At 40.4% G+C, this 72,089-nt stretch overlaps 2 protein-coding genes across 3 annotated transcripts in view; both read left to right on the top strand.

Annotated features, from left to right (window-relative positions):
• The window catches only part of ARGLU1 (arginine and glutamate rich 1), a 23,424-nt gene extending 19,389 nt beyond the window's left edge, over positions 1–4,035 (top strand). The window contains exon 4 of one of the 2 annotated variants that reach the window (XR_001150908.2): positions 3,205–3,242. Coding sequence is in view for 1 of the 2 variants with exons in the window: in XM_012751983.3 (XP_012607437.1) it covers positions 3,205–3,369 (165 nt within the window). In the remaining variant the exon portion in view is untranslated. Of the gene's footprint in view, positions 1–3,204 lie in introns of both variants that reach the window. The other variant, XM_012751983.3, reaches the window with a different exon arrangement.
• Positions 4,036–11,413: 7,378 nt separating this feature from the next.
• On the top strand, positions 11,414–53,966 carry EFNB2 (ephrin B2). Its single transcript, XM_012751982.3, has 5 exons — positions 11,414–12,249; positions 34,204–34,487; positions 50,721–50,813; positions 51,550–51,663; positions 53,127–53,966. The coding sequence occupies exons 1-5, from the start codon at positions 12,128–12,130 to the stop codon at positions 53,513–53,515; spliced, it is 1,002 nt and encodes a 333-aa protein (XP_012607436.1). The 5' UTR covers positions 11,414–12,127; the 3' UTR covers positions 53,516–53,966.
• The last annotated feature ends 18,123 nt before the right edge of the window (positions 53,967–72,089 follow it).

Genomic DNA, 72,089 nt, shown 5'->3' on the forward strand with positions numbered 1-72,089 from the left:
GCCAAACTTTTTTATCGAGAGCCCACTGCTGTAAAACCTAACCCAGTTTAGGTTACAGCATTAATCCATTTATGAGGGTGGACTCCTCATGGGCTAATTACTTCTTAAAAGCCCCACCTATTAATACTTTTATAGTGGCAATTAAGTTTCCAACTCATGAACTTTGGGGGATTTAATTCAAATCATACCAATATGCTATCACACTTTTGAATTCTGTCAGTCTGAAAGAGTAAAAAGTAGTATCTGTGTAATTAGATTCTCTTTGGGGTTGAGGTTGTGATGTTCTACCTTATGTCCTTTCACCCTCACTCCCTAAGGTTCTAGTATGCTTTCCTAGGGATGGAGTAGAGCCTTAGGGAAAAGTGAGTCTGAGTGTTTATATTGATTATGAAGCATGCACACACACAAAGAATCTTTACTACACTTTGATTCACTTGGCACACACTAAGCTCTTACTCCAAATGTGTGATAATTAAAACTGTGAATAAAGTAATTGGCATATGAATTCACTAAAGATGCTTAGAAGCAGATAATTCTGTTTGTTAAAATTATCAGTGACAGTCTAAGAGAGTAATGGATTCTGATGTACAGGTAGGATTTCAGTAGGAGGAAAGAGTGGCATGAGCAAAGGAGAGAGATCAAGATAGCAAGAATAATAAAAATAGAGTTGGAGCTAGATAATAGAAAGTCTCAAGTTTTATAGAAGCATGCTCATTTAGGAAGTTAAGCTATATTTTGTAGACAGTGGAACTCATTAGAAACTTGAGGGCCAGAGAGAGCAATGGTCATGAAAGGTGAGTCTACCAGTATGTATAGGATGGATTGAAGGACACACTGAAAACAGGGACACCATTTTAGGTGTACAAGAGAGATGTGGCAGTAAACTGGTATGGTGGTAATAGAAATAAAAATTAACTCTAACTCTAGACAGAATAAAAAAGAACTTGACTTTTTTTGTTATTTGGGGGAAAAAAGACAAAATTTGGGCACCAAGGTTGGGGAAAGCCTATTCTAACCCTTGAATTTTTAATGTGTTACCACAAGTGGTAGTTCTTTCTCCCTCTATCTGATGTTGATCTTAAAAAATTCATTGTGTCGCTCACGCCTGTAATCCTAGCACTCTGGGAGGCTGAGGCAGTCGGATCATTCAAGGTCAGGAGTTCGAAAGCAGCCTGAGCAGGAGTGAGACCCTGTCTCTACTAAAAATAGAAAGAAATTAATTGGCCAACTAAAAATATATAGAGAAAAAATTAGCCAGACGTGGTAACAGATGCCTGTAGTCCCTGCTACTCGGGAGGCTGAGGCAGAAGCATCGCTTGAGCCTAGGAGTTCGAGGTTGCTGTGTGCTAGGCTGATGCCACGGCACTCTATCCTGGGCAACAGAATGAGACTATCTCAACAAAAAAATTTCACTGCATGCTTTGAACTGCCTACCTGTTCCCATTCGAAGTCAAATTTTAGGGCTGACTACATAGAAAGGGCAGATTTTATTTTAAAGATGGGCTGGAAGAATTTAAATCTTGGAACATGTTGAATTTTGAAGGGACCCCTAGATCTCCCAGGTAGATGTGTCTAGGGACCAGCTATAAATGTAACATAGGGAAAAGGTCTGAGAGAGGTGTATTTCAGCTCTGTTGAATTTTCTACCTTGCCCACCCAGCAGTCTACCCCATGTTGCTGTCTTAAACCTCTTTACATTGTTCCCTTTCTAAATTAAAACATCTTCATGTTGCGTACCAGACTCCATTATTTTTCACATCTTCTTGTGTTGTAATCTAGTAACATTGCATTTTACTGAACAAAATAACCAGTGGAGACAAAAGAAGTAGTCAGGTGGAGAACCTTAGTGTTTGTATTAGAGAATATGTGGGAGGGGAAAACTTTTAAAAGACTTAAGTGAACAGAAAATTTATTCAAATAAAGAGAAAGGTCACTGAATTTATTGCTAGGTTTTGACCATGTAAAAATAATTTTAGTAGAATAATGGAGATGGAAGCAATGACCTAAAATTTGACTTTGAATGGGAATAGGTAGGCAGCTCAAATGATGCAGTGAAATTTTTTAAGATCATGGTCACACAGAGGGAAAAAAAGAACAACTTGTGGAAACTGAGATTAAAAATTCAAGGATTGAAACAGGCTTTCTCAACCTTGGCACTGGTAACATTTGAGGTTGGATCATTCCTTGTTGTGGGGGCTATCTTCTGCATTGTAGGTTGTCTACCATTGTCCCTGTCCTCTACCTTCTTCCCACTAGATGCCAGGAGCCATCCCCAGTTGTGACAACTAGAATCATCTCCACACATTGCCTAATGTCCCTTGGGGGGAGAGGGGTAAAATTGTACCTGTTTGAGAATTGAGGGTGGTTATGTATTCTATCTCTGAGAGGCAGGAAGGAGAGACTTCATGAGGTAGGAGTTCATGAGAATGGCCTAAGTCTTTTTGGTGAAGAGGGGAGATCTTCTCTAGAAGAATGCAGGAAGGAAGTTGGTTGCTTGAGACTACAAAGGAGTAGGTTATACCAGTCTTCATTTGAAATTAGACATAATTTTGTAGTTAGCTAGATCAGAATGTTTTCTAATTTTTCCTTAGAATGAGGTCTATGGTGTTTCTTGTTTATTGACAATATAATATGGCCCCAGTGGGGCTTTTTTCTATAATTTTTGTATTCCTTTCTAACTATAAATATATTAAATGGTAGATAACATAGTCTTTGAATGGATCCATGCCTTGGTTTATAATTGACAATCTCTTAATCTGATGCTCTGAAGGTTTGGGTAAAGATAGTTATAGAACAGAATCTGCACTGATTTCAGGACATACTTTGTGGAAATTCTTCCCGTTTAAATGTCTAAGTGCTTTCCTATAATTTGTTCATTTATTTTTCATAAAAGATGAAATATAAAAAAGGTAAAAATAATTAATAGAGTTCTTTTCTAATTTACTCAGTCCCTTTTCTTCTACTGCCATGTAACCTTAGGCAAGTTTTATGAAACGTGCTATATTGTATGTTCACCTTGATTGTAAGTTCTCACCTGATAATTCAAAATACTACTAACAGAAAATATAAAATTCATAGAAAGTCCTAATTTATATTCTTGTTTGTGTTTGCATTTTTTAAATTTTATTTTCTTATCAATACATGATGTACAGATTTTCAGGGCATGTGATAATTTAATACATTTATATAATTTTTAATTTTCAGGCTGAAGAACAGTTGAGAATTGTTGAAGAACAAAGAAAGATTCATGAGGAAAGGATGAAACTAGAACAAGAGCGACAACGTCAACAAAAAGAAGAACAAAAAATTATCCTGGGCAAGGGGAAGTCCAGGCCTAAACTGTCCTTCTCATTAAAAACCCAGGATTAAATTGCAAACTCTGAACTTTTTACAAAGAAAAATGGAAAAACTTTGTATGGTAGCTTCATGTTGAAGTGGTTTTTTTGTTTTGTTTTGTTTTTTTTAATTTGTAAAATCTGGAAAGTTAGCTTGTTCTAATAGGGGCTATGCTCTGCAATTCCTTTTTTCCCCCTTAACTTCCATTAAGTCAAATCCTTATCAGATCATTGTTGTCTTCTAAAAAGTGATATATTTTTCACCTGTTTGGATTCTGTATTTGTGGTCTGAAGAAGAGCAGATCACTTAGTAAACTATGGATGGTCTGATAAGGTTTTTACTGACCCACTGACTTCAGAGTTATACTCTGTTTACTACATCATAATGCTGGTTTTGCTTTTTGTTTTTGTTTTTTTTTATATATTTATAAACAAAGGAAAAGGTGATGATTGCATTGCAAAATTCCCAGGGTGTATTACTGGACCTATGTGGTGTATTGTTAAACCAGTGTCCTTGTGATACTGTTGCTCTTGATGTTCCTGATACAGGTAAGGAAACCATTGGTCAACTCTGATACAAAATATATACAGTTCAGTATTGTCTCTGTTCAATTTGTTTTTATTTCATTGACAAAATCAAACCAGCATTCCCCATTGTGTAAATAAATGATTTGCCGAATAAAGTAAAGTCTTAAATTCATATGTTTAAGCAATTTTTTTTAAAGTTATTTTAAGTCTTAATGAGGGTGGTTTACTTTTTGATGGTCAATAGTTTTAGAAGTCTTGGAACTATGCTTTATTTCCTCTCATTTATACTTTTAACATAGGGTTTGTATGTACACTAAATATACTTGTGAATTAGTATTTAATGGCTATTTTTACAAATATCAACTTTAAGCTGATAGAGCAATTATGACATCAGTATTACCTTTAAGAAAGACTAACAACACTCAGAATTCTTAAACCTGTGCCTCTGTTTTAGGATACAAGTATTATCACCACAAGTTTTACTTAATAAAAACTAGGAAAATGTTTTTTAAAAATTTATGGAATTTTAGCTCATTTTCAAAGTGAGCCATCAGAAAGAACTTAGCTTTGTACTTTCACAAAAAGTGAAGATGGTCAAATCATCTTCAGTGTACTGTACTTGCACGTTTATTTTTGGGACAAACATATTTAAATTTTTATAGGTTTTTTTTGCATGAGGAATCCTATGGATGACTTGTTTCATACACTGGAATCTGCCTCATTTATCCTTACATATGTTTATTTTAAGTCTACTGGTATTAAGAATAGGATGGATATAAAAATTCTATCTGAGATGCATAAACATGTCATCAAGTAGAGAAGATCTTCCCTAATAATTTTGAAAGGTTGATTATTCTTTGAAATTGAAAACATAAGTTAATGAGATGACTAAATGGTAGATTATTTTGTGTGTGCATGTTAAGAAAAATGCTGTTGCTTTAGTTTTGAGCTCTTAAATAGAGTCTAATTGTGGTAAGGAACAATAAAATCAGTTAAATATCTTTAAAGAGAAATTTAAATAGGCATGAACTATAGTGAGAACTTTTTAGTGAACGTGATACCTGTTACTCTAAAATCATTCATTTTACTAAAGAATATAGGTTGCCTACACATCTTTTTTTATCTCTAAATATAAGTTAGCTCTAATTTCATGACTTTTACACTTTTTTCAATGTAACTTTTTTTTGGGTGCAGATTTATTGTTTCTAAGTTCTGTATTCAAGTTTTTAGAAATGTCTATTTAAAAATTTATTTGCTATACAAGTGTTCCAAACAAGGCATCTAAAGAGAGTAACCTGGACTTCAAATATTTGAAATCAGTTTATGGGAGCTTTTTAATTTTTTAAAAATTTCTTGCTGCCACATATGGTAAGAAGTCACAGTAAGTTGCTTAATGACATTACAGTATTTGCTTCCTGTTGGAAACTCACATAAGATACTGAAATTGTTCCTGCGCTTGGTAACTATTACTCTCTCCCAGGCTACAGAAAAGAGGATGTAATTGTTAATATTATACACCCAGTCTTTTCTGTGCTGCAACGATGTAGTAATTTGTTTTCTTTGTTTCCACTGCCTTTGTGTATATGTTATTATATAAAAGTTAAAATTTTCTCCCAATCTATTACCAGTTAAAATGTTCCTTAATTTATTAAATATGCCTTCATTCATAGTTTGTTTTTTTAGGTTATTCTTAATGCATTACACAATTAACTAATGACTTTGTTTATTTTTATGACAGTATTTAAAATATGTAGTTATTGCCATTTATATTGTGGAGCTTGCAGAATTACCAATTGTATAATACAAACTAAACCTTTAAATTAGCTTGGTGTGAGGACTCTTTAATGCTTTAAATAGGGGAAGGGGTTTGTAGTTGAAGATTTACTACTTCAGTTTCCCTTATGAAGTTGTAGCAAATTAGGCTGTTTCTGTCTTCAGTTACCTCTTTAGTCATTTATTTGTGCTAGTATGTGTCCATACCTTTTTTTTTTTTTTTGTATTTCTGCCTTTCGTAGATGAAGCAGTATATTTAGCATTTTCAATAGTTTTTATTTTTTTAATTTTCTGAATTAAAATAATCATAGAATCCTGGCTTCTTGAATTCTATGTATCATTTCTAATGCCTCATTTTATATTAAAAGTCTCTTAGTTTGTCACTTAACTGACATTTCTCCATCGCTATCGCTATTAGTTAAGAACATCTGTTTTCATTTGTCTCAATTTTTTGCTGCTTTACACTCAGAACCTTTTGTCTGTTTTGTGTTACTGGCCATGAGAAATGCTGAAGACAGTCTCTCTTAATTTTTGAGACTATCTACCCCCTCCAGGAAGGTCTTGTGAACACTCAAATACTAGAGTGTTATTAATTAGTGAAAGACCTGAAAGGACTACTGAAGGTAAAAGGCCTCAATCTAGAAGTCTATAATGGATGTTGAAGCACAAGCAATAGGCCCTACTTTTTCATTTGTGAATTGCCACTTAACCACTTTGGAATGAGCGTCCACTATAGTCAATAGCCACAGATAAACATGCACAGCCAAGCGTCGACTTTAACCGACAGCTGTGATACGACTTTTCTAATTTTTCATTTATTAAAATAAAATTGTGAACATTTAAAAATAATGTAATAAAAACATGTTACCTATTCCGATTTACATTACAAGTAAAGCAGCCAGTAAAGTAAAACAAGCTTTCAGTGCTTTAAAAGCTTTCCTCATCACACAAGCAAAACGGATTTGTCATCAATGCACAGCACAAACTATCATGCAGACTGTGAGTGCTGGCTGTGGGCAAGGTTTTGCGGCCGGTGAGCTGTATTATTTGTAATGTTTTTTGTTTTATTTACTCTGGTGGTGGTTTTTAAACATCCAGTTGTTCAATGGTGGAGGAGCTAATGGTGTAGTAATCTAGAAATTTGCATTTGCTGGTATATTGCACGATACATCTTGTAGCAGATTTGCCATTGTTTAAGAGAGTTTATTGCCTATTACATATTTTGTGTATTTTACTGATTTGGTACTGGGAAACAATAGAGAGGGGCGGTGCAAAGGAGTATAAATTTAAGGTGTTTTGTGTTTTAGTACTCTTACCCCACAAAGTATTTCTTTGGAACTTTGGTTTTACAAAGTAATACAAATCAGAATGCTTGTTTTTACATCTTTTTATGTGCCCTGCAAATCTGGTATTTTTATACCTAAATCATTCTTGGGTTTATGAACTATATAAACACTTCGTTGGAACTCATACTTAATGATTGCTCTTTTCCTGAGCCTCCAATAGTTGATGAGAGTATGTTGGACAGTTGTATATTTTAAACCTTTTTAAAAAATCTATGATGTTAAAGAGTAATATCTTCAGTGATCCAGCAGTTTCACTATTGCTCGGAGTGTGTGTTTCTAACACTGTCAGTTTATTTTCAAAGGTTGGCACGACTGTTAAATTACCAAACCTGTATTAGGATTAGAATAAAATGCGTTTGTTTACTATATACATTTGGATGATTGTTTTATTATTTTCTAGGCTTTCACTAAGGAATTAAAAGAGGAATTGCAGGTGGTTTTAAGTGCTGTTGAACCTCCTAATTGTCAAGTGGTATAATGGGAGGGCAAAAAATGGTTTTATAGACCCAGGAGATCTATTACCTCCTTAGGACTATCAGTATTTTTTCTTATAAGAATAAAAACATTTAACTTTTTTTTTTTACATTTAAATTTTTAATATTCACATATAGGACATCTCTATCAAATCAGTCCGTAAAGGGGATATCTTGTTCAGAGAGGTTAAAGTATTAGAATGAGTGACACAATCAAAATAGTGCACAGCTAGCTGTTACCTGCTCCTTTGTTTCCACCAACTATGTAATCCAGTTTGGAATGATGAGTGGAGTTTGGTCCTCAAACACCTGGTTTGTAAATAAGGAAATGAGCTTTCATGCCAGTTGCCCAAGCTCTTTGCAGCCATTCCTATATTATTTCCATGTGTGCTGTTTTTGCATTAATGCTGAAAAGGAAATGATAGGTTGAGTTAGGGATTTAAATAACTGCAAGTTGGAAATAGAGGACTTTGCTTCCATAAGGAATATGTTGTTATAGTTTAGAAAGTATGAGTTGTCACTAAACTTCCCAAAGGGGGAAGTGATTCTCTTGACCAAGAGCCTGATGTAGTAGTTTTGCTGCCAAACAAATAAGTAGGTTGTAATATAAAATGTTTCAGTGTGTAATCTGAATTTTCAAAGCAGGTAGATGGAGGAGGAGTGTATGGCAAAGTTGATTTTAAGAGAAAAGGTTTTGTTTTATTCAGAAAGATCTTCCCTTTAGGGATACATTGGGCAAATGTGATTTGCTGAAAAGTTCTAAAAACTTCAGTGATGTGTATAAAATAAATAGCATACAATGCCAGAGAACAAAGTATATGATTTCAGGAGAAGCTTATAGCTACATAGAAAGTTCATTCATTGCTTGGACAACACTTATATCACATCAAACTCAGAGATTTTTCTGTAATGTTACATTTAAATTAAAAAAATTTTTTTGCGGAAGTTATATGTCTTTTGAAATGTGTCTTAGAATCGATGGAATACTGTATAAGAATTATATAAGAAACAAATCGGGTCTAAAGACCAAAACATGCCTAGGAATTCAAAGGGGCCAGGGACACGACTATTTAATAAGGTACACTTTTTGGGGGGAGATGGCACTTTTTAAAGCTGTAATCATCCAACTTCAATATTTGGCACCTAATTCTACATTTATTCAACTTCATGCTGTGTTTCCTTGAAAATAAGACAGGGTCTTATATTTATTTTTCCTCAAGAAGACACTCTAGGGCTTATTTTCAGGGGATGTGTTATTTTCCTCTTAAAGCCTCAGCTTGCAGCACACAGAGGATGGCTGGGACCTGACAAGGGGAGCCGACTTTGTTGATGGGGCTGCCCCCACCTTTCCAAGTCACCTCTGGGATAGTAGCTGTCACCATGGGACAGATGAGAAGGGCTGCTCCTCTTTACCGGTCTGCGACAAAATGCATGGGTTGTGCAGATTCGCTGTGTAGCCACGCCCATCACTAGGTCTTATTTTCAGGGTAGGAATTACATACTTTCAAAAATAACCAAGTTTTTCCAAGAATTTAATTGTAAAATGAAGTCCAAATACAAAGACGTATTAAATTGATATGATTGGTTCTTGGTTTGTTGTCCCTTTGAATTTTTACTTTGTGCATGCCAATTTGACTGACTTTTGGCATGTGTATACAATAGTAGATACAAGTGGCTTGAGTTGGTGTTTTTATTTAACAAAATTACTATCTAAATGGGATAGTAGAACATTGATACATCGAAATTGTTTGCTGTTGCTGATGGTTTTCACATAGTCTACATCACATTTATACATAAAGTAAGTTGTATATTCCCACACTTTAAAGTTATGCCATAGAAATCTTTGTGTTGGATTTTTTTTTGGTTGTTATATATACATTGTTTTTAAAAGGGAATTATTTTTAAATGTATACTTACAATTTTTCCAAAGTGAACTGCTTTGGATATGATAATATCTGATTCACTGGAAATGTTATTTTTGGAAGCTGGGTTATTTTCAGACAATGCAAATTTCCTGTATTTCCTGTAGTTTACTTGGAGAAGAGGATGTAGTGAGCTAAGAGGTCACAACTTAAGTTTCACAATGTAAGTTTGCTAAACATGGAAGGTGCTGAGATATACTTAGTGTTTGTTCTTTTAAGCAAACTTCATATTCGATTTCAATGAATTCCTTCAGTGATTTCTTTAGGCATATTAAAAAACAGTCCTTTTTTATCCTTGTAAAGTTATAAGTCATAGTGCATGTCCCTTTTTTTAGTGTTTCCTGGGAATCTTAAGTTTAAATCACTATGCCCTATTTGAGCCTTTTTTAAAAAAATTCAAGTTTAAGGCTTAATGAAAACTATTAATAGTAGTTACAAAAAATAAAGTTTTCTGCTCTCTTAAAGATCCATTTGGAGGCGTGTATTCAGTACTTGGAATGCTTTCATGTTTTCTGCCTTAAACGAGTCTTTACAAAATTTTCACACACTAGTTGATAAATAAGTTAACTTACGATGTGTTAAAAAAAATACACCCTAAGAAATCTTTAGAAATTTTTGTGAAGAAAAGTGAAAGAAAAAATAACAAGTATCTAAACTAAGTGTTTTGCCATATACATTTTGTCTCTTTAATTTAGTGGATAATTTGGTTAAAAAATATAATTTGTAGGAACACCATTGTGTTTGAAACAACAATTCTGGTGTAGACAGCATTAAAGGAACAAAACATGTAGGCATACAACATTTTATTGTTTATTTTTGAAACTGTGAATTGTACATTTGTACTCTGCCTTATTTCTACCATGTTCTCGCTGCTGTAGGGCGTTTTGAAAGACTTTCTGACTTGATTAGATTCTGCTGGATATTGGATCCGGGTGGGTAGACCGTTGTGCTCTCGAGATGCAGAGAAGTAAAACTGGTCGCTGGTGGGCGCTGTGGGTCCGTGGAAGTCATTGATGTGGCTGCCGGAGCTCGTCAAAGCTTCTCTTTGGACAAGCACTTAACTGGAAAAGTAAGGAATCCCTGCCACCTCTGCATTTGGGTCTTTAGACACTGAATAAGACGCACATTGACTTCTACATCACACCCGGATATATGTGCCCGCCACCCCCTAAATTCCTGGTCACCTTGGGAAGGTGAGTGTCTCCAGGAGGCCAATTAATAAAGTCCCCGCGCGCGCGCCGGCGACGTTTGCAGGGAAGGCTAGGGAGGTGCTGCCTTCCCAGGAAGTGAGGAGCGGAAGAGCCGCCCGCGAAGAAAGTGTGGAGAGAGTGCAGGGCGAAGACGTTCACGCCCTAATTATCAGCTGCAAATTCCGGCGCCGCGTCCTCTGGAGTCGTTTTGCATTTCCCAGCCCTACTGACTTAAATCGGGCCCGAGTTGATTCTCCGGTACCAAAATTAAGTGAGAAGCCTTCGCTAAGAGGCTTCGTGAGAAACAGCCAAGGGAGCCGGGGACTCGATGGGCGCGTGTACGGTGTGTAAGTTAGTCCTACAAAGAGGGAAACATTTCGTTTTAAGAAGGAAAAGGCCAAAGGGAACCCACTGCTTGGACTCCGCACAAGTCTGGATTGTCCGTTGAAGTTGGGACACTTGCTGGGCAACCAAGGCGCTCCGAGCGCGGAGACACGGCGGGCGCGGGGACAGGTGGCCCGTCGTGGTCGCCCACTCCACACTTGCCCGTCCCTATTCCAACGTCTCCACAGCGTCCGCGAGGCCTCCCGCCGCCGCACCGGGGCCGGTGCGCTCGGGGGTCACTTCTCCCTCCCCGGCGGCGGCTCGGCGGCGCGGCGCTCCGAGCCGGGGGCGGGGCTCACCTGTCAGCCTGAGCCCCGCCTCGCGGCGCCCGGGCCGGGCGGGGGCGGCAGACGGACGGGCGAGCTGCCCAACCAGCGCGCGGCTGCCGCGCGGCGGGCCAATGGGCTTCGCGTTTCGGGGCGGGGCCCCGCGTTTATAGCGCTCTGACAGCGCGCTGGCCGCGCGGACTCTTCTCGGCGGGGACGGCGGCGCCGGCCGGAGCGGAGAGCTGCGCGCAGAGTCGGTCCCGGCGCCCTCCCCGCACACAAAGGCCAGCGCGCGTCCGGCGCCCGCGGCGGGGACCGAGCTGCCTCCTGCTTGCTCCGTGAGCCGGGAGCCGCGAGGACTGAGGAGGCTCCTGCGCGCCCGGAGGCGCCTTCTCCGCTCCGCGTTCCGGGACATGGAACCGCGCCGACGCGGCGCCCGCGCGCTCGGGCCGCTGCCCGCTGCACTGGATCTATAGTCGAGGCGGCCCCGCTCGGGGCACAGCGCCCGCCGCCCCGCGCCGAGTCGTCTCTCCGCTTCGGGCCTTTGTGTCCCGGCCCCGCTCCCTCCCTGCCGCCCCGCGCCCGCCCGCCTGCCCGCCCGCCGCGGCTGGCCTGGCACCCTGGAGCCGCACGGGAGCCGGCCGTCCGAGCTGCGTCCGGCGCGGCGCCCCGGAGCCCCGAGTCCGCCGCGCCGCCGCGCCCCGCGCATGCAGCCCCACTCCGCACCCTGAGGGCCCGCGAGGGCGAGCGCACCTGGCCTCCGCGACCGCTGGAGCTGCTCGGCGCGCCCCGAAGCTGTCTGCGGGCGCCTGCAGCCTTGCCCCCTCGTCTGCCCCGGAGGATTGCGGCTCCCGGCCCGCGTCCTGTCCCTCCGCGGCCCGGAGTGCGCGGAGCTGGGAGTGGCTCAGCCATGGCCGTGAGGAGGGACTCCGTGTGGAAGTACTGCTGGGGAGTTTTGATGGTTTTGTGCAGAACTGCGATTTCCAGATCGATAGTTTTAGAGCCTATCTATTGGAATTCCTCGAACTCCAAGTAAGTGGCGTCCGCGGTTTCTCTAGGTCCTCGCCCCGGGGTCCGCCGTGCCGTCCTGGCGGGAGGAGGGGTCAGTCCACGGAACCTTGGAGCCTCTTTCTGGAGCCTCGGTCCCCTGTCCCCCTCCCCTGCCACATTTCACTAGATGGAGACTCCTCGCTCTGTTTTCCAGCCCGCGCGTCGGCTCGAAGGGGCGGTTTCCCCGCCTTTCCTCCCCCAGCGCTGCCCCGCGCTAAAAGCCCCTGGCGGCTCGGGTGTCACGTCCGGGAAGGTGTCCGATGGCGATACCTGACCCTCTGTTGTTTTCGAGGGCGGAGGACAAGGCCAGAAGCTGGGCTGGCCGGCGCGCGGGGACCGGCGGGCTCTGGAGAGAGGTGGAGATGCTGCGCTCGCGAGGAGCACAGGCGGCGCGGTCCGGGGCCCCGCGGGCGGGCGGGCGGGCGGGCGGCGGGCGCGGCGGGCCTGGGGCCGTGGAGCGCACCCGCGCAGACGAAGCCGTGGGTCGCTGCGCCGCCCGCAGCACCGCGTTCCCGGCGCGCCTCGGCTCCGTGCGGCCAACCCCAGGGTGCGCGGGGAGCTCTCCTGCTTCGCAGAACTCGGGCGCCGAGCCCTCTCCTCCTCGCCCGGGGACGGGCCTTGGGCTTCCCCGGAAGGGCCCTCTGCACATCGGCTTCTCTCTTCGTTTACACACCGAAGGCCCCAACTCCGTGCAGTCTCCATCGCCGGCCTTAGTTTTAGGCTACCTTGCGCGAAAGCTTAGGGCCCTGCCCAGCCGACGCCGCTCCTGAAGTCTTTGCCCTTGGGGCCCCGGGGTAGGAACGGGAGCCTGTGGACCAGACATGCTTTTATCCACCAGTACGGGTGGGAGAGCCAGGCCTTGTGAAGAGTAACTTTCATCCGTGTTACCGCAGTACACTCAGAATTCAGAAAATACAATCCATCCTAAATATATGTGGCCGTGACTCGTAGTCATGGGGGCATTCAGTATTGCATATCATACCATTTAGAATCACAGCCAAAAAATATTTTACAGAATCATGGAATTTTGTTCTTGGAAAACGTGGGGGGAAAGCGTGGAGTTATTAGCCTCTGGGGTAAACGTTTGAGACCAGAAGTAGTATCGGTGGCCTAATGGAAGTTGATCAAGTTGGGCATGGATTTAGGGGTAAAGAGATGGGGATCGATTTAGAAATCACGTCTTCATTAAAGAATTTTATCCACTCTGTGGGATGTGGTGCATTTCAAATCCACCAACACGTTAACCAAGAATTCTTTCACTGAAAGAGCAAAATCGTCCCAGTTATAAATCGGCTTGAAGAAATTCTTGCACGATGCTAGGAGGCACTTAAGGCACTTTCAAACACGGCTCAGATTTAAAAGTTACTTACTAATGCCGCCTCCTTGCATGCAGTCTGATCTGGTGTGGATTATATTTTTAGTGTAAGATTGTATTTGCCGATCAGGTCCTGGCGGTCGCATCTCTACACCCACACCGAATCGCGAGGCACCAGGTGATGCCGGGAAGCGCCAGGCTGGGACCTGCGCTCCGGAGCGGGCCGGAGCCGGGAGAGGCCGCCGGCCAGCCGGGCAGGGGGAGCCCGCGGCCCGCCGCTGCCCGCGCGGCGCCTACAGAGGTCACTCTTCCATGCGGAATGCGCGGCGCCTCGCCCCTCCCCCAGGCGGCCTGCCCCGCGCCGCTCCTCACTTTCACTGAGCGGCTCTCTTTGGGGGCTGTTTTTTTTTTTTTTTTCTCTTGAGGATTTAATATTTCTATTTAAATCTAGTTGAAAGAAATTCTCCCATTAAGCGTTCAGCTCAGTATATGTATCTTTGCATTATTATTAACTATTAGTTTGTGTGTACCCGGCAGGAGGATTAGAAATACCAATTTGGGGAGAAAAAAGGTAGAACAATAATGATTTCAACCTGAGGCATGGGCATTAATATCTTCTTTTTGGAATATGTGTGTGTGTGTGTGTGGGGGGGTGACTGCTATTTACTCACATCCTGATGATTTAAGATTAGTCTGTTTTTCCAAGCGGTGGCCAGATTTAGAGACCTGCTAAGGCCTTGCATTTTCCCCAGAAGCCTGCCTCCCTGCACTGCTACCCTTGCTCTTGGTGTGATTGCTCCTGTCCTCAACACTAGAATTTCTTTTAAAATTCTCATGATAATGGTTTGCCTGGAGGACTGGATAATCTGTTCCTGGAAAAAGATCTGCTTCGCAAATGCATGCAGCTGAATGCTAGCTTGAGAGATCAGAAATATTTCTTCCTGGGGGAATGATATGAAAGAGCCTTTTCTAAGTTTGAGAATGAATAAAAAAAATCCCTAGTGCCAAGAGGTTGCTTTACTTGGGGAAGTTGCATATTTATTTCCAGGGAAAAGTTTCAGTCAGTAAATATGACTTGGCAGAAAGGTAATCAAATGCATTGAAGTTTCACGTTAGTTCCAATGAACTGTGGAACAATTCATTTGTGATGAAGCAGCCATCAGTAATTAGATTTGTTTCATTCGGAGGTCAGCTTTTTTAGCAGGTGGTCGACATAGGGAGCATGCAGCAGCTGTTTGGTTACGGGGTCCAGAAAGTCCTTTGTGAATTCAGCGTCTCCATAACTACTTTAATCACATTGTCTGCTGCTCCCATCCGGGCAAGTGTATGTGATAATCTAAAGAAGTTCTGTGTACTGAAATATTAGTGGCTGCCCAGTTGGGCTATTTGCATTGTTATTGCATAGGTTCTGGTAGAGTTGGGCTGGTTGTAGCCATTTTGGCTTTTTAGGTGGTTTTTTTTTCTTTTTTTATTCAGCAAAGAACAGCAATGCCTAGCTTCCATTTTTAATTAACATTTCAGTAGAACATTCTTTTTCCAAGTGTGATATTTATGCCAAAATAAAATGATTGCCTATTTTTTAAAAAATACTAGTTTTACTTTAGAGTGAGCAAATCTTTATAGGTATGGTATTGTGGAATGAATTACACTGAGTTTGTTGAAAATTTTAATCCAGTATTAATTTCTTATGTCTAGGGTTGCTATTTCATCTGCATCACATACCAGTTAGTTAACAAAGCGTTTTGTTTTTCCCATGTAATTTTTTCCCCTGCATAATACAGAATTCCTGATATTGATTGACTTGATACAAAAGAATGGCTGGATAATATCCAGATAAAGTATAATACATGGGCTTTACCACAGTCAGGCCCTGAATAAATACGGACCTGTCAGAGATTGATAAAATAAACTACAATGGATAGTGCTGTTTAAACAGTCCATTCAATAACATATATAAGCCAGCCAGCCTTCCATTGTGTCTGAAATTCTTATTTTTGTAGGTAAACAAATGCACATTCAGCACTGATTGAATAGCCCCTTGAACTATGCTCCACAGTTTGCGTTTGGGTTAATCTTGTCGGTTTTAATATAGAGAGAAAAAAGCTCAAAGCACCAGGGGTGGGATTGTTAGTGCTTTCACATCCACATTCCTCACATTTTGTCAGGATGATAAACTGTAGGTAATGGACTGTCGTTGTTCTACAGGACAACTGAGCCAGGCAGAGCACAAAGACAGAGCTACAGCGATATCTCACAACGTGCTTGGGAGTCTTCTTTACAGATGAGAATTTATTTGGGAATCTCGTGTCTAGGGACTGCACTTCTTAACCTCAGCAATTACAAGTTAGAGCCCTAGAAACAGGAGCTGGAGGTTAAGATGATTTGTTAAGCACTTGGTTCTAAATCTTTCACAAAGCATAGCTGTTGACACTTGTCCTTCCGATGCAAAGAAATGCAAATGACTCCAACGTTTCTAAACGCTTCGGACTTTTAAGCTGTAGTATGTGGACAGGTGAATTAGCCGTTGGCCGGAGACCAGCTAAAAAGTACTAGTTGGAATGGTTTTTCCATACAGAGTCAACTGAAGAACAATTGGGATATTTATTATCATAAAGCCGCTTATCTGTAAACTTACTGAAGTGAATCCTTTGGTGGATCGGCGAGATGATTATCTTCAGTCGGACATTGCAACTGGCGCAACTAGATCCTTGCTATCTTGTCTTCCATTGCACATCTTTCAGGTAGCTCCCAGGAGCTTCAGTGTCACACCTAACTTCGAGCGACACGTTTCAGAGTATGTTCACCTAGTGGGAAACTATTTGAGACCCCAGCATGACTGCAGCGGTGCGTCATAGGAATGGGAGTGGCAGGGAAGACGAAATACAGATTGTAGACCCTAATAAAAAAAAAATTTTTTTGCGAAAGATATTTCTTTTAAGATTTCATGAAAACATTATTCTTAAAATATTTAATTGTAAATTAGACAAAAAAGAAGTGCTCTTCTAAGAAAAATGATGAAAATGGTCCTCATATCTGCCTTATGTCTGCCTGCCTTTGCTGCTGACATAAAGAACCTGTTTTTCAGGTCACTTATTATACATCTACATAGATTTGCGTATGAGCTCACTCTTTGTGTAGCAGAGTGGAGCCTTAAAGAGGAGTGTTCAACTGTTTAAAATATTTTGATTAAAATATGCAAACCCATAGAACTATAAGCTTCTAGTCAGGAATTAGCTCTTTCAGGGAAGAACCCCCCCTTTAAGGGGAGAATTAGAATGGGGCTGGGGGAGGAATATAAGAACAGCAAAGAAGGAAGGATAGCAAATGGGACATGTTCCGAACAGCTTGGAAAAACTCCTGTGGCTTCATTGTCTCTGTAAAGCCAAAGAATACAAAGACATAAGCAATTCAGCCCTTCTCCCATGATGGAAGATGTAAACCGTTGACATGCCTCCCCTGTTTAACTTGTTTAATTCTCATTTTAAATTCAGCACTATACTAGCCATGTGAACTCTGAAGGTTTCTTTAGTAATCCATTTTGTAGTTCCGAATCAAAAACAAAGTGAAAGGGTCTGACACAATTTGCTTTTATTTTTAGGCAAATCAACCCTGGTCATAGTTAATAAGGGGATTACAACCCAGACTAGGTCTTTACAGATGTGATGTACACCAAGGGCAGAGTATAAAGAAACTGATCCCTTTTGATTGAAGTATGGTAAAAAGGCATAGAGAAACCAGCAGCAGTAATCTGATTGTATGGCAATAAAACCACCATTTTCTGTCTTTCAGATAAAAATAATGTGGTAAATCCATGCAGTTCATAAGATGTAAAGGCAGATAAAGGGTGAAGCCATGGCAACATATAGATTAGCTTGATGTTAGAAATGACACGTCTCTGAAAAGGGCACAGAGACGAGGGCCCTTGCTCCAGGCTGTTGGGTATTATGTGAGAACCACGCAGTCTTGGAAACTAGGATTAGAAAGTATGAAAGCTCTACTTGTGGTCTGGGATGGCTAAGGCAGTAAAGAAAGGCTGCTCAGTTCTTGCTCATTGGTGGTGGATAATATGGCAAAGGTAGGTTTCATTGACTGCCTTTTTTATAGATTGAGATGGGGGCTGATTAAAACTTTAGATCACTGCAGTTGTTAGGGCCTGGGAGATTTTCCTTTTTAACTCCTGGCCTTACAGCGGCAGCCGTTCTGTAGGATTAACTGCACTTCGCGGTCGTTGCCTTAATCTATTTGGGCTTCAGCAGGGCCATGCTGGGAAGGAACAGAGACCAGAGGGGATAGGTAGGGCTGGGGTTATCTGAAAAGAAAACAGAGACTTTTTGATTTCAGCCATCTTTTGAGACCCAGCTCCATCTCCCACTGCATGGGAGAAGCAGAGGTAAACAGGACACATTGTCCCTCTCCCTCAGCCTCAGAGCTCTTCTGTGAGTTGTGTCTTTCCCAATCTGGAAAAAAAAAAAAAGATATAATAAAATTAAAAAGGAGGGAATTTAGTTTGAATTCAAATTAGCAGTAATGCAATATGCCAAAACCAATGGGCTCTATCTAAATGTAATTTTACTCCTAAATGTAAGTCTTAACCTTTGAGTTGAATGGAATAGGCTCCCTTAGTGTAAATTATAGGATTATAAAAATGTTAGTGCTGCCCAACCTTGAAGTGAAAAACAAAACAAAAAACTCTCCATGCTGTTGAATCTTATTGCCTTCTGTTCTGAACAACCCTGCAAATAAGCTGGACTTTTGTTTTTGCCTTCTACACTTTCCATTTTAGTCATTAAACAAAATAAGCCATTGAAATCATGATTGGGTTACATGCAGAGTGACATCCACAATTGGGTCAAGCCAGGAAAAAAAAATTGCTTTATTGCCTTCTATTTGGCATTGCAGAAAAGTCTCAGCACTTCTTTGGGAGAGTCTAAACTCTTAAGACATTGAAAATACTGAAAACTGCAAACACCCTAAATGTCTTTCTTGATGGAGTGGATCTTGGGTGTGTTTTGCAAAGGGGAATTTGTGTTGTGTTGTTTTGTTTTGTCTTGTTTTTAACAGCAACATAGGGTCTTTTTAGACTTCTGTGTTCTCTGAATGTCGGACGAAGATTGTCATTAAATCCTAAATATTCAATTTTAGACCCATTTTGTTAATTTTATTCCTAATTCTCAGCTGACTTGATCACGTTTGGGACTATTGCATTGTTGCCTGTTTTGCTCACTACTGTGAGAATTGCTATGGGCATTCCTGTGTAGCATTCATATACTAAAAACATTTAAAAGTTATTGCACATAGACTTGGCATACCCAGGGCCTGCTGCTTTACCTTCCTTTCTAACTTCATTCAGCAATTTATATCAATAGATCCATTTCATTCGTCTAGCTTCATCAAAGAGAAGGGACACCCCCTAATTTACAAGCTGGTCACATCCAAGCACCTTGCATTCTGCGTTTGACAATGATTGTTAATGGCCCATTCAACTAAAGTATTTGCTTGTTAACAGGGAACAGAGCATGATAAATGTCCAGCAAGCTTGCGGCCTCCTTCAGCTTTTCAAATGCAGACTGGTGCATATTTATGGCAGGCAAATGACAAAAGAAGAAGCTGAATTGCCCTGGCCTCCAGCTTTCTATTAGGAACAGGGTTAAAGTGATTAAAGAAATCATTTAAGAAAGCCCTGTCATTTGTTTACTAACCCTCAACTAGTAGCTCTGCATTCTACCTGCATGAAGATATTTCAGAAGTGCTGCAGATAAGGATGGTGGATCTAGCAAACCAGTCATGAAAAGAGTAGGTAACCAATTATGAAATGTTTTCCATTCAGCTCACACTGAATGCCAGGTGAACCTATTTCTGTTTTTCCAGCAGAGAATCAGCAGTGGCTCCAAACTATTAAAATATTTTCCTTTTAATGTATAAATTCAAATATATAATTCTAGTCCAAAGCATTTTGTAGCTGGTAAGTGCATACTTGCTGATTTCAAATAAGAAAACATAGTAGGGGAAAGCTCTGTTAAAGAAAAACAAGTTGGTTCTGCCCATAGTAATTCTCTAAACAAAATATGAAGAAAAAATTGGCAGTAGCGAAGTATTAATAGTTTGCTCTTTTCATTCTCTAAAGCATGAATAGGTAAACGTTTAAACTGCTCAGTGGTGGGCATACATTCAGAGCGCTGTGAATGAACCACTGGTGCTCTGCCATGCCTTGAAAACCTTGTTTTCTTCAATACTTTAGTTGCTTCAGGTTTTCTGTACCTAGTGATTAAACAATCCAGTTTACTTTCTTCATTCAAATTCGGTTGCGTCCAGTTTTAATTACAGTATTTATATCGATCTTCCAATACTTGCTAGCTAAGTCCCCATCGCCACTGAGGCACGGATCTGTGTTTCTCATGTACACCACTCCTGCGCTACCCTAGAATAATTATTAAATACAAGTGCTGCACAGACTTTTGAAACCAGTAGGGTCGATGCATTTGTGTTGGAGGGAAGGGAATGATTATGGGTAGTTCTGAGGCTTTAGCTTGTGTGGTGATGGGAGGTGTCACTCCCTGCTGTCTGCCCCCTCTACTGCTGTCCCAAGTCTGCACTCCCTGCAGGGCACCCAGCCCATGAGCCAGTAATAGAAGTTCTGGCCTTCAAAGACAGAAATGTCTTTCACATGATCTCTTCCAGCCTCTAACCTTACAGCTGATGAACCTGAGGCCCAGCGTGGTTATGCTGCCTGAAAAAAATGCTTCAGAATTTCAGTTCTTGCTCTTTCTACCACTTAAGCTGGTTTACTGCCCGTAAAACATTGCCCTGAATCAGAATTCCCTAATGAGTGAGTGGGGCAGGGCAAACCATGTTTGCAGCCAACGTAGAATATATCTAACTGAAGAAGAGGTTAGAAAATGTCATTTTTTACTGAACTATCAGAACTCTATTTTGGGTATATTTGAGATAAAAACAGAGGCTTTGAATCCCCTTGACCCCCTTCTATGGGAAAACTGACTATGATTATAATGGGCTGTCCAGTGAAGTTCATGAGTTCTCCTGTAATCCCACAGCACTTTGTAGTTGTATATGGCGCACATAGAACAATATACACTGCGCTCCGTGACTCACACAGGTCACACTTCACCACTCTCCTGTGCTGGAAGTCAGGGAGAGACATTGCCTCGATTCGTTGGTCTCTGCTTACTAGCGGCCAGCAGTGTGTCTGGTAATCGTTAGTTGAATGGACAGACAGCCCAGATTGTCGTTTGTGGATGCTTACGTTGTCCTGATGTACCATCCACCTGCTTCTAGAGATGGATGAGACCTGAGGAGGCCAAGACTGCTACTAGAGACCTGTGGCACTCCAAGTTAGGGCACCAGCATCACCTGCAGGCCTTGCGAAAACCCCACCCCCAGAGTTCCTGATTCCTGAGGTCCAGGCTGGGGCTTGGAAATTGACATTTCTAACAAGTTCCCAGGTGAAGCTGGTGCTACTGCTCCAGGCCACACTTGGAGAACTGTTGTCCTAGACCAACATTTTTGGGAAAACAGTTCAACATTAGATCGTGATACTTCTAAAAGCTGTTTGGGGATCTCTGAAGAAATATGTGGTCCTCACCCTGCAGGTCCTGTCCACATTCCTGCTTTTGGGGGCCTGGAGGATCTAAACCACTGATGGTAGAGAAGGCGTTGATGTATTCAGCAAGCATTTATTAACTGTTGGACCTATTACTGGGCTCTGAGAATACAAAGCAGAATGACCTCTACCCTCAGATGTAAATTCTCAGGCCAGACAGAGAAGCCCAGGTGGAGCACGGCATGTCGGGTGCCCTGGCCTGGTGCACAGAGGGGACACGGGAGGAAGGGAATGGTGTTCTTCTGGGGGGTGGGGGAGGGGGTGGTCAGAAGGCAGCCCGGGGAGGAGAAGCTTGAGTCTTGATAGACTTCAGGCATCTCAAAGCAAAGTCAAGTAGATTGCTGAAATAGAAAAAATAGTAAGCAAGTTGAAGTACAAATATTTTAGCAAAGGGCAGCGTATGTCTCTAAAGTGTCCACCTAAGAATGTGCTTGATTATTTCATACATCTGGCCATAGCTCAGAGACAGATCCCACATGGTACACATAGACCCTGTGGGGCAGCTAACCCATTGATTTCAGCTACCTGTTTAATGTGAGAATTATCAGTACCTACTGCTTCTCAAAATGAGTGTGATAATGGATAGGCGAGGCAAAGACAGTTGGGTAAGTGCCATTTTAGCTTAGTTAAGAGCACACACTTTGGAAATTGGCTGTGTGAGCCCAATCCCAGTTTAGCCATGTATTAGCTGTTTAACTTTGGGAGCAGCATCCTCAATGTCTCTCAGTTGTCCCGTGTCAAAAATAGGGACAATAATAACATAGTGCTGGATAAAAGAATGACAAAGTTGTGGTCAGGATTAAATATATTTAAACAGCTAAGCTCTGTGCTTGGCAAAAATGAATCAATAAATGTCAGTTATTATTAATAAAAATTAATTGAATATCCACTCTGCGCCTGGCCGTGGTTCAATTTGCCTTTCACAGACAAACAAAATAAAATGAAAATATTCTGTTAATAAAGACTGTAACACCTTTTAAACTCTCTGATGTTGTGTTTTGTTTACCTATCCAGCTTCTACTCAAACTTCCTGCTATGTGAAGTATCTTTTCATTTCCTTTCTGCTACCAAATTAGAGACTCTCCCCTCTGCTTTCTGCCCTTGATGCTTTCTTGTAACATTCATAACTCTGGATGTTCTCACTGAGCTATGCAGCTATGACCTGAGAGCACAGTCTTTGCCTGAATCCATTTTGTGTGTTCTAAAGGGTACGGTAAGATCTTAGATTGTTATTGAATGCACAAATTCAGCCTGTAGGGTGGGCAATGTAGCATTTTTTTGCATTGGTATTACATAATATTTCTCATTTAGAAAACTTACCTGATAGACATTATTTATTTTATGTACCAGCAGTTGTATACAGCACATACTATGTGCCAGCTGCTGCTCTAACTGCTTAGCAAATACCTGTTAAACCTTCATAGGAACCATGTGAGGGAAGAACTTTTATTATCCCCATAATACCAGTGGAGAGACTCAAGGCCACACTGGTTAATTAACTTAGCCAAAGTCTTATATAGCTAATAAGTAGATTTGAACCCAGGTACTCTGGTGCTAGGATCTCTCTTCTTAATTCTCCATCTCTCCTTGTTATGCTGCTGCTTGGCGTAATCGTGTAACCAAATTAAGGGTGCATTTGCTCAAGGCAGTGCATACAAGGTGGATGAAAAGTTTGGAGTATAATTCTTCCATTGTCCATTTGGGTTTATAGTCAATTTCTTATGATGGACATGCAATTTTAAATGGACTATTTGAATCTTTGATATAATGAGGTTATATCCAATGGAAACAGAATAATGAGCAGCCCATTAAAAGGATGACTAGACAGTTATTACAGTATATAATATTAATGCGTTTATTGAGGATTATTCCTTTGACTATTAACATTTTCCTTTTAAAAATTTAAAGAGTTGATCGTTTCTAGCAGGGAGAAAAAGAGGTCAGATTTTCAAGAAGAGATACATTCGGTTAGATGCTGAGTGTGTGTCAAGCTAAGGAGATAGTATGACATCTTTTTTAGAGTCTAGTCACAATTAAATGCCATTTTATTTTGGATTTTGGGATCTGTGCCAGCTTCCAGCTTGTCAGAGCTGAGAAGACTCAAATCAAGTCCAGGCCTATTTCTACAGCAAACTGGGATTCTGGCTTCTTGCCTGTGGATTCATTCAGTACAGCCCATCTGGCTTTTGATGTTCTGCAAGTTTGGAGCAGTTTGTTTAAGGAAGTCAGGCGGTGAATATTGGTGGGCCTGGGGTTCTCTGGACTCCAGAGGGCTGCCTCTTGGTTTGCATTTTCACCATGCTAATCATCTGCTTACCTGCAGACCAAGTGGCCTCGGGCCAGAGGTCTCTAACAACCGAATTTTCATTCCTTTCAGAACTAAGGGGCCCAGCACATCTTCTTACCTCCTCCCTGTCCAGTTCACTTCCTGTTTAGTTCTCAGTAGCTGCTTGTTTGAATCACTTGTAGTATTTAATGTCTTGAGTGTTTTGGATTTTGGTCAAGGTAACTCCAGGCTGCATGTGGTGATGCAGAGCAGGAAGTAAACGCATTATCTACAAAGGTACAGTGGAGCACGGTTCATATCTTTGTAAGGTACACGGTTTTGGGGTGATCTGTATGGAAGTCAGTAATTGGATCTGGTTTTGGTCCATTGTGATGTTAGCAGTATAGACCTGGCTGTTTTGTAGCCTGCTCTGGTTTCTCTTCCCTCTCTTTTTTCCCTTTCTCCATTTGCCGTGGCCAAGCCCTGAGACATGTAGGAAAATATCTCCTGTCACACGCCCACAATAGACCTGTCCCTCACCCCTCCTGGAGCCCAGGAAGGAGCAAGTGTCCAGGAGGCAGCTATTTAGTTGCTTGTAAAGCAACGGCGCACAACCTCATAAACTGTGTTGCTGGGCAGATTGTGCTTAACTGGCAAGGAGAAGCTCTTCTTATAACAAGAGAGAACTAAGAGAGTTTTATCTCATCTTATGCCTTACTTGTTAATTTCTTCATTCTTTAATTACACAAACACCTATGGAGCGTGCAGTCTAGGCAGGGCACTTGAGAAGAGTTGGGGTCCAGAAAACAAGACAAGCTCAATCCTGGAGAAGTGAGAATGGCAGCCCCTTGCTGGGCACACTTTCAGTGCTGTTTTCCCCACCAAAAGGGAGAAGTTTCATTTTAATAAAACATGGGTGAATCACTTTTCTATATAGGCAAAACTCTTTGGAGTTGAAAAAACAATGTGATGGTAGGAATGAAAGGGATGAGGAGGGTTGATAAAAAAGACACACACACCCTCACTCTTGATTGTAATATTGCTTTGCCCTACACTATATCTTAATTCCCTTTCTTCAAGTGCTTTAGTGCCAAGCCATTCCCTGTATGATTTACATATGCCTTTCATCTCTGTGATTGTCCCCACTCAGGTAAATGAGCAAATGGGTCTGACCTCTTGTATCTAAAACAGCAGAGAACCAGCTGGAGATGCCCTTTGAATTTCTTTCTCTGTGAAAGTCATTTTTCTTTCTGGTGCCTCACCTATAAATAACAAGAGTTCCACCTTCCTTTATAGACTCTTGCTAAAAGCATGGTTTTGACAAGACCGTACAGGCGCAAACAAATTACAGTTGGGAAAGAAGCCTGCAATGTCTCTTGTCTCTGAGGGTTATGAAATCCTTGTTTCAATAATGGAGCCGGCCTGGTAGAGCCAGCAGAACAAAGTTTGGCATTTGTGAGATCACTCCCCTTCTTACTTTCCCACTGTACATCACAGCACCTCAGCCTTACTCTTTAAATCTCCAAATTTTGCCTTATCTAGCTGCACAATTCATGGGATGATTTTGTTGTTGTTTTTGGAAGTTGTGATAATGGTGGTGGTGGGGGGTGTTAAATCACTTTCATAAATAAAGACACAGGTTTTTTTGGTTTGAGGTACATGGTTGATTTTTGTCTTTAATTAGTCTCTGTTAACTCCTGAAAAAAGACAACCATGGTATCTGTACATCACACACTTAAACTCTGACTTTATAGATGATTTATATATAAGTAGAAGATATATTTTTCAATCTCAGCCTGGTGTAGGCATGACCTTCTATGAGTTGGAGGTTTTTATGATAGGGAAAAATCAAGGTACAGATTTTAAAAAATGAAATAAATACTTGTGTTAGTTTCTGGAAAAAAATGTTTAAACTATGAGAAAATTATCTTTGAGCATTTTAAAATAAAATTTACTTTAGCCACCCATGTTCTAAGCACTATATAACAAATAAAAAACAAGATTAACATCAAAAGGAGTCAGTTTTCATTCAATTGTGCAGCACTGTAGGCTGTGAAATTTAATATTATTTTGACTCATGGTAATTGTAGAATGACAGAGGAAAATGGATTAAGTTTAAATAAAAGTATATACAACAGCCCAGAAACAGACTCTCTCAAATGCAAGTTGAGGTCATTGGGCCAGGGACTGGGCCCTCTGGCTCTGTCATTACACATTAGAATTTGATAAATAAAACTTTCCTTTAGACTATAGTTTAATTACTTTTTTCCAAATGTAGGCATAGAGGAGAGGCACAAATAAGCCTAACCTTGAAGAGTTGCTAAACTGGTTTGTGTGCCTGTGGGCTCTCCATGCATTTGAATTTCTATGCTTCTCATCTTTCCTTTTCTTGAAAAGAGTTTGCTTGTCATTGGTGCGAAGTTTGAAATGCACTCCCCCCCCCACACACACATACACACACACTGTTCGCTTATAACACTATGATGGTTCCAACTTGTATAGCCTGCTTTTAGGCCCCTTTTCTTTTGCTTGAATAAATCAGGTTCATGTTGCAGATGATATTTGTTTTAGGAAAGTGTGAAAGAAGGGGCACCTGTGAAAACAGGCAATTGTTCCAACACACATACACATTCAAATTAAAGCAGAAAGTGTCAATTAAAGCCTCCAATTACTACCTTATTTCTTGGAGGTTTAAAGCCACTGAAAAGATAGTGGTGCACTCACTGGAAATTTTAAGGTAATTACTTGTTACTCTAAGCAGTAGTATCTGGTAACCTAATTCTATATAACCCTGACAGCCTCTCTCTACACCCTACTCTTTCTCTGGTTTCAGAATGTCTGTGTAGAAACTTGTTCTGATGTTAAAGTGCAAAAGGGGGCAGTAAAGTGCTATCCACAAAAAGGGAAAAACATCTTGCCCAAGTATTTCTTGTTATTGCCTATATCTTTCCTGGGCCCTGCTTTTATTTATTCATTTTATAACAAAACTCTTCTGTTTAGGGCATTTAAAGAATATCTTACTAAGCTGTAGCAACAATCTGGCATTAAATGGAAATAATGCAAGACTGGATATCCTATTCGTTTATAAAATGTGGCATCAAACTCACGTGGCTGTGATTTGAAGTCATTCTTTGGGCGTATTTGTATTCCCAAGTGCACAGGACACTTTGGAAAAGAATCTTGGTCTTTGGTGTTAATGCTGTCCTAGCTCCAGGTAGACGTGGAGACCCCACAGTGCATGGCAGGGGCTAAGGGACACTGGGGCTTGGGCTATCTAGAGCAGCAGGCTGTCTGTCCTTTGTCAAGAGGTGACTGGCAACACCGACCAGCTACAGCAAAACTGCAAAATGCTCATCCTCACTCAGATTTCAGACTAACCAATTTATACACTGACTGTTCTTCTTCGCTGTAGCCTTTGACATTTAATTAAAATAAAAATTAAAGCATTTTATGGAAGAAGTCCATGTTTTCCAAAATGGGGTAAACTCAAAGTGTACTTAACACAGAATACTGGCTTAGGAATAAACCTGTTATATGAATTTTGGTTTGCTAACTGCTAGGCCAAGCCTTTTTCTAAAGGTGAGATCAGAGTCCTTGAAATGTTTGTGCATTTCAATGATTAAGTGTAAATTCTATGTATTCCATATTTTGCACTTGTTTGAATAAACAATGTATATGTTACTATAGCTTTGTAGACTCAGGAGTTGATATATTAAATAGTCCGCATTTTAGACTGTGATAATTTTATTTGCTTTCTAAGGAATTGCACCAGAAAGTTGAAAAGTTCTGTAGGCATTAAATATTTTAAATGCTTATTTTTAAAATCAGTTATGAAAAATAGTACCATATTTTAAACTACACATTAAAAAATGTTTTAATCTAATCACAAAACATTGACTGTTTTATTGCAGAGAATTTTGAAAAATACAGAAAGCTAAAAAATCACTCTGAGTCCACCATCTAATAGCCCAAGATAGTCCCAGGTACAGGCTTTGTGTGTGATAGTCTACGTTTGTCTCTGTGTAATTAGCAAAATAAATGAATAACATACCATATATTTTATGTGTATATTTTCAACTGAAATTAGCCATCTATTTCTAGTGATTGTGTGCTCTAATATAATTTCAAAATGAAAGGAAAGTAAAATTAATTCCTTGTGGAAAAGTAATATATTCATGCATGAGTCTAACTTTGCTGAGCAATTTTCTTCAGAGACAGAAGAACCATATTGCGTAGGTCTCCTGTTCCCCACCCCATGGCATTTGTACACACACTAGCATGTGTGGCAAGGTTTGCCTTGTCTTGTTACCTGAGTATCATGGCCCTGGTCCTCAGGTGCATGATACTTGCCGTAATTATGGAGAAATATTAAATATTTTATTTAAACAGATTTGTATGTTTATAATACTAGATAGAAGTGGCTCTGGATCTGATCTGATGGTTTTTAAATAGGAGCTTTCATACAGCATTTCCAAGAACCACCGTAATCATTCCTGTCTGGAGGAGGGGGTTTACCTGGCCCAGCTATGTTTTTGAACACAGAAACTGGTAGTTCCTATCTCCCTCTTTTTGTTCTGATCTCTTCCTTCTGTGTCAGCTTACTCTTTTTGCATGCGATTGCTAACATACTAACTTGCCCTTGTTTGTGTGGTAACTTTGGCGTATTCTTCATTCGTTCGCCTCCAGGGATCTGTTGCTTCCCTCGGGAGAGCCACCAGGCCATCTCTTTTTCACGTGCATTTTCACAGGCTGCACTCCGCCCCACATGCCCACGCAGCGATTTGGGTATTCTTCTTGGTAATTCCACATGCTTCGGCCACCCTTGAAGAAACATGTATGATGTCATCAGACTTTTGTGTTTGTGGTATGGTCAGGGGCAGAAGGAGAAACAGGGGAAAAGGGGTGGGGGGTGGCTGGGATTGCAATTCTAGGTCCACTCCGAAGCTGGCCCTAAACATCTCACCCACCGGCCTTCCACGGATGCTCCAGTTACTCTGGGCAAAGTGTAGAACGCGATCTGGCAAGCACTGCCTCCATCTGACTTCTCAGGCACCTTGTGAGACCTAATAATGCCATACCGGTCAGCAGAAAAAATCCAGACATGACATCCCAAGGTGCAGTGATCTGGTTTGTGAATGAAAATCACACGTAGTGACCCCTGATCTCTTAAGTGGCTGGTTTATATTTTAATGCGTTATGGCAGTGTCTTAAACAAGCATGTGTTCACAGTGTGGGTTAAAACTTTCTGCTGTCTTCGTTAATTGTGGCTATGTTCTAGTCTATTAACATTAAAGAATATTATGTTGCATAATGACTGGGGGAAAAAAGTTTCTACAATTATGGCTATGAAGTTGAAACATCTAATTTAAGTTATTAGAGATCTCATTTAGATTACTAAATACTAATGTCTAATTGAGATGATTAGATTTAACCAAAGTAGTATATTTCATGTAGAAGTATTTGAGTCCACTTTGGCAAATAGCTTTTAAAAACTTGGATTAGGTTCAATCGGTAATCCAAGGGTAAAAATAGATTCCAATATGAAATCATTTCACTTTAGCTATGTTAACTTTGGAAACCCTGTTTGAGGGTTTCCAGTTTTTTCCACATTATATTATCTCCGTATCTGATTCACAGTCAGGACATCTATTGTCTTGCTTGGGAATGATTCAGCGGGAAAAACCACAGGAGTTCCCATTTCTGCTCAGTGTTCCCCACTCTTGTAACATCTGCCCACTGCTCCCAGGGCTGCTCTCCAGTGAAAATGCGGGGAGCCACAGCGCCATTGCCCGAAAAGCAGTCCCGAGCCTGAAGGTTCTCCTGGTCGGGAGGAAGACACAGTTTTCCCCTCCCAGGAAGACAGTAAAGTGCTCTGGCTTTGAGTAGCCCAGCTCCGAGAGGAACTGGCCTAGCTCTGTTGTCTCTCCCATCTAGGACATGACTCTCTATTGATGGTCTTTGTTTTTTATTTTGGATTAAAAAATCTCCAGACTTTATTAAATGACACCTCTCTACTTGTTTGGGCAAGGTTTAACAAGAACAACCTCCCCTACGTGGCATGGGTTCTAACTATGGAGGTTTCCTTTTCCTGTTTTCTGGTTACAAGATGAAAGTTATCTCAACACACACACAAAAAAATGTATATTTGGCATCCACTATGGATAGTCAGGTTAGTAATTCGATAGTTTAGTAATTTAAAATTAGCTGGTTGTCATCACCATAATTCTTTCTTTTTTTAACACTTTCAAAGTCAACATAGAGTAAGTGTATTATTGAGTATTACAGAATATTCAGGGCATAGATGTGCTATGTAGTCTGAGTTATTAATGTCTCTCAGCAATCTCAAAGTAATGAAATTCTAATGTAAACCCGCTGCCTTCAATTATAGAACTCTATCTTCACTGACTTGATTATAACATACAGGACTCATTGTTTTCCACTAAAAAAATGGCAGTATTAGGAAACTTAGCCCATTTGCTTTTCATGTACATTTTGCTATTTGCATACTTGTCTGACTGGAGTCTATCTGTAATAGTACAGTAAAAACACAAGTCCCATGTAGTTGGTCTGTTTCTTCCTCACTTTTTGGCTCTTGGTGTCCGGGGCAAGGCATGCACACCCCCAGGAACAGTGGTGCCAGATGCCTGTGGCGGAAGAGGCCTCTCCGCGTTAGGTGCAACTTAGTGTGTGCTTGGCGTGGAGCTAGACTCCCCGTGTCTTTCCATGTGACACTCCCAGCCTACATGTGTACTGGCTTTCTCTTGATTTTCTCTAACTTCATGGCTTATCTATGAAAAGCTTGATTTAGGAAAAAATGTGTTTCACCAAACCAGATTTATAATTTAATATGCTGCAGTGAGAACTGAAAAAAAAAAAGTGTTCAGAAAAAGGGGCTTTTCCTGTCATGTCTCGTTGGGCACCAGGGTATCTCCACCTGTTTGTTGTGTTGGGGCGGGGAGTGGCTCCTAAATGAAGAAAATGTGATGGAAGGTGCTGTGGACGGTGCTTAGCAAAGCGCAAGTGCTCAAAAGCAGCAGCGTTTCTGGTATTAGTGGTTCTGGAAGTAGGTGATTGCCTTGCATTTTAAATAGAGAGGGATTGTACAAGACTGCTGATACTCATGAATTTTTCCAGGAAAAAAAGAGTCAGAAACTCCATCTGCACAGCTCCTTGTTCTCCAGAAACACCACCGTGCGTGGGATGACGTCGTATGGAAATCCCGTCCCTCCTACTCAGCCTGCCCCTGCCCCACTCTCAGTGATTCTGTCTTCAGAATTCCTATCACGCCCATGATCTGCAAATAGTCTGTGGCACTGAATCTGTGTAAATGTTAGCTTCCATTTGTTCATTCATATTTTTTCAACTGATACATTATTTATTGAGCACCTACCACCTGTCAGCCCCTTGGGCATTTAGTCTTGAATCAGACACACACGGGACCTGCCTGCCCTCAGGGAGCGAGATTATAAATTCCTGATAATCAGTGGTCGTCCACTTTTCTGTCACTCAGAGCATCTGGCACAAAATAGGTCGCTCTGGTTCTCCTCACAGGACTGTTGTTTGCTGCTGTGTTGCCTTAGAAAGCTCGAGGGCTCTAGGGAGACAGACGGCCGTCTGCGGCTCTGCCGCGGTCAGCAGTGGGGACCGTCCTGAGTGATACCCGGGCAGGAGGTCTGCGGGGGCTCCCAGCCCAACGGCACTCTGTCCACTGAGAAAACGTGATCTCATCAGTTAAACTCACTGGTGTGCTGTTTATATATATATATTTAAAAAGTAAACCTCTGAAGTATTGGGCCTTTTGTATTTCATTAAAGAAGCAGTAATTGTTTTTAATGAGCTCTTGAAACAATTGCTTTTCAAGAGCAATGGATCAAATTCTTGCCTCACTTTTTGCCACAATGTATTCTGAAGGTGGAATTGACACTTTTTTGAAGCGTCTCGAATAGTGAGTTTTGTCGGGATTCACCTCCTACCAGCAGATCCAATCTGCTGATTGATGTTCGAGACTTCCTCCCTGCGCCGCCATTCCGATAGCCGCCCCGTGGGTTGCCATCCTCCCCCGGCTCTGACCAGTACACCAGTCTAACAAAGTGAGGCTGCATACTCTGAATGGCAGCTTTACAGCAAGGAAGGCCTGGCTAGTGTGTGAAATGAGTTTGGAAGACTCGCTCAATTACGTTTGTGATTTGTGTCTTCTGAAAACATGGTCTAAATCGCAGAGATCCCCGAAGCCACACCGGCCCATGTCCTGTGTTCTTGACCTCACGGCACCAGCTGGTACAGTGACTCGGATTCTGTGAGCGATGGGAGAGTCATGAGGAGTCGCTTGCATTGCAAAGGAGGAAACCTCCCGTGGGTCTTTAGTTAAACAGGGAAAAAACAAACCCTCATGAAGGAAACGGGATCTTGGGAGCATTTTGAATGAAGAAAGAGCTTAATGAGGCAAACTTTGGACGTAGGGTGTGATGTGGGGGAGTTCTAAGATATGCAGAGACGTATGGCTTGGCTTGGGAGAGGTGTGATGCATTTTCTTAAAAGAACTAAATGAATGGACAAAGAAACAGTACCTCTGGCTTGGTGAGGATCCTGAGCTCTGAGGCCTGGGAAGCCCCCAGGGTTTGTTCTTTCGGAAAAACTTCTGCTAAAGGTAGCTGACACCTCTATGGTGTTGCTCTGTGCCAGCTACAAAAGGAACAGATTTGGGATAGAAAATGTTTGGAGTGGGATGAGAAACACCGGGCAGAAATTGGCCCCTGGTTTTTGTATACCTTAAAGAATTCCTTAAACGGTCAAGAAATAAGACATAAAAAGGGGAAGTATCAGGAAGATGGACAATTTAATGGTCACCAAATGTAGTTAGTACCTACTGCCAGGCATCTCGCTACTGGTTTTTAACCACAGCAACACATCAGAATCACTGTGGGGAGATGCGGAGGTGAAGAAATTAACCTCATCCACAAACATTTTGGGTCAGTGTATTCCTGGAGAAACGGAGTGGTGATTTAGCCACAAAGAAGATGAAATTGTCTAGGGAGAATGAATACATTGGCATTCAGGAGGTTGAGTGAATACCTTGGGGAAGCCGTTCCTTCTCCTGGAGTTGAATTTTAGAAGTATCACTCCAGAAAACTGTAGAAATGGGCAAAAAGGTCACAGAGAGGCTCTCACTAAGCAAGCATGATCTACATTTGTCAAAAGTTCTAGGCAATTCTTCAGCAGTGCACACATGGTTGTTTTAAATTTATCTTTGTTATAAAAAAAATCATTTTAAGTTCTGCTTCACAGAAGGATTTTATGTTAAATTATTCTCGTTCACTTTTTTTTTTTTGAATGAATGTCATATGCCTTTGTTAAAGGAGCTCAGTTTAAAAAAAAAAAAGGACCACCCTCTCAATTTGGGGTTGTACAATAACACATTGCCAAGAAAGAAAGAGAAACAAGCCACCATGTACAACATGCATTTTTCCTGCCATAAAGAGTATTGGTTTTTAATATGAATCTGTAATATTATTTCTGTTATGGGTAGTGCTGTTTCATAACCACTCTCATGCACATTTCAGAAAATGAATACCACTCATCAGCATAAATCGTAAGCCATTACCTCAGGACGGATTTGAAAATGGGGGTACCCCGGCCTCACTTCTTCTCCAGTAGTGAATTATGACCCTCTAGTCGCCATGGCTGGTGCATCTCTGGTCAAAGAAAGGGTTGGAATGGGAGGAACTAGAGGCAATGCTTTGTTCTCAGGCTTTAATATTTTAATGAGCCTGCAGGCTTGGCTGCTTTGGAAGGAGCTGGGATTTCTAAGTGTGTTGTTAGTGTTAGCACTTGTAGAAGGATGTTCATTAGGAAGCTCTTGTTTCATTTTTTCAGAGAAACTCCCCATTAAGAAAGATCTTTCAGCAGCATGGCCAGCAAGACAGAGAAGGAGGAGGAGGGAAGCTTTTAGCTATGAGCACTAAGGGGATATTGTATCAGTAGTCTTAGTTCTAAAGATTTGCTTCTAAGAATTAATTGGAGCAAATACATCTCAAGGGAAGGAAAAGAAAAGATTTGTAGAGCAAGGACGGTGGTTGTTGTCCTTGCAAGTAGAGGACTCTTCATTTTGCAGCTGAATCAATACTACAACTAATTATTTCTGGTTATCTTTTATGGGTTTGTAAGACATTTCTTTTGTTCGGTGTAATAAAAAACCCATTGTTTGATCAGTGACTGACTAATTATGATAAGTAATTTGAAACATTCTTGATGAAACTTGTCTGTTAATTAGCATCAACAGCAAATGGAAACTAACAGGACAACAAAGTATTAGTGGATTCACTGTTCCCTGGAATCGATGAGATCTTTCTGTGGCATGCCCAATAAACTAAAGCTGCCAATGGTTAAAAAATAACAAACATGTGGGAAGCTCTGACTCACCCTGGAGGAAAAGTTGTTGTAAAGGTACACAAAGGAGTACTGAAACATTACAAGTGAAGGGGTGGTAAAGAAATGTCAGCAGGTTGCCTGATCCTGTGGTCTAGAGTAAGGAGGATTCTTTCTTTCTTTTTTCTTTTAAAGCTTAATTCCAAAATATATTCATCCTGTGTTGATCTGAACTAAGAAGCTTTTGATAAATAATGGTGTGGATCTGAAAAATTTAAGTTTGGGATTATTGGCATTGTCTGGCTATATTGTAATTATGATATACTATTAACTTTTATCAACTCAATGGCTTTTTTTTTTTTATACTTTTAGATTTCTACCTGGACAAGGCCTGGTACTATACCCACAGATAGGAGACAAATTGGATATTATTTGCCCCAAAGTGGACTCTAAAACTGTTGGCCAGTATGAATATTATAAAGTTTATATGGTTGATAAAGACCAAGCAGACAGATGCACTATTAAGAAGGAAAATACCCCTCTTCTCAACTGTGCCAGACCAGACCAAGATGTAAAATTCACTATCAAGTTTCAAGAATTCAGCCCTAACCTCTGGGGTCTAGAATTTCAGAAGAACAAAGATTATTACATTATATGTAAGTATAATTCTATTCATTTATTTTATAGAAATTAGGATAAGCTAAATAGGTTTGTATCGATTTTTGTTTCCTTAAAGTTATTGTGATAAATAACTTGGTGAGAATCTTTGCTGAACAATTGTCCACTATTTTTCAAAGCAACTCTAATTGAATTTGGGACCCTGTGCTAGCAGTATTCATTAAATATAAATACTCAAAAAGAAAAGAGAAACTCCTAGAATTCTTCTAACATTAAAATAAATGTATTATATGAATATATTCAGCATCTCTACTGACAAAACCATTTTTAAGGACCATTGGTGAGATTTTTGATAGGTAAATCTTGTGCAATGCCTTTTCTTTTCATCCATTCATCCATTCATTCACTCATCGTTTAGTATTTATTCTGCATCAGAGACTGTGCTTAAGTGCTTAGGGACTCAACAGGAAGCAAGGTGGTATAATAAATAGTACACTTTCCTCATGAAATTATCATTCCAGAGAAGATGGAGGTCATAAACTGGAAGGATGGGTCTTACAGGCAAAGCACAATGGTTACCTTAAACCAGATTTAGAAAAATAAGCCAAAACTTGGTTTGCTCAATGAGTTACTCTTGTTTTTCCCCTATATATATGTAAAAAATAATTTGACACATTGTTTTAGGAATGGATTATATGTATCCTTTGGATCATATCTCAAGTAGCTCCTGAGGCTATATGAAGTCCACTGAGGGCACACCTTGAGCACCTGCCTACTGTGTGCAAATCAACTGTGGGCACAAGGCCAGGGTCATTCCCAGGCCCCAAGTTTTGTCAGAGTAAGGTCTGGGTGACTCCGACAGCTCTTCATATCATTCAAGCAATGAAATATTTTTTCTTAGTTTCTTTGCTTTAAAGTAATACTCATAACCAGGTTGAATTCTCCATTCCTGCCTCGCCTAGACTTCAGTTCCTTAGGGAACTGCTGTCTGTGGTTGGGCTCCCCTACCTCTTGGTGACTGGATTGGAACTCCAGCTTCTCAACCTCTGAGCTGCACTTTAAAGCACAGTATTTGCTGAATACTTATCGAGTGCTCAATAATATGTTCTTTTTACAACATTAATAATTAAAACAAAGGTGGTCATAGACACCTAATTATCTCAGTGTCTATTGCTGTGAACCTGAAATGCCACAGAGCCTGAAAACCTACTTTTAAAGCCAACTTGCTACTTAGAGTAGCTTACCAAGAATAAGTAGCAAAGAAAAAGAGAAAGTGGTAAATTATATAGTTAAAGGAATAATTATCAAAAAATGAAAATAAAAGCATGCTGAGACGAAAAAAGGTAGATGGGGCGGTGAAGTGTACAGAATAACAGGAAAGCCTTTGAAAATATAAAATAGTTACTAAGTAAAATACATGGAAACTTTAAGGTTTTGGAAGCCTAATGGCATTTCTTTTTAAAAAGACTTTTAAAGTAAGATTTTTTCAGTGGGTGCCGATGTTTAGTGTGACATTTGTAGGGAACTGAAACTGATCAGATGACTTCATTAAGAAGGTTAATGCCCCTGGGTTGGGTGGGAGAAAGAAGGTGGATGTGCTGGTAGAGTGGACACTCTAGAGATTAGATGTTCCTATGGTGGCAAATGCATGTCTCTAAAACTGTGGCTGCAACCCAAGTGCACGGATAAGCCAACAGCTCCAGGTCCTGTCCCCTTCCTTTAGTTCATGACTTCATAAAGACTGCTTTGCAAATTCTAAGTTCCCACTGAGTGCAAGTGGGATTTTAGTAAACATCAAGGGTTTAACTTTTAAATTAATATGCAACAAATGCAAATAAATAAATGGTTTAGCAACATCTCTTTGCTTAAAACAGTGAGTTATTTAATAATTACTTTATTTGCTACAAGAGAGGATTTATATTTACAAGCACAATTTAATTTATATTTATAATTTTAATTGACACAATAATGGCATCTTATTTTTCTTGTTTTGAAAATTCTTCATACCACATTAACAGGTTCATTGAAGTTAGCTGAACTACTCTGATCTCCAGAACTCTCCTTAGAGCTATGATTTACAGTGCAAAAGCATGTGGTAGCCTGGGATAAAAGAATCTTTCTTAAAATCGAGTTGAGGATTTCAAGTTTGAAACAATGGGGGCTATTTGAGTGTTGCTGGTTGAGAGACTGTCCCAGGACTGGGTAAAGGACTCAAAGCTCAGAAGTTTGCCGGAAGTCCAGGGAGACTTTCAGCAGAGTTGAAAGACTTCACCACATCATAGGCATAAGAAGGTATTTCAGATACTTGGAAAAATGCAGAAGCCAATTTCTCACTCACCCTACAGCAAAGCTCATTGATATGCAAGTTTCCCTTGAAAAGAAATGGGAAATACAAAGAACAAATTTTAAAATAGTTTTAAAAATTAATATTGGCTTTGCATTGCTTCTTCAAGAATTTCAAGGTGCCAAAACAATTAAGAGATTTTTAAAAAGTCACTGCTTTCCATATCAAACAAATACACACACACAGAGTCACGCTCTATTACTGTCTTTTTTGAGAAGAAGGAAAATGTTTGAAGGTAGTAATTTTTATATCAGTACATTCATAGAATAGTGTTAGATAGCATGATGGAAAGTACTCAAATTTATAAGTATATTTTTAACACTTGAAGTCATTGAATCACTTTGATACAGTAAATAATATTGGTATTTGAGTTGCTGCATTATATATTCCATGTGATTAACTCCAAAGCTTAGTGTCTAGTTTGTAAGCACCTTCACAACTGGCAGTGTTATTAATATCATTATTATCGTGTTCTGGTTTCTTTCCCATAGGAACGAAAAATAGAGATTTGATACTTTGGAGTAGTGATTTATTTACCTTGGTAGGGAGCAGTCCAAATGGGCTGATTTGATGTAGGGTAGCACCCTAAAGGAACAGCATTTCAGAAGAATTAGGCCAGGAGTCTCCAGTCCTAGGTTCTGGTCCTAATGCCTGAGCTCAATGAGAAAGTTACTTGAGTTCTTTTCTTTAATTTGATTCTCTAGAAAATTCATTTAGTATTGTTGTTCTGACAAATGATGGAGGTCTTCTCCAGTCCCAAGCCAGTTTGTGGTTGAACATACAAAGCCAACATAGGATCACTCGTTAGTGTGGTTCTTCTCCAATGAAATGGACAGGATCTGCTGTAAATTCTTTAAAAGAATTTAATTTGATTTGTTATGTTACTTGATTTAAAATGCAGTCATCACAGTTTTGAGTTTTAAATGTAAATATTAATTTTTAATTGGAACTTTATTTTTAAACTTACTGAGTATCCACTAAATTCCCTTAGGAAATGATCTGGCAAAATAATATGCATCATCATTTATTTTTCTCATAGATAATTATTTGCTTTTGACCTGTGGCAAAATGCTACACGAATGATCCCCATTTACCATGGTTCAACTTACTATTTTTGGTTTTTTGATGGGTTTATCAGGGTATCAAATGCATTTTTTTTTTTTTTGAGACAGAGTCTCGCTTTGTTGCCCAGGCTAGAGTGAGTGCCATGGCGTCAGCCTCGCTCACAGCAACCTCAAACTCCAGGGTTCAAGCCATCCTCCTGCCTCAGCCTCCTGAGTAGCTGGGACTACAGGCACGTGCCACCATGCCCAGCTAATTTTTTCTATATATATTAGTTGGCCAATTAATTTCTTTCTATTTATAGTAGAGATGGGGTCTCGCTCTTGCTCAGGCTGGTTTTGAACTCCTGACCTCGAGCAACCCACCCACCTTGGCTTCACAGAGTGCTAGAATTACAGGCATGAGCCACTGAGCCTGGCCTCAAATGCATTTTAAATGAAATAATATTTTCAACTTAGCATGAGTTTATTGGGGCATAGTCCCATCTAAGTTGAGGAGCAACCATACATGGGTTTCCTTGTTTGGAATTGACTTTTTCAAGTGACCTATTTTATTAGCCTTGGGACTAATTTGCATAATACAATCTCCTGATCCAAGGATGGGGCTATTATGACTATTTGGTCAGAAGAGCCCCCTGTTCTTTCTTATGTCTGATCCTTAATTGCCTTGAAAACATAGCAAGTATTTTAAATAACCTATGTATTTTCATTAGGTCTTAAAAATTTTTAAATGTTTATGAAATAACTATCTGTTCTGATATTGCCCATTTTCAAGGGAAGCTATGTCTTGGACATAGTAAACATTTAAATTAATATTGGGAAGGCATTCCTGTGTTCCCAGTCTTTATCTCGCAAAGTTTCCTCTGAGGCACTTTCTGTGCTTGGTTTACAATTCCTTTTTAGAGGTGACATCCCAGAGCTGAATGAGTCAGCAAGTTTGATGTGTTGGCTCTTTGCAACAGCTGTCCTTGTGAAGGTTCTGTGGGTTGGTTATCCAACCTTACCATAAAACCTTGCAAAATGTTAATACCTACAAGGAGATTTTCATCACGCTACCAAAATTATGTGAGTCAGAGATGGACGAGAAATGAATGCCATTGTGTTAACACATTTTAAGTGAACAGTAGCCATAGCAGAGCTGTTAGACAAAGGAAACTATGTTACCGGAGCACCTCCCAATTTAAATTGTGTGGCTTTTGCGTTATTTTGCTGCAAAGTCATAGCTAAGGCATGATCTTGTGACATAGTCTACAAGTCATCATTTCTGAAGATTGTTTCATTAAAGATTGTTCTATAATATATACCCTGTGGTGGTGCTCCCAGTGGTCCCTAGAGTCGTCCTTCACTTTCCATGCCCTGGCAAAGTCGTCGTTGAGCAACACTGAATGAGTCTGGAGGAGTTATCATTTCTTAGGCTCTCCTCACTGGTTTAGTTGTCTAAAGCATTTTTTTTTAAAATAAGAGACTGTAAAATTGGAATGCTCCATAAACAGCTTTGCTATTTTCTTTAGGCATGTACTCCACTTCTAAGCAAAATCACAAAATATAGTAAAATGCTTGCACAAATATAATGATACAGTATTCTTAAAGAATCAAAACAAAACTGTATTGTAGATTCTACTCCTTATTTTTGTTAAGCATATATATGGTTTTTTTTTTTCCTGTTTTTGATTTACTTATTGCTGTGAATTAGGTTTGGCTAGTGGTACTGAAATATGCTGAATATTCCATAATCTCTTTCCCTAGCAAAATAGTTATGGGAGCTTTCAAAAGTCCTTTAACATATAGATCTCTTTTAGAATACATAAGAATATGTAGGCTCTATGAGGTGATTATGTGCTTTGCTTGATGAATTATTTATGTATGATAAATGTAGCAAAAGCCACATTTCCGTCATTAAATGTCATCCAACAGTTTAGTGATATAGCAACATCAGCCTGTCACAGGTCTTCTGACTGAGGAGTGAGGATTTATGTTTGATACCTTGCACATAATTGCTGAGTTCAAGCATTTAAACACATTTTTAATTTTAACTTACAACTGTCATCTTTGTAACAGAATGTTCATCAGAATCTTGCTTAGAGACTACATTTGGGTGCTTGGAGGATAAGTATGTACGCCCCTTAGAGAAACAGACTGACATAGTAGTGAAGAGTCAGGTTTGACAGCCATGGGCCCTTGAGTACCTTTGACAAGTAACTTAACCATCTCTGCCTCAGTCTCTTCATCCGGAAAAGGGGAATGATGGTGTAGTACCTGCTTCCCAGAATTGATGGAAGCTTAATTGGGGTAAGATATGTAAAGTTCTTGGCACCAAATCGGTGCAACTAAAGCTTAACTTTGGCGCAGAGGAGGAAGAGTGAGGCATGAGACTGGAGGCAAACCTGGGCTTTGCTGGGAGCTGTGGAGGAACTGGGGGAGAAGGGCTTAAAAAGCTTCGCCGATGAGAAGTCCATGCATAAGATGAAACTCGGGAGAGTTTACGAGTTTCAGTAATGCTGCATAACTTAATTATAAGATCTTCCTTCTTTGTCTTCTTTGAATGTTATAAAAGTTCTTTTGTCCTTGGGCCTCCTTTACCAAGAAACATGCATTTATGTATCTTTTTGTTCCTGGAATTGCCCAAGCTTGTTAGCAGATCCTTTGTAAGACCCAAAAGAGACAGACAGGGGAGGAGTCTTCAGATACATATAATCATTTTTCTCAATTTCCCTTTCACCAGCCTTGCCAGAATTCTTCCTCAGTTCCCTATTGCACAAAGAAAATACTGTATTTTTATTAATAATTTTAGCAGCATCCTAATGTAGTATAAATAATCTTCCAGAAAAGAAAATGTGTCAGTGTTGCCTTTATCACTGACACAAGCTGGGAAAGTAGATCAGTCCATTAGTCTGATAATTAGAAGTGTTGTTTCTCTTATTTCCTAACATAAAAGTCCTTTTCTGACTGTATTGGAGGCTGTTCTAGTGTATAACATTAAGGCTCCTTGTTGAATATAGTAGCAATAAAGCTAAATTCTTTACACATAAGGAGTAAAGTCTTAGCTTCTGCTTAATTTGAGATTGTGCTGAGAAATTTCTGGCTCTCGGGTCTAATGGAGTTGTGACCCTTGGGATGTTTGTCCCTGATGGCTCAGAGTACGTAATAGGATAAGGCTATTGTGGACAGAGACTCTCTGTTCCTATTAAATGGTGTCACCTAGGCAGTTGTGACAGCTTATCTCATTTAAAACTAGACAGAGATGGCCCTGTGAGTACTACTCTTTATTCCCAAAATAGCCAATGGAAGAACAACATGGCTCTGATTCTCAGAGCAGTGAGGAATTATTGAAGGAGGGGGAAAGACTAAAAATTAGATATACAAAATAGGTTTTGAGCAGATGAGAAATGAAAATTACTGAGAACAAAGAATTACTTAGGAAGTGGTCAGAATAAAACTGCCTTTATTATTTTATAGTATATATCTTACTATCTCTAGCACTTGTATTGATGACTTTTTAAAGGTTCACTGAGATTTACAAATAATTGAATAATACTGGAGCATGAAAGAAGACAAGTTTCTTTCCTGATAGCCTTTAAATATTCATCAAGAAGATAAAATTTAAAGCAAAATAAAACACTTAAGAAAGTAGTCAAGAGGCACTGAAAGACGTAAGAAATATTACTTTGAGAAACTGTATTTATACAGTTTTTAAGAGTCACATTTGTTCCTAAAGTTTCAAAATCTCAGGCTGGGTGTCTGATCCCTTAGGGAAGTATTGTGGCCTTCACAGACACTTCACTTTGGAGTCTTGAAACACAGGCGATAGAGCGATTTTTATCACTGTGAGAAGACTTGCAATTTAGACAGTATGCGTAGCTTAGTGCAGTTCACGTGGCCATGAAATATCAGAAACAGAACTAAATCCAGGGTGTCAGATGCTTAGACCAGTGTTGTTAGTGTATGACCAGGCCTCCTGGGTCACCAAACATTTAAGTGCATCCATAGCAATAGTTAAGATAGTATATACCTACATATGTAGTGCATACATATATTACAGAGAGTGTACATACACATATATTGCGTGTGTAGCAATAGTGAAACTGGTATATCTACATACATAGCACAGATAGAGAGATAGCCTAAGAGAGTTTACATGCACACATATTGCATACATAGCAATAGCAAGGAAGCTCATGAACTATATAAATCATGAACTCTATGCCGTGTCAGACATGTTGGTACTGATGCCTTGTTATGTATTGTGTAACATATACCTAACCTGCAATCATATGCCTCCAAAGTTGAACTAAGAAAATTCTCCAGGAGAGTAGGGAGGGAGGAAGGACCACTGGGAAAAGGTGGTTATAATAGCAAATAGCTAAAATTTCTGACTTTTACTTTTTCTTTTTAGCTCTACTATTAATCATTTCCATTGCTTCAAAAAGTCTGTGCTATTTTGTGTTTTTATAATATTAGTAAGTACTTTGAGCTGTTCAGTAGAAAGTTGATAAATAGTAAAGTTATCAAAAATGAAGATTTCTCAAACATACAAATAGAGGCAATAAGAGGCTTCAGATGTCCTTGGCCAAGTAAGTACAAGTGATACAGTTTTGTTGGATGGAAGGATGGACAGATAGGTGGACAGGTGGGTGGATGGATGGTCAAAACCCTGGGCAGGACTGTAATTGATCCCATTCCAGAGGAGCAGTCCTGTGTGTTGCTGAAAGACACTTCTGCTTTGCAAATGGCTTTTTGCATTAGTGAAGTGGCCCCGTTCTGTTGTTCCTGATGTTAAACAGGAGATGAAGGTATTCTTTTATTGAAGCAAACATGTGGAAAATTGCTCTGGATTCTTAGAGTATAGAACGTGTCCCCTGAACAGAACAAGGTTCATGTGTAGGGCAAATTTAGATAAGGGCACTTTCTTGGGGTTACTGCTGGTCTCTAAGTGGTCAAAGCAAATAACATCATGTCCATCTAAACTATTATAGCATGAGTGGCACATTTTCTCATTTGCAGTGTTAGATTCTAAACTGTCAGCAGACATTAACTCAGTCACTGGTGAAGTCCTACCACCTAGAGATGAACTCAGCCTCAGATGGATGTTTTCCACTTCAGTGCTACTCGTCTTCCAATTACTGGGTCATTAATATCATTGCATGCGATTAGTGACAGCAGAATGAGCGTGAGGCTTGTAGGATGTGCACCCTCCCCACCATGAACTTTCTACTCTGACCCTCTCCTAGCTAGACATTTCCATATCTCTGCAAGGATAGTTTAATGATTAAGAATGTTAAAAAAGCTCAAGAGCAGGCAATGGATGATGTGCTGGAAAGAATTCACTCAAACACATGCTTCTTTAGGGTTCCAAATATTTTTATTAGATATTATCACTATCTCACCTGGGAACTTTCATTTTTACAAATCTTAAATGCTTAAGTAAAGCTAATAGAGACAATAGGGAATTATGTTTTATCTTTAGAACTCTTAGATTATTCTTTTCTTTAAAAAAAATGCAAGCTTAGTCATTATTATTGAAAGTGTTCATCTGGCCACCTATTTTTAAACACAATTCCTCTTTCTTAGTAGGTTTTGGCCCATATTAAGCTTGACTTTTCTATGTGAAGTTATTTATTCTTTTACCACGGACTATCATGTTCTCACTATATTAACTTTAATCACTGTGATAGTAAGAAAGACTCTCTCAAAGTATACTAGATAAAAAGCTTTTATTTTTTTTTTATGGAATCATGCTGAATTTTTTGTACCTGATGAGAGATTCTTCCTGAATAAATCATCATAACTTTTAGCAGTAAAATTTTAGACTTAGAAAGAGATGTTTTCACTCAACAGAATTCATTAAAAATCAAGACACCAACATGTTGCAAGCAATATTTTGAGGGAAATAAAGTATTACAAACCCCATCCATAAATAATCTCCTGTACCTAAAACATGTCTCCAGCAAAAAAAAAAAAAAAAAGGGAGGGGAGGGTAGTTATAGTTTATTGCCATATTGTTTTATCTTCCTTAGAAAAGTACCCAGTGTGCTGGATTGAGCCTGGAGAGATTTCTTTTTCTGATATATCTAAATACCCTCTGCGTATACACATACTTGCACACACATGCACACATGTAGACACGCCTTCACTGCTTTTTTCCTCTTCCATCTTTTTCACTCTGAGTTTATGTGACTGGTAACTTTTGAGGTCCATATTGTCAAAGATAACCATGGTTCTTAGCATCTTTATTGATTGTCCCTTACTTGATCTTTATACCATTTTTATTGGTTAAAAGTTTCTATGTGGCAGGTATAGTGGCTCACGCCTATAATCCTAACACCCTGGGAGGCCGAGGCGGGCAGATTGCTCGAGGTCAGGAGTTCGAAACCAGCCTGAGCGAGACCCCATCTCTACCAAAAATAGAAAGAAATTAATGGACCAACTAAAAAATATATATATACAAAAAATTAGCCGGGCATGGTGGCGCATGCCTATAGTCTCAGCTACTCAGGAGGCTGAGACAGGAGGATCGCTTGAGCCCAGGAGATTGAGGTTGCTGTGAGCTAGGCTGATGCCACGGCACTCATTCTAGCCTGGGCAACAAAGTGAGACTCTGTCTCAAAAAAAACAAAGTTTCTATGAGTAAAATGTGATAGAATTCCTTAGGCTCTGGATGTGTTTATTTGTTGTGACTGTCCTCTCAATACATTAGTCTTCCCTAGTGTCTAGGCCTCATATGTTCTGATAGGGTCAGTTCTACAAAGTCCCCTTGCATCCTCTCCCTCCCCAAGTAAAAGTGGCTAAGTAATATATGCCATTAAGGTCTTTCAAGTGAACCTGCAAACAAAAAAACAGCTTACTGAACTGTTTCAAAGTTGTTACATTTTTTTAAAAACTCCTCTTTTTTTTGAGTTGTCAATAGAATGTCCTGTTATTGTTTATGATAAGTATTTGAAATTAAGAAAATAAAATTATATCATTTTATGCAAGAGCATCCATTTGTACTTGATACCTGGTATCTTTAGTTACATTTTAATGCTAGGAAACAGAAGGGGAGATCTAAAACTTGTGACTCCATTTTAGAATTCATTATTTCCAAATCCACTCTGTTTAGTGGAGAAACTAATTAATTTTGTTGCATAGAAAAGTCACCGAGGCATAGCCAGTTATTACTTCTTAATGCATGATTTACTGCTTTAAATTTTCAAAACACAACCATAGTAATGTGGTATTAATTCAAGTGATTCTTCCTGTCATACTAGAACAATGGTTTTGGGGTGAGGAACTCCACACATCCTATATCACTGATAGTTTATACATTGTTCCAGCTGTGAACAGTTCCCCATGTACAAAATAAGAGTTAATCAAATGTCCCAGAAAACTATCTCATCAAGTGGACGGTTTTCGTTTTTCTTTTTAACTTTGGTGAATATATGTTCCTTTTTGAAAATATTTTTCTTTGTGTTTTTCTTTCTGAAAATGAGGTCATATAATGGAGTATGCCATAGAACTTTTGCTCTAAGATAAGGCAAATTTGGTATTATTGGATGAAATGCTGTGTGATTTGAGGTAATGCTGAACTGTTTTGGATATTAAGCCAAACAAGAATAATGAGGCCCTTAGAAAGTCATGGTGGTATATTCCTCATTTCTTTCTTTGTAAAGCCACATAAAAAGGAAGAAGTTAGAAGAAATGAATAAGTTTTTCTTCTTTCTTTTGGCACATTATTAAAGATGCTTCAGCTTCAGAAGTTTTTATTAATTTACTTTAAAGAAACAGGATTTAATTTTTGGCATTCAGTGAACATTATCATTTCCATGTTTAGAACTCTTTTCCTTCTAAGTTAGTATCTCAAAGAATAAGTGTGAAACTCAAGGCATTAAACTACATTAATTTGAGTTCTAGAAATTGAATCCCTGTAGTATATATTTTGAATTTGCATCACATATTTTGAATTTGAATTGATGTCAGGATGTTAAGTAGATAGATCTTAGCTTCCTGGATTCTATGTTCACATGAAGTAATTTTTTTTTTTTTTTGGTCTCCTTATTTTTCAACTTACATACCTTATTTATTTATTTACTTATTTATTTTTGGACACTTCAGATTTACAAGAAAACATTAATTAGTTTGTTATGTTTATTTAAAGTCACAATTTTGCTTTTTGGGTTGTTAACGGGTTATGCTTTTTTTAGCTCCTCAGTTTGCTTCTGGTCTTCCCAAATCTGTGCTGAGCTGAAGGAGACTAATGTGTAGGAAGGCTGGCCTGAGAAATCGCAATGAGCAGGCCAGCATTTGATGACATGGCAGAAAAGCGTAGTAGAAGCAGAATGTGCTTTCCACAGAGGATCTTCATGAAATGCTGCTTGTTTCTGATCCACTGAGAATGAATCATGCCAGGTGCAGCTTCTTATCCTTCTAGAAAGGTTCTTACTCTTTTTCCTCTGTGGTTTCCCTGACCCTGTATGCTCATTAGTTGTCACTCTTTGATGAAGTTGACATAAATGTTTGCTTTCAAGTGTCCACCAGTCCCCCACCCCATCCTGGCCTTATATTAATAAGCTGCATTTAAAAGTAGTTTTAAATACCCTCTGTAGTATTAGTATTTCTTGATGTTTCATTCTTCCTACAAGAACCTAAAACTTTTCCTTCATAGTAATGCCATTGTTCTGTGAGATACTTTGTACTTCCCCATGCCTAATGTCTCTGTGAAGGAGACCCATATACCAGCACAATCCCAAAGTTTGATTCCATCTGATCGTACTTTCTTACCAATGTGATGGACTGAACACAGCCAGGGTCCGGAGCTGCAGCTTCGCCTCCTGGGGAGAGAGCAGTGCAATCAAATGAAGACCGCTCAAACGGACTATTATTTCCTCTCTGTGGGGCTGGTCTGAAAAGCACTGCAGAAATATTCTTGCCCCTTTACCCCGTTGTACTACTCCCTGGTTCTCTCTCTTTTTTTTTCTACTCACATAACCAGTGTCTGTTCCCAATGACTGAGAGCGACAGATAAATATAGGTGCAAATAAATGGGTAGCCACAGACATTGGCTGTGAACTTTCAGATGTGCTACAGAACTTGTAGACAATGTGGACACAGGGAGCTATTTTGCTGAGCAGCGATCTCCACCCACTGGAAATTAAGCCCTGGGGGGAAATACAGTGATTTCTTCATGCTCACTGCTGGCGATTAGACCCCTAAAGCAAAAGCTTTTAAAACAACAAATGCCCATGTACCTTTATTAAGCCTGTTTTCCAACTGGATAGAGAAGTTTACTAGTAATTTATAAATTTATAAAGTCTATTTTTTCCTTGAGCCAAGGGAAAAAAATATCAGGGTGCTAAAAGCTTAGGTATAATAATGTTATTTTTTTCTCTCTCAATGATTAAATACAATTTCATCCATTTAGTAACACTACGATTGTGGCTACATTAGATAATGCTGGTAGCGAGACACAAAGGAAAACTGAGTATGATGAGGCAACAATTTACTTTTGCTCTTTCTCCAAGTTAAAAAGTCCCAGTACATTTAGATGAACAGTAAAAATAATTGCAAAATTGTCTCCTAAAATGGAAATAGATTTTACTTCCAAGCATTCATGATTTCTTGTTATTTTTCAAAATCAGCCATGAAGGCTTTTAAAGCTCCTTGGTGACTGACTGTTGCAAGAGAAATCAGAATATCAATCTCATGGTTTTATCTCAGAGTTCACTTTTGGCTGCGTCATTGTTCAAGGCAGGGGGGGGGACCTCTAGAATTAGAACTGTACTCCCCATGAGGACATAGTAGAAAGAGGGAAGTTAATTTTCACTATGGGAAATTATATTTATATCAAACATAAAATACATTGAAGTCATTCTGAATTATATTATACTTGTAAAATTTACCTTCTGATGTTTCGGTTGTTACTAAGGTCTTAAAACAGGGTTTTTCGTGACAACTTAGATCATTCCTAACTTATGGCAAAAATCTTTCATGGTGGGACGTGTATGACAGCATTGTAAAGTTTAGCCCTTTTCCAAACGGCCAAACATTTGGGAGGCTATTTTAATGTTGGTAATGAATTTTTTCAATATCTTCCAGTAACCTTTGCAAGTTGCAAGTTGACTTAAAAGGAAAAGAAGCAGAGTCCTGAGTGTAGCAAGAAAACTGTCCTCACGCAGAATGTTCCGCCCCCTTCTACTCACCCGCCCCCACTTCACCGGCACCTCCCCCAAGCAAGCAATAGCCTTGGCTTCAGAAGAACCTACAAAGGCATCATCTATAGATTTTCCTTTATTCAATTCTAGACTTGAAAGCTTCCCCCCCCCTTTTTTTGGTTAACCAAGGAATAAAACAGTTTCAATTCTTAAAGGTGCAAAGCAGTTTCATGCTCATGCAACACAGTGTTCCTTCTACTGTCTTAATGTCTGTGAATATAACTTATACATTGTTAAATCATAGATTTTATTTTAATATGTTTAGAGTTTTTTACATTTGGGAGTTGTTCAGACATCATTTTGGGTAAACCTAGGGAGCACTGCACAAAGGCATTGATATTCAGAAAAGGCACTGACCTACAAATTAAAAGAAAAAAAAGTCACTCAAATTATGTGAGCCTTTTGTGCTTCCAGTTTGACGAAGTAGAAGTCACTGGTAGTTTCTCCCTCTGCAAATGCTGCTTGGAATTATATTTATGAAAGATGCTGCTATAACATGTCCGTCTGAGCCTTTCTGGTATTTAATTGTTTTTCTTTTATATCCGAATCTTTGACTTTTTTCCCCCTCAAGATTAAAATGAACAACTCTATATTCCTCCCTTTCTTTCTATGAACTCCTTTTCAGATACTGTCATTTTTCTGTTTCATGTTGAAACTTTTAGCAACAAAAAGTTCATCATTTAACTTCGAGTTTGGATGCACTTTTGCCTGTAGATGCATCTACACATATGTGAATTTTAATTGGAATTCCACTTGAATTAAGAAAATTAATATTTTAAACTAACAATTAAAGAGAGACATCAGTTTTCTACTTTATGAAGATATATTCTAATTTTTAATAAAAATCAAATGAGAAAACTCTAAACAGTTGAAGATTACAGTGCTTCTATGAAAGTTTCTAGAAATAGAATCTGCTCACAGAAATCCATACTGTTTCAAGATACTTGGAAATGTAGGAACATATTTGAGGGAAAAGAAAAGGAGGAGGAAGAATTGAAAAACACGTTTTTTTCTTTTGATTCACACAAGCATACAAAGTTTTTAGCTATTTGATTTTACTTATCTGCCAAACATTTTCTCAACAGTCTACAAACAGATACTGTGTACTTCTTACCACCATCCTCCCTACAAAAAATTAATATTATGGCAAGTGTTGCCCAATTTCCCAGGAAAAAGTTCTTAACAACAGCAGAAGATGTGAGCGAGACAGTGTAAGTGGAAAGCAAGCACTCAGAGAAGCAGAGACACGTTTATCCACAGAAGAGGCAGGCTTTGTTTTTAAGGAAAACAGTGAAAGTAAAAGTTAATAATTCAAGAAAACAAATGTAAGCAAATAAGTGCCTTATTTTTCTAGTTAATGTAATTGTTAATGTAATATATTTCTACTATAAACGCATTTAGAGCTGGTTTGCTGATCTACTATTTGGAAAACAAATGACCCAGTTAAAAGACTGTCTTTGGGATTTGTGTTTGCCAGGACGTATCCCTTTTCAGTCTCTTTCAGAGTACAATGTTGGTGGACGAGACTTTGATAATCAAAGTAGAAAGTTGATTTAAATTGCAGAAACGTATATGAAACACTTTTGTTCCTTGCCCCTTGAACTTCAGGGGAATGAAAATGTCTAGCATTCTCCACCTTCTTTTCTCTTCTGGAACTTGAACTGTAATTTAAATCCTGTTCCTCATTGAAGTACCTGGCAGCCTATCTCGTTACAGCTTTAGTTACAAAGCTATTCAGAGAGCTCACGGGTCTAAAGAGACAGAACAGGAATGTGTTTAAATAGAGTTGAGCATAGGCTGTTTAAAAAAAGAGAACTACTGAGAATGGTAGAATGGTTCTGTCCTTAGCCCTGCCCCTCACTGCTGAGATGGAAAGTGAGTAGAGTTGGTAAACATATGCAAATGGATGCTAAAAAGTCTGCCCCCGCCCCTTATGTCCAGGGTTGCCATGGGACCCAGACAGAGTTAGGGTTAAGTAGTGGGTGGGTGTGCTGACACTCTATCCAGCCAGAGTTTTCCTACAACAGGTAGCTTGGTTGAAGAGGTTGACCGAGGTTGATACTGGCAAGAATAACACAGGCATTCCTTTGGGTTTACAAAGTGATGGAAAGAAAAAAGTGAGATTTTGAAGTCCCGAATCCTGGTATACTTCTTAAGCACATATAAGGCTGGGAAAAGAAAAAAAAGGGCTGTGGGAGGCTCCTTGTCTAGTGTTTACAGAACTTGGATGCTTGACAAACAGAGCATCAAGCTAATTGTTCTTGAAGCAGGAAATCTGTAGTGGAGGAAGCAGGTGTCGTGTGATGATTGCCACATTTTGAAATGGCTGTATTAACTCTTTTGCTTTTCTGGGTTGGGCCCCAGAAGAGTCAGTGGGCTTTTTGGAAGGTACTGTCCCTTTTACCTATAGATAAATACTGAATCAGTCATTTACGAAGGAGATTAAGTAAATTCAGAACCAGATAGCATACATGCGGCAGTGTTTCCAGTATCCATTTTTCTTTATTTCTTTTTCTTTTTCTTTTTGGCTTTCAGCATCTCATACTTTCAGAAAACTTGTGACTAAGGGTGAATTCTTATTTTTCAAATTGTTTTCAGACATTTCATGTTCATGTAAACTTGGCTTATTGATTTCCTGATTTTTCTTTATTTTTTTGTTTTGTCCATCTTATTTTTAATCAGCTACATCAAATGGGTCTTTGGAGGGCCTGGATAACCAGGAGGGAGGGGTGTGCCAGACAAGAGCCATGAAGATCCTCATGAAAGTTGGACAAGGTAAAGACCATCTGCTGCTTCATGAAGCCACTGTGATCTGGTTAAGCCCCCCAGCTAGCGTGGCACTAATGTTGATGAGACTCACCTTCATTCACGCTTCTCTTTAGTGTTGAAAGCAAACCCTTCTCTGCACCTTGAATCACTGACAGATTTCCTCAAGTCCATGCACTAAGCTTCTTTTATTGAAGATCTCTGTAAGAGTTAATAAGGTCAGCCAGGTAGAATATCTATTGCCATATATAGAGAGATACATATTTCTTTTTAAAAAGCAAAACACCTCTTTGGTTCAAAATCAAAATAATCCAGAATGAAAACTAAAAGTTTCTACAGTTTTGCTCATTTCTGAATCTTGACTACAGAAGAGTTTTGTTCATTGTGCCTTTTCTTATATAGACAAACCTATTGTGCAGAAAGAAAGAATTATTCTTCTAATTAGAAATTGGTATAGTAGTCAATCAACTTGTTCAGTTAAATTGAAATGTCATCTGCAATGCTTTGCCTGCCAAATGCAAGAATCCCTATAGTTTCCACAGATGGCCTCACAATCTAAACCTCTGAAATAACTAGTATAACCATTTTGTTTTAAAAGAAAAATTATATTCTTGTATTTCACAGTACTTTGCATAAAGAATCTTATGTTCATTGCTATTCATGCCTCTTGAGATACATATGCAGCTCCTAAAGCTAGATATCATCAGATGTCTGTGCCGTAATTAATCATTTGTTTTTCATATAGATGCGAGTTCTGCTGGATCAACCAGGAATAATGATCCAACAAGACGTCCAGAACTAGAAGCTGGTACAAATGGAAGAAGTTCAACAACAAGTCCTTTTGTAAAACCAAATCCAGGTATAGCAGCATGATCTGTGTATTATATAGGCCTGTGGGTGCTACGCTTGGTAGTATCTCAAGAGGTAGAACAGAGTCAAAGTACTTCTACTCTAGTAGGATTAACTAGTAGTTATAGACATTAGTAACCTTTGCTCTCTGTGAGTCATTATTAATTACACTCAATAAGAACAAAATAATTCATTCCCATGAAAGTCTTACCTTCAAAGAGTAGAATTCATCAGATTTAAGTGCCGGTTATTAGTACTACTCTGTCAGACCGAAGTTTTCATTGGCTGACACATTATCAAGCTGGTTGTCAACACCAGCTTAAAGCTGATGTTAATGTATATATAATTAATGTGCTAATCCTTCATCTAATTATATCTAATCCACAAAGAGCCTAATTGATCCTCTCCTAAGTTTTAGATGGTAACATTTTAAAATATAGCATAATAGCATGTTTTTCAGGGGTATTGTTAGTTTTTTTTCACGTTTTCCATGTAAAATAAAATATTAAACATCCCTGACAAAAGTGCGGAATACCAGATAAACTTGGCTGTCATTGAACTTCATTTTCTTGATGGGCTTGGAACAAAAAGCTATGTATTTGTTACCATGCTAATGAATTTCTTATATAGTAGCTGTTGAGCAGACGTCAGCACTGTTGTATTAGGGATCTGTATGCTAGGTTGGTAGTTGTGTGAATTTAGCATCTGCAGCAATATTCTGTCTCTTTCCAAGAGTCAAGGAGGGAGGTTGTTATTTCTAACTTTCAATGACAAGATGTGTCAAATTCTTGTGACAAACTGATAAATGGATAATATAATGATGCCAGGCAATTTTTTAGTGCTTAACATTTGGGCTGGCAGTCTGTTCAGTGTGAGAGTTTCTGCTGCCTTCCAAATATATTTTAAGTGTAAATCAAATAATACAAACGAGTTAGAGTTGAACGTTTTCCCAGGCCCGGTCCCTCCGTTCACATTCTCGAGCTGTTCTGCCAGTAGGCAGGGCTCTTCTTTAAAAGGCAGGCTGTTTGAAGATGCACATGAAACACGGGTTTCTGAAAGGAAGGGGACGGCAGGGCCACGGGATCACCAAACGCTGGCCTGGAGAATTGGCCCCTTCCTTTTTTCCTGCCTGCTGCTGCCCCAGGCCGGCCCCCACCGGTAGAAGATAAAGCAGGATCGAGAGGTGGCTGTCGCGGACAGCAGCGCTCTTGATGGATGAGGACAGGTGAAAAGCAAGCCGTGTGGCTTGGGGCGGCATGTAAGTCCGGCCTGGGGACACATCTCCTTGCACATTGATTGCCTCCCGCTGCCCTCTGCATTTCGCTATCAGACGAGGCATGTTGCTTGTCAGCGTGTAGCCGCCAGGCAGGTCTTTGGCCCTGCCCGTTTCCCGCGTGCGTGCGTGGGGACAGGCACCAAGGCAGCCCGGTGCGCGCTGACCGCCCCGCTCTTCTCTTCTCTCCCCGCGCGCAGGTTCCAGCACGGACGGCAACAGCGCCGGACATTCGGGGAACAACATCCTGGGTTCCGAAGTGGCCTTATTCGCAGGGATTGCTTCAGGTTGCATCATCTTCATCGTCATCATCATCACGCTGGTGGTGCTCTTGCTGAAGTACCGCAGGAGACACCGGAAGCACTCGCCGCAGCACACGACCACGCTGTCGCTGAGCACGCTGGCCACGCCCAAGCGCAGCGGCAACAACAACGGCTCCGAGCCCAGTGACATTATCATCCCCTTAAGGACTGCGGACAGTGTCTTCTGCCCTCACTATGAGAAGGTCAGCGGGGATTATGGGCACCCGGTGTACATAGTCCAGGAGATGCCTCCTCAGAGCCCGGCGAACATTTACTACAAGGTCTGAGGGCCACCCTGGCGGCACCCTGCTTTCTCTCCCGGAGGGGACTTGCTGTCGCCGCGCCGTCGGGCCTGGCGAGCCCGCGAGGGGGCGGACTGACGGAGCGGCCGGGCGCGGAGGGCGCGCTCCTCCCTTCCCGGAAGAGCCGGGCGAGCTGGACGGCTTCCCTAGTGTGTAGCGCGCCGGCCTCGGTGGACACAGACACTCCCCGCGAGCTGGAAGGCTGCGGAGGCCCCCCTCGCACGGCCGGGCCGCCCCCGGCTGTCCTCGAAGCCATGTGCTGCAGTCGCTCCGGCCTCTGCGGAGGCCGGGAAGGCGGCGAGCGGTGCGCCCCCGCCGTGCGGGCGCCCGGCCGGCCTCGCCTGGGGACGCCGGCCTCCGTCTGGGGCGGGCCTCCCCGCCGCGCGTACTGGACTTGTCACACGGACCTCGGGCTAATTAAAGTTTTCAAAGATCTCTAGCGTTTAGTCCTCACTGTCTCACTCCTCCTGTCGTCCAGGGCCTGCAGCACCTCCCCTAAGATTTCCTCCACTCCACATTCTGCATCACTGGCGGGACACCCAAGCCTAGAGTCCCCTACCCCAGCCGTGAGCGACAGCAGCTTCAGTCGAGTGGGTAATCCATGTCTAGAAACTGTGTTTGCTAACCAGGCGCCCTTGAGCCAGATGCGAGGCTGTCAGCCGAGGGAGACGAGGAGTTCCTGGAACCCCGGCCGGGGCTGGGGAAAGGGCTGGCTGCAATCGCAGTTCTCTGCTGCTGCCTCTGAAACAGAAAGTTGGAAAGGAAAAAAAGAAAAAAAAAAAACAATTTTAGGTAGCACAGCACTTTTGGTTTTGCTAAGATTTAAGAGGCAAGTAGGAGACACAACAACATACACAGTGGATCACAGTGCGTTGGGAAGAATTCACTGTTATCAAATAGCAATGTGCAGGGAAAAAGAAGAAGTCCCTCTTCATTCCGCGGAACAAAGGGGGGTATTGTTGGTAAAGGAACTGGCTTGGAGGGAAGGGAGAAAGTAGGCCGCTGATGATATATTCGGGGAGGACTGTTGTGGTACTGGCAATAAGATATACGGCTCCGAAGCTGTAGGAGAGTCGGTCTGCTTTGGCTGATTTTTTAAGCAGACTCAGCTGCTATACTTATCACATTTTATTAAACACAGGGAAAGCATTTAGGAGAATAGCAGAGAGCCAAACCTGACCTAGACGTTTAAAAGCCAAAGGTCAAACAGGCTGTAATTCCATCATCATTGACATTATTAAGGAATTCTCATCTATAAAATGTAGGTCAGATCCCCCTTCCCTAAGTCCCCCTCCCTGGTTGAGCCTTAGGACACTTTGGTTTGTGGCGGTGCATGCTGTCCGGGCGAGGGCTGCAGGGCAGGTACTGAAGGAGGCAGCTGCACCGCCCGGTGCTCTGTGTCAAAGTGAAGCACACACGGAAAACTCCTGGAGTCAGTCCTTAAGACGGAAATAAATTATGATGTCGAGGGGGGGAGAAGGAAGATAGGACGTATTTATAATAGCTATATGGAACACAAGGGATATAAGAGGAAAGATTTTTACTAATATATATTTTAAGATTGCACACAGTACACACCAGAAGATGTGAAATTCATTTGTGGCAATTAAGTGGTCCCAAGGCTCAGTGCTTAAGAAACAAAAAAAAAACCAATTGGACAGCTCCTTCTGGGAAAAACAACATCACTCCAAAAATAACAATAATGAGAGCAAATACAAAAATAACAAAGCCCTCTGAAGGCATCTCACACAACTGTAGACTAGGAAATACAAGCCCCAAAATACCAGGAAATCGATGTTACTGCATCATCACATATTTAACAATGACAAGATGTTCCGGCATTTCTTTTCCGTGTTGGGTTTTCCCTTGCCTTATGGGCTGAAGTGTTCTCTAGCATCCAGCAGGTCTCACTGAGGGGGTTCCAGTTGAAAGTTTGGCTTCGGCTCCCTCCTCCCCTCCTCCCCACCCCCTACCCCCTCCCTTCTGGGAAACAAGGAGAGAAAACAGGAAACCTACTTTTTATGTGCTATGCAAAATAGAAATCTTTAACATAGTCCCGTTACTATGGTAACACTTTGCTTTCTGAATTGGAAGAAAAAAAAATGTAGCGACAGCATTTTAAGGTTCTCAGACCTCCAGTGAGTACCTGCAGAAATGAGTTGTCACAGAAATTATTATTCCCTATTTCCTGAACCTGAAAAATAATGTTGGTCCAAAGTGCGTGTGTGTATGTATGAGTGGGTGTGTGGCATACATGTGTACATATATGTATAATATATATCTACAATATATATTATATATATCTATATCATATTTCTGTGGGGGGTTGCCATGGCGACCAGCCGCAGTACATATGTAATTCTTTCCATCACCCCAACCTCTCCTTTATGTGCATTCAGACAAGATTTTCTTGTAAGCCATCAAAAGTTACTTTTAGGATGGGGGAGAGGGGCAAGAAGGGGAACAATGGGAAATAGTCTGATTTTAATGAAATCAAATGTATGTATCATCAGTTGGCTACATTTTGGTTCTATGCGAAACTGTGAAAAACCAGATGGATTGATAAAGAGTTACCTGCAACCAATTGAAGTGTTCTGTGCGTCTGTTTTGTGTCTGGTGCAGAATATGACAATCTACCAACTATCCTTTTATTTGAAGTTGGTTCAGCTTTGGAAAGTTACTGTAAATGCCTTGCTTGTATTATCAACCCTAGTCACCCGACTTTGGAATTTGCACCATCATGTTTAAGTGAAGATGCTGTAAATAGGTTCAGATTTTACTGTATATGGATTTGGGGTGTTACAGTAGCCTTATTCACCTTTTTAATAAAAATACACATGAAAACAAGACAGAAATGGCTTTTCTTACCCAGATTGTGTACATAGAGCAATGTTGGTTTTTTATAAAGTCTAAGCAAGATGTTTTGTATAAAATCTGAATTTTGCAATGTATTTAGCTACAGCTTGTTTAACGGCAGTGTCATTCCCCTTTGCACTGTAATGAGGAAAAAATGGTATAAAAGGTTGCCAAATTGCTGCATATTTGTGCCGTAATTATGTACCATGCATATTTATTTAAAATTTCGTTGTCCAATTTGTAAGTAACACAGTATTATGCTTGAGTTATAAATATTTTTTTCTTTCTTTGTTTTATTTTAATAGCCTGTCATAGGTTTTAAATCTGCTTTAGTTCCACATTGCAGTTAGCCCCAGAAAATGAAATCCGTGAAGTCACATTCCACGTCTGTTTCAAACTGAATTTGTTCTTAAAAAAATAAAATATTTTTTTCCTATGGAAAAAGCGCCTTCAAAGTATTTTCCTTTTCTTCTTTTTTTTCTTTTCATTTTTATTTCATTTTTGTTTCTTATTTTAAGTTGCCTCCTTTTACTCTGTTTCTCCAAAATTACACAGAGACATGATGCCCATGGACATTGTGTGTCCACTTTTCAAATGAGGACATGCATATAATGTGAATATTAATTTGCTAAGAGCCATAAACCCATTAGTTTCCCTGTAAAACCACTGGACTGACCTTTCACAGATAATATCTAATAATAAAGTTTTATAAAATTCTAGTCATCCTGAACAGCAAATGTCTCTAGTTGCATCTGAGTTGCATAGTAGAAATAGTCACCTACGAAGTTAGCTGTGATAGGAAAAAGAGGGAAATGTACATTTACCTTGCACTTAATTCTAAATTGATCTAGTTTCCATTTAAGTAAAGTATGCTACCTATGGCTTCATTTTTCTTCAAATCCCAGGGAGAAGGAAAAGTCAGACATTCTTTGTAAAAATTTAACACTGATGAAAGCACGTTTGGTGATCCTGGGTTAAGGCAAGCCAGAGGCCAGCTGTGAGTTGTGAGTTTAACCACATTGTCAATACTCACCTTCCTGGGGAGGGTTTCTGTGTGCCCCAAGGGTGGGAGCATTTTCCAGGCCTGCTCTGAACCTCATACTTCCTGGAGAACTTCATCAGCCTGGAGATCTGAGTGCTGAGGTCTCCATCTCCATTATCTCAGCTTAAAGGAGTGTGATGCGATCCTTTAGGTAGGGAGGATAAGAAAGGCCTTAGAAGTCAGGAAGCAAGCCAGGTTTTCCAGGCCTGATTGACCAGCCCAAGATCACACCCCCAGTAAGCTTGGGAACCAGGGGTCTCTGCAGCTTAGCACCATACTTGCACTGAAGGAATGTTTGTTAAGTAAATGCTTTCCTTCATTAACAACAACAACAAAAATCCCCAGAGGCCCAGTTTTAGTTGACGTTAGTAATTTACTCCCCCGAAGTTTATTTTGCTGCACCTAACTGCGCTGGGAATCCAAGCTTAGGGACACAATTTACAGCCAAGTAACTAAGTTGAACACTCGACTCTCTACCAAGATCACTTCTGATTAGTCTGGGTGATAAAAAGAAAAACAGTGAAGTACTGTGTTTTCAACTCTTTAACTTTGTGGCTTCTATTACCATATAAATTACCAAATAACACAATGTCATAGTTTCTACCTTGTTTCTGAGACCATGTTTTCCAAAGGGGGTTAGCCAAGCTCAGCAAAGAGAGAAATAAGTTGTGTCCAGTTGTTATTCTGTTCAACTGGGAAGAAGGAATCTCACATACAGAAGCTTCTCGCAGAAGTTGTATAAACCAGATGCTCTTTGTTCTGTCTGAAAGGTAAGCCCAGCCCACTGTTGAGACATCACCACATTGCATTGGCAAGCGTTCTTAGCTGGCTGACTGGGCTCTTCAGAACAGCCCTCACTATTATCAATTCCCTTTTTGGCAAAACAGTTGCCCATTCAAACCCTGTGATAAAAGGTTTGCAATGGAAATGAGAAAAAAAATCAATAAAATATCTCTCGCTGGGGTAACTGCTGTCTAGCTTACTGTCATTCCCTGGAGCCAACTCAGAGAAGAATCATCAAAATAAATAAATAATCCATAGTAGTCAAAATCACTTTCCTTATGTGTACAAAAAAGGACAATTACCCTACTTTTTTGGTTGGATAGCAACTAGGTCTTCAGGTGAGTCAGAAGTTGACATAATTGCTAGTGTAGTGCTCAAGACACGAATGTAGCTGTTCTGCTTTTGATCTTTTTATTTTCTATGGATTTAGGATTATGTATATAATATTTACAATATCAACTTTCTTGAAGGCAAATTTTCAGTGTTGTAATGGGAGTATTTCCTACTCCTACTCATTATGCTAGGTAGAGAATCATTCATCAGTGATTTAAGGGGGTACTAAAATACTACATCTATTTCTAATATAGTAAACCAAGTAGGTGAGTTAATTTTGTATTGGTTAAACTGTGCCCCATAAGCTAAAGATACATTCAGCACAAGAATTTTATACTTGGATAAATTGATTAATGGAATCTCTTAAAAACAATTCTTCATATGAAGTCAATTATATTTTAAAAAATATCAACCCTCTCAAAAAATCTCCAGGTATATAAATGCCTCCAGGCACGAGGGAAGTAATACTAATTATGCCAACACAGCTTGTAGCCAGTGGTAGATAGTTAATAAATGTGTTGAATGAATGAAAGGAGAGACCTGGCTTCTAGCTCTATTCCTGCTACTGACTCACGCTGTGACCTTTCAGCAAATCCTTTTATGTTCTGTGCCTCAGCAGTCTCACCTGTAAAGTGAGAGGGATGGACTGTAAGAGACTGAAGGTCGACTTTGGCTTTTTACAGGATTTGAAGCACAGCCGTCACCATTTGCAGCTGCACAAAAATATCTCGATGCAAACTTGTGTGTGTCCTGGTGTACCACAGACAAAGTTCTGAGGACCACTGAGGTGGTTCCCAGTCAACCCCCTCTTGTTGCTTTACCCCACTGCCACCAAGTCCCCATTGCTGAGCCTCAGAGTTCTGTGGCCTTCCGCCCTTCCCTAAAATCAAAGTCCCGAAGGCTCTCTGATAGCTAACAGTTTATACATACTGGGAGCAGAACTCTTGTGCTGGCAGCCCTCTATCTACAATCATTAAATAGGATCTTTTATCTTTATGTAAAAACATGTTCAGGTCCCTACACACAGGGTCCCCACACAGCCCACACTTTCTTCCACCTGGATTTTTTTTGAGGGCCACCATGAGCCGGGCCACGTGGCAGGCGGTGAGGGTGTTTGTTGCCTTCCAGCAGCTAATGTAGCCCAGCTTCTCTTCGTCTTCTTTGCAGACTCGAGATTAATTTACTTAGTGTTTAAATTTTTTCATGCTGGTATCTGGAACACATCCTTATCCCTCCTTTATTATTTATGCCTCTGATCTTGTAGTCTGTGGCACAGAACTGTATAATTGAAAAACATCTTTTAGTTCATAATGGAGTTGTTATTTCTTAACTAAGTGCCATTCGTGCTTAATAAAGAAATTAGAGGGTTTCGTGTGTGTGTATATGTACGTGTGTGTTGTGTTTAGATGCTTGAGGACTCTTTATCTTAAAAAGTCCAAGAACAGTGGGGGAGATAAATGCCATCAAAGAAAATTGCTTAAAATCGACTGGAATCTTAAACTGCATACTATAAGATTCTTCTTTGGGTATATCATTTTTGAGGAGTGGCTTCATTAATGCAACATTGAAGGAAAGAAGGAAAAAGTAGTGGAATTTAATGTTTAACTCCAGGATCCAACAAGTGGGGTAAGAAAAAAATGCTGCAGGAGGAGCTCCCGGCTCGCTGCAGCTCCCACCCAGCCTCTGAGTATTTGGTCTTAGTTCTTCTAAAACCGAATTATCTGCAAGTTATTCAAGATGCCAACAAAGATGTGAGAGCCGTTTCTATAAACATAACTCCAATTTTCTTGTTTTACATGAGTAACTCAGTATAGCTTAATTCCCTTTACATACTGAGAAAGCCTACAACTTACGGAATCTGGGACACCTCTGTCTGGAACTGCTGGCTCTTTGTGTGGCCCCAGGCAAATCACGTAGCTGCTCCCCAGCTTGGGCCAACCATCTGCGATGTGGATTCTTTTGGATACTCATCCAGACTTCCTAAGGTTTAATTCAGTTACATGCATCGAATTCTGAAGTGTAACTTATAAAACAACAAATCCAAAAATATCATCTCTTAGCTTACCAGCAGAGAATGCTTAGGGGTTAGTAGACAGTCATCATATACAGGCAGAAACCACATCGAGTTCAGCAACCCTCAGCTGGAGCCTCTTTATTAGACTGGTCCAAAACACTAAGAATGGGTTCACCCAAGCAGACTCTTGCTTGTCTACAAGTCTAGAAGCTTCTATATAGTGAACGCTCATGTGCATGCACACACATACACATTACTTTGTTCAATTGTACAGCATGCTTCTATTTAGCACTTATTATATGCCATGCAGTGTGCTAAATATTGGAGATTACCACATAAAAGACAGGATTCATCCTATTAGGAAATTCAGAATCCAGACAGCAATTTAGAAACTTTCATGCATAGCAATTAGGCATCTCAGATGCATGTGTGAAAGGAAGCAATAGGCTTTATAATCACTCTATGTTTGTATTCCTTGAGCATCTTTTTAGAAAGGTGTTTGGCTATTAGTAGCCTTCTTTTCATTTTTCATCCACCTATGTCTTTTGTTACAGTGGGTTGAATTTCATTCCTTTTAAATCTTTCATTAGTTATATGCCAACTGGCTGGTTAGGATGCTAAATTTAGAATAACTGTTCTGTTCTTCAAAACGTTTTAGGAGTTTGTCTTAAGTGCCTGCCTCTGGCCTTAAAGGGCAAATCAAAAACTTTCCAATTGGTTTCCAGCCCACATTACAATGTGTATGTGTATTTGAAAGACTGTTTCTTGGCTATAATTGGTAGTTTTCCTGTAGCTGGATCCGAGGAAAGAATTGCAGAGAGCTTTATGTCTGCTAACAGTAGTTAGTGCCGAGCTAAAAAACAGTAGGAAAAAAGTGAAGTCTGAGCATCTGGGATGTTTGCCAAAGTGACCTACAGGCTACGTGCAGCATAAGCATTTCAGACTAGCGGGCACAGGGCTCCTCCTGCAGAAACCCAGGCCCTGCCTTTTAACTTCCCTCCTTGTAAAAGGGGAGGAAGAAGATAAGGGTCTCCTACCAACTCCCTTAAATATTTCAGATAAAAATAATGACTGTTAATCACACTTTAACTTACACGAGTTTATTCCTCCACACTGTTGGCTGAGTGTCAGGAAAAGACAAGAAACACACCATTTTACAGGAGTGCATGTGTCAGAAGTTTGTGTTGTGTGCAACAATCACACACGGGTTTATAAAAAGTGTCTCCTAAACATGGTAGAAGCACTGTTCACCATTTCCAACGCTATGAGCTTCTTTGTTAAACAATGGAAACGACACCTTGACGGTTTGTTCTCTGAAGCTCCCATACCACACTGCAGGGACAAGGGTTTTTGCTGCAGAGAATTGCCCAAAAACTGATAAAATTTTCCCACTTTGGAGTTTGTGTATAACACAATGAGGGGGACTCATAAACCCCCGAGTGCTGTGATCATTAACCACACAGGGAGGGGCAGCTGTCAACTGGAAAGGCAGCATGCCTACCTCACCCCCCTAAAGAATGACCCCAAGGGACATACTTTCTCCTTGAGTCACTGCTAGCTCAAGGACTCCCAAGGGAATGGATGAAAGTCATGTGGCTTTTCATCCCCTGTGCATTGTTTTTAAGAGTCTCATTTATGCTAACTTTAAGAACAGATTCCAGAAAAGTGTTTGAAATATGGCAATAGAATTTTCTAACCGTCATCACCAGCCGAGCAGGTACCGTGATTACGACAGTGATTAAACAGTTTAAACAGTCTGGCGATGCTTTATAAGGTTGCCCCAGCTTTTTATAACACTGAGCAGAAATTGTTTTAGAGAACATTTCTACTGCAGACCATAGTCACCAGTGCATTCTGTGATGTTCTTGATTTCACTTGTTGATGTCTGATCGCTCTGAACTCAACACCAACCCTAAGGTAGAGAGGATGGAGATCTGTGAGGATCTCTGCTCTTAGGTTGTGTGGGTTTGCTCTTTCTGTTACTTTTTATTTTTTCTAGCATTTTACTTTGACAATGTGCAGATATACAGAAAAGATGAAAGAACAACGAACTCTGTAATAATCACGTAGATTCAATAACTAGCATTGTGCACATATGTACATGCTTGGTGTGCATTTCTACACACATCAGCACATGTGTGTATATATGTACATGGATGTATCTACATGTTATACACACACAGTTCTTTGGCTGAAGCATTTGTAGACCTCGTGATGCTTCCTTCCCACATCTCAGCATCTCAGAAGACAGACTCCTTCCCTGTACCTGCAATGCCATGATCAATCATGAGAACATTAACCAGTATTGTATAACATTATCTAGTCTACTAAATTTAACTTTTTCACTTTTTTAAAATTTTGGATTAAAAATGGTACTGTACTTGTATCTGGTTAAAAATAGTTTTTTTTCCATCCCTTCCTCCATCTCTTAAAAAAACGATCATAAAAAGTCTCTCTTGTCTATTTGTTCAGAAAAATATTGTATGCACAGACTTACATATAAATGCATTTTTACAAAGTGATCACTATAGAGATCACATCATACATGCTGTTTTATTCCATGCATTTTTGGTAAATAATACATCTTAGACATCTTTCCTCATCACTATATTCAGATCTAACTTTTTTTTTAAACAACCACATAATATGTCCTTTTATTTAAATCATCAGCTACTGGAAAAATTTGGTTTTTAGACCCCTACACATAATACCTCACAAACATCTTTTGGTTTTTGGCAGAGACAGTGGGGCTCATCAGATAATCAAGGGACTCTGCTATTTTTCTAGTTTCACTTGCAATTGAGGGCAATGGGCCATAATTGGAATGGTTTGAGGAAGCATGAAAGAGCAGGTATGGATTCTTGTTTATTTATTTACTTATTATTTATTTATTTTTAGTGACAGGGTCTCACTCTGTCACCCAGGCTGGAGTGCAGTGGCACGATCACAGCTCACTATAATCTTGAACTCCTAGGTTCAAATGATCCTCCAGCTTCACCTTCCCGAGCAGCTGGGACTACGTGCGCATGCCACCACACCTGGCTAATTTTGTCTTGCTATATTACCCAGAATGGTCTCGAAACCCTGGCCTCAAGAGAGCCTCCCACTTTGGCTTCCCAAAGTGCTGGGAATACAGGTGTGAGCCACTGCACCCGGCCAGGTATGGGTGCTTCATGTTCTCCTCCTGTCTTGCTGCAATGGGGACCGATGACATAACAAGTCCTACACTGCGCAGCTCAGAGGTGCAGAGGCTTGCCCAGACTGGGTTCCCAAGCGACCGTGTGGAGCATAGCCTCCCGCCCATCTGGGGTACTGTGTCCTGTGCGTGAGAAATAAAATGTACGTGCTAAGCCAGAAGACTTGAGGGGCTGCTTGTTACCTATCCCTAAGCATAAGCCACCTATCCTTATACACACTAAACATTGCAAAGTATTGATACTTCCCCAAGTATATCCTTAACCTAAATTCCTAGTGGTGGAATTGCTGTATGAAAGAAAATGCCCTTTTTAAATTTTGATAGATACTGCCAGATCGCCTTCCAAGTCCAAATCCCTTCCTCTTTCTTTTCTGGTTTAAATATATAATTTGTGTTCCACTCCATTGCTTCCCTTCTCCAGTTTGTTTACATTTTTACTCTATGTTGTGCTTTAAAACCTACAAGAGGGAGATAGGATGAAAAAGATTAATACTAAAAGAAGCCTTTTGTTTGTGTGTGTGTTACTCTGTTTAAAGTACTATCTCTGTTTAAGTAACAACTTTGAGGCATTATGTATAACTTTGGTGCCAACTCTGAAATTAGTAATAAGTCAAATACATAAATACATATCAAATATCCTGAAACTGCCACTTGTTGCAGTTTTGTTCTCTCTGCTTCATAACTCTGGATGCATGGAGCTCATTCATCAGTGAATTTGTTGGCTACTGATGCAGGACTTAAAATCTCCAGTGTGTCCAGAGCCTGTGACCTTGGGAATCTGATGCACAGACACTTGCATTTTTGATTCTAAGAGAGAAGAGGCCTAAGTATAAGCCACTTAATCACAGTCAGTTGTCTTGCTAGTGCAAATAAAACTGAGTATTCAGGATCTAATACAATTTTATCTAATGAGATTTAGGCAGTAATTCTCTCACGAATTTGATACACTTTGTTACTTCTTTCTTTCTTTTTAACCAGTAAGAAGATGTGCTAATAGCCACATAGAAAGATCAAGACACATGTGCTTTATTTATTGCATTATATATTCACTGGGTATCACCCCCCATGTGTCTCCTCATTTGCCTAAAATTGTGCTAGAAGCTTTGAAGGAGACATAAAAAAGCACATGAGATACAACTACTATCAAAGTAGCAATCCCAGCCCACTACGGATAATCTTAGCTTTCTAAGAGGAGCATAATTTTTACAAAAATAAATTTTGCTTATTAAAACAATAAAACCTTAGAAAAATAAGTCATTTTTTAAAGAATTATGATGGCCTACCAAAGGAGTTCTGTAAACTCTGATGCCCTATTTTAAAATAGAGCTTCCTGAATCCGAAGCCAAAGGTTCAGGTTCAACAGGACTGGTGTGATCCAAGAATCTTTTTTTCCCTGTAAGCATAAAAGATTGCTTTTATGCTTAAGTATGTGGCAAGTACATGGCTGATAACAGCTTTAAATTTTCTCTCTCATGGGCCCAATCTCTTCAATTAAGGGAGGAAAACTCTCTAATTTCAGTTACCAGCTATGAAAGAGGAATGAGGATAAGGAGTTATGTGTGTTTGTGTATATATATATTTATATATATATATTTTTTTCTTGGACAATAATTTATATCTAGAACTGGAACTTAGATCTCAAACTCCTTAGATCACACCACACATGTGGTGGCCAACTGCATCTAGGGGAAAACTTGACTAATCCTCAACAGGCTCCTTTTATGGACAAACACCTACTCTCTCTCTGTCTCTTCAATGTGTCTGGGCCTTGCTTGTCTGCACAAAATACAGATGATTTGAAAATAGATCAGAGGCTTTAAACAGAGAGACTCACACAAGGAGCAGCCCAAAGTGGTGAAGCTGATTTTGAATGGGTTGAAATCTGCTTCAATTCTTCCTCCCAAACCACCCAGGCCGCACGTCCTGGGCCTTGCAATCACCGTGGGCTCCTCCTGGCCGGCCTCTCTTCAGAGCTGGCTTCGGCTTGAACCACGCCCACTGGAGTCTCCCTGTTTAGTATCTCAGTTCCTCCACCCCAAATTTCAACTGTCTAATCTGATGAACAGTTTCTAAAGGTGAGAAGGCCTTGCTCAGGAAACATATGGTTTGTTTAACTCAGGCCTTCTGAAGACAATGCCCCTGTTTTTCTTGTTTTTCCCAATAAAATGTCAGCTCCTAGCAAGTCAATACAGAAATATTTTTCTGGCCATGAATGCTTCTCTGCAACATTCAAACTATGCCTTCGCTGTCCAGATGTAGGACTGGCTTTGGCTGTAGTTCCCTAGAACAGCAAGGATAAGCATGATTTGTTTTTCTTTTCTTCCTTCCTCTTTTTTCACACCATGAACATTCTCAATTTTTTTTTTTTTTTTGTAGGAACTGAGACACTGGATGAGGCTTGTAATTATTTCAGCAAACACACACAATCAATAGCTAATGGTGATAACCAAGAAGAGAGAAAATGGAGTTCGTTTGTTTTCTTTTAGGTTCTTTCCCTTTCTTTTTGCCAATTTCCACATGCAGGGAAATAGCTCCTAGGGCTTGCGTTCTGTGGATCTGAGCTACAGGAGGCTTCCATAGAGCATTATCAAAACACATTAGGAAAAGATCAGATTGCAAGGAGGAGCAGGCTTGGCCAGCCGGAGGTATCTCCCCCTGGGTTAGGAATCCAATGGCAGCAACCCCGAGCAAGGCTGTTCATCACACCTCTTTCCTGCATCCTGCACTGTGCAAAATCTGCAAGTGGTGGCCTCCCTGTTCAATCCAGACAATGCCGTATCTGATATGTAAAAGGGCTCTTTAAAAAATTCACTGTCATCCTAGCATGGCATCAGTCAACGATAGCTGAGCATTTCCACTGGAGATGGATTGGACGGGAACCTCCATCTGGCTGCTTGTTAGCAATGAGTTCTTGAGAAAGCTTCTTAACCTCCTGGAACCTCAGTTTCTTCCTCAATGAAAAGAGGTCTCTTAACACTTACCTTAAGGGCTGTCGTAAAAGTTAGTGGAAATAACATGCGTGAAAGGGACTAGATGACAATAGGCACTCAGTAATGATCTTCAGTGTTTCTGTATTTCAAATAGCTGATCTCAAGACTTGGCTTTGTGATGGACTTTACTCATGACCCCAAATAATCCCACATTGCAGATATTTTAAAAATATATACCACTTTTCTAGATATGCAAACATTAATGTTAACATTACATTATATATACGTAGTCTCCCCTTATCTGAGGTTTTGCTTTCTATGGTTTCAGTTACTTGCGATCAACCAAGGTCTAAAAATGTTACATCACTCCTCTTGAGATTTGAGACTATTATTTCCTAAAATAAGAGCGATTTGAACGCGAGTGCTGCATTACTGCCGCAGTTGATCTGAGAACCTACGTGGGTACTAAGTGATTAGTGGCAACTGGGCCGAACAGAGTAGGGCAGAGAGAGACTTCATCACGCTTCTAAGCACCATGTGCGATTTGAAACTTATGACTTGTTTATTTCTGGGATCTTCAGTTTATGACACAGTGCTTATATCATTCACCTCACTTCATCTTGTCACATCATGACAGAAAGCGTGAGCACAGTGCAATAAGCTATTCTGGGAGAGACCATATTCACAGTCTTTATTATAGTGTACTGTTATAATCGTTCTATTTTATAATTAGTTATTGTTGTTAACCTCTTACTGTACCTAATTTATAAGTTAAACTTTATCATAGGTATGAATATATAGGAAAAAAGCATAGCATATATAGGATTTGGTGCTATCTAGGGTCTCAAGCCTTCACTGGCGTCTTGGAACATACCCCCTTGTGTAAGGAGGAACCACCGCACGGCATTTTTACTTGTCTCTATATGAAAGGGGAAAACATTTACATTTTTTTTTCCAGAGTAAGGAAAGGACAACCATTGTTTGTCCCTGTCTGTTCTGACTTTATTATTTAAGTCAATGCCAGTATGTACTTCATACTAAAGTGCTCCTGACTCAGACCAAAAATAAGATTTTGCTTTTTCTGGTTTCCATGATAGACCCAAACCTCTGGTAGCTACAATAATACAAAAGTGTACACAGAATGTGTTGCTGCAAAGGTTCCTGTCCCTGTGTCAGTTTTCTACATTTGCTAGCTGCTGCCAGAGAGCAGGACTTTTCTAAATGCTGGTAACAGCAGGACTCCAAGTGTTCGCAAATAGCCACTGAGCTCCAGAATTAGAGGACTGGGGATGAGTGTGCTTCTGGACAGTACCCGCAGTGTCATTCTCATAGGCTGGAAGAGAAGCTGACCACTTTCACAGGATGTACAAATTCCCCTCTAACCAAATGTTATGGGTGGAGTCATATCCCCAAAATGCATATATTGAAGTCCTGAGCCCCCAGTACTTCAGAATGTGACTGTTTGAAGAGAGGGTTTTTGTAGAGATAATTGAGTAAAAGTGAAGTCATAAGAGTGGACCCTAATCCAACATGACAGGTGTCCTTGCCGGAAGAGGAGGACAGCGGTGTGGAGACACAGGGAGAAGGCAGCCAGCTACAAGCCGCAGAGAGACGCCTAGAACACATTCTTCCCTCAGGGTCATTAGAAGAAACCAACCCTGCAGACACCTTGACCTTGGACTGCTGGCCTCCAGAACCGTGGGGAAATAAATTTCTGTTGTTGAAACCATTCAGTTTATGATACCTCATTATGTTCACTCTAGCAAACAAATACACTAAACATCTCCTTCAAGTCGTTATTGCTCTGAAAGAAATTCCTAGAATCCTGTCACCTACTGTATACACCATACAAAGCCATGTGTTTTAGCTGGTATAAGGCAAAATCTGTGCTCCAGTGGAAAACTCATCATTATCTAGGGTAGGAGTTGGCAAACTTCACCTGTAAAGACCCAGAGAGTGACTATTTTAGGCTTTGTGGGCCACACAGTTCTCGGCTATTGGGTTGGTGGGGAAGCAGCCATTGGCCATTAGTAAACAAATGGGGGAGGTTGTGTTCCAATAAAACTTTATTTATAGAAACAGGTGGTGGGCCAGATTTGCAGGCCCCTGGTCTGGCGCACATCATTTGAACTATTTTATAACTCCACAATTTATAGACAGCTGACAGTAATGCAAAATATTGTCTAAAGGCACACAAATAAACTCTGTCCGGCGGAGGCAGACGTTCAATTGACTTTCCTCCCCAACAGTGGAAGAAGCTGGATTTACTTCAGTTGCACGTTCATTTCCATAGTCCTAGTGTAAAATTGTGTCTGTTCTTTGGATTATTCTTTAAACTGGTTGTTGCTTCCCACCAGCTTCCTCATTAATCAGTAAAGTAAAATCTTTAATGTGTTTTCATTTTTAGATCTGTACAAGAATCATGATTCTATCGCTTTTTGGAAAATTATCCTTTACCATGAGGTAACGAACGGGATTATGCTATCTGGGCAGATTAAAACATCAGCTATATCATCACATGAAAACACGGAGGAGTGCGAGTGTAGGAGGCAGGTGTGCAAACTTCAACGCAGCAAGTTGTTGCTGGGTGCTAGGTTGACGGTGCCTCCCTGGGATCGGGCAGCCGAATAGACTGACACAGAGGTTAAAAGCAAAGGCTGAGAATTAGACAGATCCTGATTTGCATTCCAGACCCATAATTTGCTTGCGACATTGGCATATGTTATGAACTCTACAGTCCTACATTTTCTCACTATAAAATGGAGAGAGCAGTGGTGCACACCTCATGGCGTGTTGTAGGAATCAAATGAGATAATGAAGATGGAAGATTTCTCATCCTGTGCAGCCCATTCTCAGAGTGTGATAGTGTGTGGGCTGATTGAATATAAGCAGTTATTGGGATAAAAGCAAGACTGAAGACACACAGAAAGTTTGAGGGGATATGTGACATAGCAAAGGAAAAATTTCACCCAGTCCTTAATTTTGTCTGGGTGGCAGTTTTACAGTTTTAGAGAGAACTTTAAACAGTAATTGGTACTGTGGCCAAGGGCATAGCTGTTTCATATCTCCCAACTTGACAATAGCCAGTGGTTTCCTTGGATATTTTCTGCCAGGGATTCGAACATCCCAATTTTATGATAAATAGGTAACAAAAGCACATAGTCTCAAATCTATTGCCACAAAGTGTTAGGATTGGAGACAGGCTGATAGCAGCACAGCCTGAGAAGTTTCTGAAAACAGAAAAAGTAGAAAGCTCAGATTGCAACATTAGGCTGAGAATACAGCTTAACAGGTCAGGCGTCCTGCCTTCTGAAGGATTGCTTTATATTTATTTCTTAGCGTAGGTCTATGTCCATTATGAATGCATCAAGTCTCAAAACATGTTATGTGTCAGGTGGTCACTTTTTAGACGTTTCTTTGAAGAAATTGTTAAATAAGTTTAATTTCATTGACTCTGTTAAAATTATGTTTCAAAACATTTGCATGCTCCAAAAGCAAAGCCCCTCAAATTCAACAAATACACAAGGAGCTACAACCACGCTGGCTGCTAAGCCAGGAGCATGAAAAATATAAGGATGAAGGTAGATTAGTCAATGGCCAGGAGGTTTTCCCATCTCAGAGAAGGTGGGCAAGGACACCCCAGTTGTAACCCAAGGGAAGGTGAGTAGGGCCTCCAAGAGGGCGGCCATCCACCGCCAGCCTCTGTCTAGTCGCCAGGTGAGTCGCTCACCTAGGAGAAACGCCCATGCATGTCCCTTCAGAGGGGTAATCGAGGGATCGAGGCAAGGAGGACAAGAAGCTGTGTTGCCATAGTACCTTTGTGATTATTGTCACAAGCAAACCATGCTGTGTGTGTGTGTGTGGGGGGGCTCCATTGCTTAGGGTGTGTTTAACTCACGCCATGAAGATAATATGCTTTTTCTTTTTTTAATCTCACCATTAAAGAAACTGACAGATAGCTGTCATTGTGTCCAGAGGCCACTGATATGATACCTTAGATCAGATAAAGATAAGGAACCAGTTAAGTATTCTCAGGCAGGGTCCAGTTAACTCAGCAAGAGCCTAAACCCTCACAGCCATGCCTTTGGATCAAGCACAGGCTGGGTGGGGACAGTGTTTGTAAAGTTCCTTAGACTGCAACCCAGTAATGCATTACATAGTTACCCAGTATACACACACACACACACACACACACACACACACACACACACACACACACCCATACAACTTAAAAGCTTCGTGAAACATTTACCATGATCGTATATGATGTAATCTGACATTTTGTATACTTTTTTGTTCTATTCCAATTTTCTAAAAAAACAATCTGACTCATTTCATTTATTTTATGCTTTGCCCAACTTCCTATAAGTCAAAACCCACAGTTTGAAAACAATGGCAGAGGAGTTTATGATTCCGAAAAGAAGAAGGTGAGTGTAATATGGGCATGAAGTTAAGGCCATCAAAAGCAGTTAACAAGTGAGAAAATATTCTTGCAGCCACATGGTTATATTTCTTAAAATCTTGCCTTATGATGAGTTCACACTTCTGAGTCTGTGCCTCAGTTTTTTCATCTGTAAAATGGGGAAACTGATAGTAATTGACCTCAAAGGGCTGTCATGATGGTTAGATGAGTCAAAAAAGAAAAGTGATTAAAACAGTGCTGTTTGAAGTAAGTTTGTTAGCTTTTGTTGCTATTATACATACAGCAGATTCAGTAAATACACAGTTTTTGAAATGATTATTTAATTTTTTAAAAACCATAATGGAGGATGAAAATGTTTGTGTCCTCCCCCTTCTTTATTCAGAGCAGCCTTTAAAAATTGCAATTACAGTGCATAAGAGCGAATTAGCAGCCCCCACGGGGTCTGTCTTAATAATCCTTACCAAGTTGCAATGGACAACATTTCCAAATAACTTATTATCAGTACAACAGGCCAGTGAAAAGAATATCGGCAAACCATTATTTTATAGAAAATGCAAGTTCCATTTCCATCATGAAGACCTTCCCAAAGTCTCCACCGCCCCTGTCCTCTTGTTTAGCTGACCTTCTAGGCCAGCTGGAGGCTCTGCTCCAGGACTGGGCTTCTTGGCTGGCCCGGGAGGTGGGGACCCATCGCCATAGGGTTTGGGACCATCCAGGGCACGGACGACCAGTGGTGCCGGCCTGCAGAGACCTGTGTCTGCAGGGACCCAAGGGGTTTCCCGGGAAGGCATCGTTGAAAAACGAGGCAGAGACGGGTTCATCGACGTGATTCAGGGCCAGGTGCCAACGTCAGAGGAGACGTGATGACAACAGCACACACTCCAGGGTCACTCCACCCTGAGCCCTGGCCGGGCCTCACACGCACCCATCAGAGTCCTGGGCAAGGGCGGGGCATCAAAGCAACGTACAAATTAAAGAGCAA

Source organism: Microcebus murinus, chromosome 13 (assembly GCF_040939455.1).
Source record: "Microcebus murinus isolate Inina chromosome 13, M.murinus_Inina_mat1.0, whole genome shotgun sequence".
NCBI lineage: Eukaryota > Metazoa > Chordata > Mammalia > Primates > Cheirogaleidae > Microcebus > Microcebus murinus.

Excerpts from the sequence above, each read along its gene's own strand:
- EFNB2 (XM_012751982.3), top strand. The coding sequence starts at position 12,128 with ATGGCCGTGAGGAGGGACTCCGTGTGGAAGTACTGCTGGGGAGTTTTG. Across the intron at positions 34,488-50,720 it reads CAAAGATTATTACATTATAT|CTACATCAAATGGGTCTTTG; the intron begins GTAAGTATAATT and ends ATTTTTAATCAG. Across the intron at positions 51,664-53,126 it reads TTTTGTAAAACCAAATCCAG|GTTCCAGCACGGACGGCAAC; the intron begins GTATAGCAGCAT and ends CCCCGCGCGCAG.